Source organism: Cavia porcellus, unplaced genomic scaffold, assembly GCF_034190915.1.
Source record: "Cavia porcellus strain 051 isolate PalLab524CR breed Dunkin Hartley unplaced genomic scaffold, mCavPor4.1 scaffold_9, whole genome shotgun sequence".
NCBI classification, from domain to species: domain Eukaryota; kingdom Metazoa; phylum Chordata; class Mammalia; order Rodentia; family Caviidae; genus Cavia; species Cavia porcellus.
The window spans coordinates 72,794,723-72,866,811 of record NW_026947492.1 but is presented as its reverse complement, the minus strand read 5'-3'; the positions used below and the strand labels follow the sequence as shown (position 1 = coordinate 72,866,811).

The 72,089-nt window shown below is 35.6% G+C and overlaps 4 protein-coding genes across 4 annotated transcripts; 3 read left to right on the top strand and 1 right to left on the bottom strand.

Annotated features, from left to right (window-relative positions):
• The first annotated feature begins 10,957 nt into the window (after positions 1-10,957).
• Positions 10,958-11,899, top strand: LOC100721569 (olfactory receptor 5P1). Its single transcript, XM_003462458.2, has one exon. It carries the CDS (start codon positions 10,967-10,969, stop codon positions 11,897-11,899), a length of 933 nt encoding a protein of 310 aa, XP_003462506.1. The 5' UTR covers positions 10,958-10,966.
• A 15,862-nt stretch (positions 11,900-27,761) lies between these two features.
• Positions 27,762-36,043, bottom strand: LOC100734398 (olfactory receptor 5P4). Its single transcript, XM_023561798.2, has 2 exons — positions 36,035-36,043; positions 27,762-28,700 (listed from the first exon to the last, which is right to left on the bottom strand). Exons 1-2 carry the CDS (start codon positions 36,041-36,043, stop codon positions 27,762-27,764), a joined length of 948 nt encoding a protein of 315 aa, XP_023417566.2.
• An 8,861-nt stretch (positions 36,044-44,904) lies between these two features.
• LOC100721845 (olfactory receptor 5p57-like) lies at positions 44,905-45,843 on the top strand. The gene has a single exon (XM_003462459.1). It carries the CDS (start codon positions 44,905-44,907, stop codon positions 45,841-45,843), a length of 939 nt encoding a protein of 312 aa, XP_003462507.1.
• Positions 45,844-62,840: 16,997 nt separating this feature from the next.
• Positions 62,841-63,779, top strand: LOC100722119 (olfactory receptor 5P76). Its single transcript, XM_013144171.2, has one exon. The coding sequence runs from the start codon at positions 62,847-62,849 to the stop codon at positions 63,777-63,779; it is 933 nt and encodes a 310-aa protein (XP_012999625.1). The 5' UTR covers positions 62,841-62,846.
• Positions 63,780-72,089: the final 8,310 nt, after the last annotated feature.

Here is a 72,089-nt window from a genome sequence, read left to right as displayed (position 1 = left end):
CTGTGTCCTCAGAAAGAAAAGTACTTTGCAATTGTCATTCTGGGCACATTTAAACAAGTCTGTCAAAGAGATCTCTATGCATGATGAGACAGTTTGTGGCAGCCAAAATAATTGCTAAGTCTGAGAAACTGAGAATATGAAGAGAGGAAATCAGAAGAAACAACCTGGATTTTAGGTTGGATAAGATTTACAGTCCTATGTCCTCTATCATCATAATAATGACCAAGGTATTGAGAGAAAGGAATGAGTGGCACTGACCTATGTGGGGTGCCACTGGAGACCTCTAGTCCCTAGCTGTCCAAGGGAGGGGAAGAAAAAGGCAGAGATCAGTCAGCCTGTTACATGCATGAGTGGCATAGTCCAGAGCAAAGAAGGAATCATATACTGTACCTTCTGTCATATTTTGGACTTGTGGTAAAAACCTTTTGATATATTCAGATATAAGTATATTCTTCATCAAAAAGTTGAATAATTGAAAATCTAACAATACTTCCTTTTAATTTAGTTTAACTTAAAAAGTTACTTAACCTTGATGTATAACCAAATAATTTCTTTTAATTTCACAAAAAAGCTGTACTTTGTTATAACTATTTTTATTTTATGAGTGCAAATACCGAAAGTCTGAGAGATTAAGGATCATGTGCAGGTTAACAGAGATGAGTAGTGTGAGCCCAGGATCTTACATGTCTGGCTCTATAGTAAATACAAATTGACTCATTAGGCATAGAGGATGAATGCTATTCAGTCTTGGGCTCCCTTTCCAGCTATAGTATATTCAGAGTCAGATACACATGCTATAGGTAAAATAAATAAACTACAGATGCTGAATTTCAGAAATGGGAAGGCAATGGAGACTTGACAACTGTATTCAAAAATTTCAACATTTTCATATAGAAAGTAGATGGTTTGTCCCATTAAAATGATGGTGAGCCAAGTGATTAGATTAAAACATTGTTAACAGTATAGATAACATCAAAAGCAATAAACTGTCACTAGAATAATTTAAATACATTTAATGAAAATCAATTGAAGAAGAGACAGATATATTCTTTAATGAGCAATTGGCTCATTATATTTTATAATTCATTCAAGAACTCAGAGTAAACGAAACTAAATGCTTATTTATTTTAAAGAAAGATATTTAAACTTCTAAATAATCAAGATACTTTCATGATATTTAATACTTGTACCTATTTCTGGTAAATGTTTCAAAGCTGAAGAACTGAAATAGCATTGTTGGACTCCAATTGTGCTTCTGTGAGAATTACAATTAAAGAAAGACATTCTACTAATTTTCTACTAAGCAAAGACTTCTACTAATCTTTTTTCAATTTTAAAATGAAAAAACAATAGATGCAGAATTTCAAAACAAAATAATAGGATAATAATACTGGTTAATATATTGCATTTTATTATCTTCAAAGTAATTGTTACAAGATATAGGCATAAAAATGATCAAACAATGAAAGCACAACTTTTTTTGATGAACTAACAGGGATTAGTAGTATAGTTATTTTGAGTAGAAATTATAGCATTGTCTTAACATGACTCTTGAAAAGCTCAAAGGTACAAAGCATACATAATAGGTAGATAAACTTGGAAACGTAATTAAAGATGGATTATGAAACTGTACGAGTATTAACATATGATCCATACAGTATCTCAATTATAAATATTATTCAGGAATATGGAAATATTTTATTTATAATATTAAGTACAAGTGTAAATTTTAAAAGGGATATAGCATATAATTATGAATATATAATTACAGTTATACATTAAATTATACACAAGTAAAATAAATCAAAATGGATTATGAGACATTGTAATATTTTTTATTGAAAGGAAAAAACAGTATAAGGGCGCAACTAATATAAAATTTCAAAAAAAGAGTAAGAAATCACTAGTTAATAGATTACATATTGTCACCTTAGAGATAGGTGTTCAAGTTACAGGATTAAAGCACACAAAGTGGACATTCAAACAGTGAGACTGCAAACAGTTGTGTTCAATAATCCAACAAAAATTTAGTAATATGGTCATCTATCTTAACACATCTAAACACACTTGCAGTTGTATCCTTTAGAGTACTTTTTTTCCTCTCGTCTTTACAATAACATTTACACACTTTGGGTTTTATAACTCCCATAGTTCTTATTACTATTTTTTGGAAGAGAATAAAACCAGATATGACAAAACAAAGCAGTCAGTCAAAACAAAGGATGGACATAGCACATGATGTAAAAACAGAATACAATGTAATCAACAATGGTTACCATAATGCCTCTTGCTTCCTTAAAAAGAATTGCCTATATCATTAGGTATAATAAAATTGGACAAAACAGTACAGAACAAAACTAATAAAACCTAAACGTTGGAGACATTACAGGACTTCAAAGGAAGATAATGGTCCAACCACAATGGGCGTCATAGTGAATCTTATTGCCTTCAAAGTAGTTGCCTATACCCTCAAACTTGATACTATCAAACAGAACAGAACAGGATAAAATCAGTCAAAACAAGATGATGGGAGCAATACAATGCTTCAAATCAAGTTAATAGGAAATCAAAAAAGTTACTATAATATATCTTGCTAATTTTTTTGATTTTTCCCTTAATTAAAAAAAATTATAAAAATAATTTTTTTTAAAAAGGGGGAGATTGAGATAAAAGAGGACATAACATGACAATACAGGTCAAAGCATAACAGTTTCAGCAACCTAGTGCTTCACCACAAGATAACCCAACTTAATAGTAGTTACCATAGTGTCTCTTTCCTTGAAATATTGAGTATAACTTCATATACTACGGCTTCAAACATATCAAGGCAGTGTGAAACCATTCAAGAGGATGAAAGTATTACAGGGCATTTAGAACCAGATAACGGAAAACATTGGTTTCTATATTATCTCTTTGCCTATAAAAATTTTTGTTTGTAATATCACATATAATAAAATCCAGTAAGATACAACACGATAAAACTAATGGAGACAGAAGAACAACAGTTTGAGGGGACTTCAAAAGAAAATGATATTAAATCAGCATTAGCTATTATGATGCCTTGTTTTCTTCAAAATAGCTATTCATATCATCACAGGCAATAATACCAAACAGCCCAGAATGAAGGCATTCCAATTAATGAGTGAAAACTTCATGAGGCTTCAAAGCCACACAATGAGGAATCATGATTACCACATACTTTTATATTTTTGAATCATTTCTTACACTAGGGAAACTATTTGGTATTCATACATGTGAGTTTGATTTATTTAACTTATGAGTATCGTCTCAAGCTGCATCCATTAATTTATAAACATCTCAATGTGATCTTTCTTTATAGTTGAGTTGTAATCCATTGTATAAAAATATCACAACTTTTTTATCCATTCTTCAGTTGATGGACACTTAGGTTGTTTCCAAGATCTAGCAATTACAAATTGTTCTGCTATAAACATGGGTGCACATATATCACTGTGGTATGATGCTTTCAGGTCTTCTGGTAATATGCCTAGAAGTCGGATAGTTGGAACAAATGGGACTTCCAAACCCAGCATTTTGAGAAATCTCCAGACTGACTTCCACAATGGTTGCACCAGTTTACACTCCCGTCAACAGTGCAGGAGAGTTTGTTTTTCCCCACAGCTTCTCCAGCATTTGTTGTTGACGTTTTTCTTGATCCTGGCCATTCTTCCAGGAGTGAGATGGAATCTCAGTGTGGTTTTAATTTGCATTTCTCTAATGACGAATGATGATGAACATTTTTTCATGTATTTATTTGCCATTTGTATTTCTTCTTCTGAAAAGTGTGTATTCATCTCAGATGTCCATTTTTGGATTGGATCTTTGAAATTGGGGGTCTGATTTTTAAAATTTTTTTATATGATTTAGACAGAAGTCCTTTGCCTGAGGGACAGTTCACTAAGATTTTTTCCCCAGTTTGTGGATATTCTTTTCATTATGCTGGAGATTTCTTTTGACATGCAGAAACTTTTTAGTAAGAGGTGGCTCCAGTTATTGATTCTGGGAAGTATTTCTCATGTGGTTTGAGTCCTGTTCATGAATTCTCTACCTATCCCTATGTCTTCAAGGTTTCTACCCAATTTGTCTTCCATAGATTTAGTGTTTCTGTTTTAATATTCAGATCTTCGATCCATTTAGATTTTAATTTAGTAAATGGTGATAGGCATGGATCTACTTTTAGTTTTTGGCATATGGAGAGCCAGTTTTTCCAACAACATTTATTAAGGAGACTGTCATTCTTCCAGTGAACTTGTTGGCTCCTTTATCAAAGGTAAGGTGGTTCAGTGTGTTTGTAGTTGTGGTGGTTATCTTCAAATCGATTCCATTGATCTTCGGCTCTGTTTTGATTCCAGTACTATGTTTATTTTACTACAGTTGCTTTGTAGCATAACCTCAAGACAGGGATTGTGATGCCTCCTGCCTTTCCTTTGCTGCTTAGAACGGTCTTTGTGAATCCAGGTCTCTTCTCACACCAGATGAATTTTAGGAGTTATTTCTCTAGCTCTATGAGGTATGTTGATGTATTTTTTATTGGGATTGCATTGAATCTGTATAACAGTTTTGGGAGAATGGCCATTTGTACAATATTCTTCCTATCTCTGAGCAAGGGATGTGTTTCCATTTTCTGAGACCATCTTCAATTTCTTTTTTCAGTGTATTATAATTTTCCCTGTATAGGTCTTTCACTTCTTTCGTGAGAGTAATTCCTAAATATTTCATTTTTTTGGTTGCTAGTGTAAAGGGTGTGGCTTCTCTTATTTCTCTGTCTCTGAACTTGTTAGTGTATAAGAATGCTATTGATTTTTGAGTATTGACTTTGTACCCCACTACATTACTGAATTTATTATATCTATGAGTCTTTCAATGGAGGTTTGGGGGTCTTCTATGTAGAGTATCATGTCATCTGCAAACAATAATAATTTAACTTCTTCTTTCCTATCTTTACCCCTTTTATTTCTCTCTCTTGTCTAATTGCTCTGGTTAGTATTTCCGGTACTATATTAAATGGGAGTGTTAAGAAGGGACATCCTTATCTTGTGCCTGATTTTAAAGTAAAGACCCTCAGTTTTTGGCCATTTAGTATGATACCGGCTGTTGGTTTGTCATAGATGGCGTTTATTATATTGAGGTAAAGACCATCTATTCCAATTTTCTATAAAGTTCTTATGAATGAATGTTTGACCTTATCAAAAGTTTTTTCTGCATCTATACAAATGATAGTGTGATTTTTTACTTTTGGCTTTACTGACATGGTGGTTTACATTTATTGATTTACTTATGTTTAACCATCCCTGCATTCCTGGGATGAATCCCTCTTGGTCATGGTGTATAATCTTCTTGATGATTTGCTGCATCCTATTTGCCAATGTTTTATTGAGAATTTTTGCATCTGTGTTCATTAGGGAGATTGGTCTATAGTTCTCTTTTTAAGTTGGGCCTTTTTCAGCTTTTGGTACTAGAGTAATGTTTGCTTCTAGGATTGACTTAGGAAGGATTGCTTCCCTTTCAGTTTCATTGAAGAGTTTGAGGAGTGTCGGCATTAGGTCTTCTTTATATTTCTTGTAGAATTCCACAGTGAATCTGTCTGGGCCTGGGCCATTCTTGGTAGTAAGGACTTAATTACATTTTAAATTTCATTAATAGAGACTGGGTTATTCAGCAGTTTTCCCATTCTCTTGACCTAGCTTTAGTACTTCATATGTTACTAGGAATTTGTCTATCTTCTGTGTTATCAAACCTTTGAGAGTAAAGGTTTTCGAAATAGGTGTTGATGATCTTCTGTATTTCTATAGAGTCTGTAGTGATTTCACCTTTTTCATTTTTTATTGCATGAATTTGAGCTTTTTCTTCCCTTTATTAAATAAGTTTGGTTAGGGGCTTATCAATTTTATTTATTCTTCAAAGAACCAACTCTTTGATTCATTGATTCTATGGCTTGATTTCCTAGTCTCTATTGCATTGATTTCTGCTCTGATTTTTATAATTTCCTCTCTTCTTTTGGCTTTGGGCTTGACTTGCTCTTCTTTTTCTAGATGTTTGAGGTGTAGCATCAGGTTATTTATTTGTATTCATTCTGTTTTCCTGATGTGGGAACTCAGTGCAATAAATTTTCCTCTGAGGGCAGCTTTCATTGCATCCCACAGATTCTGGTAAGTTGTATTTGTATTTTCATTTTCTTGTAGGTATTTTTTAATTTCTTATTTAATTTCCTCTGTGACCCACTGATTGCTCAACAGTGTGCTATTCCATTTCCATGTGTTTGTGGGATTTTTGCAGTATCTTTTATCATTAATTTCTAATTTCAAAGTGCTATGATCTGATAACATGCAAGGGATAATTGCTACTGTTTTGCATTTGTTCAAATACATTCTGTGAGCTAATATATGGTCTATTTTAGAGAACGACCCATGTACTGCTGAGAAGAATGTGTATTCTGATGTTTTGGATGGAACACTCTGTATATGTCTATCAAGTCCATTTGTTCGCAGGTATGATTCAGTTCTGTTATTTCTTTCCTGAATTTCTGTCTGATCTGTCCTTTGGCATCAGTAGCGTGTTAAGGTCTCCTGTTACAATTGTGTTACTGATACTTTGATTTTTCATTTCTGTTAATACTTGTTTTATATAATTGGGTGCTCTGGAATTTGGTGCATATATATTTAAGATAGTTATCTCTTTCTCTTGAAGTTTTCCCCTAACAAATAGTAGTTACCTTCTTTGTCTCTTCTGATCATTATTGGTTTAATGTTCACAGTGTCTGCAAACATAATGGCTACTCCTGCTTTCTTGGGGGTTCCTGTTGCATGAAATATTGTTTTCCATCCTTTGACTTTCAGTCTGTGAGTGTCCTTTTGGGTTAGATGTGTTTCTTGTAGACAGCATATTGTTGGATTTTGTTTCTTGATCCATTCTGCCAGTCTTTTTCTTTTACTTGGTGCATTGAGACCATTTACATTAATGGTTATAACTGTTATATATTGGTTTATTTTTGATGTGTTATCTTTCTGGAGTTGCATCTTTATCTTTCTGTTCTTTTTAATTGCTTTGCTTTGTGGTTTTTTCCTAAGTGTATCTATACTGTCTTTCAATATTTTTGCAGGTGGCTTGGTGATCATGAAGTTCTTTAGCTGTTCTTTGTCATGGAAGTATCTTATTTCACCATCAATTTTGAAGGACAGTTTTGCAGGGTACCTAAGTCTAGTTTGGAAATCATTTTCCTTTAGGGCCTGGTATACTTCACTCCATGCTCTTCCTGACTTTATTGTTTGTGCTGAGAAGTCTGCTGTGATTCTGATAGGTTCTCCTTTATAAGTGATCTGTCTTTTCTCTATGACAGCTTTTAATATTCTATTCTTATGTTGGATTTCTGGGATGGTGATTATTATATGTCTGGCTGTATTTTTATTTTGGACTATTTGGAGTTCTATATGCTTCACTGATATCTGATGTCAGTTTCCAATCTCATGTTTGGGACATTTTCAGCTATTACTCCTCTAAATATCCTCTTGATGTCCTTTATGTCATCCTGTTTTTCATTAATCCCTATCAATCTTATGTTGTTTTTTTGCATCATTTTGCCATTGTTGAATTGTTATTTCCTGATTTTTTGTTATTTTTAAAAGATCGTTCCTTTCCTGTTTACTAGCTGCAATCTTGTCTTCAAGGTTTGAAATTCTATCTTCACTTTCATTGAGGCAATTTTTACAGTTGTCAGTGGAATTTTTGATTTCTCGTATCTCTGTGCATTTCTTTATGTATTTTGCTTCTTATATTGTTCATCTAGGGATTCTTTTTGTTTAGTTCCTCCAATTTTTTAACTGTGTTTTCTTTAGATATATTCAGTATCTCTTTCATTTCTTATATCATTTCTTCTTTTACCTGGGAGATTATTTCTAGTTTGAATTCCTTTAAAGCTTCCTGGAGTTGCTTGTTTATTTCAGTTGCTATTATGTCCAATATTTGAGGTGTATGGCATATATTTTCTTCTATATACATCACTCCTAAGGTTTCTTTGTATGGGCTGAAGTTTGAGATTGTAGTTTGGTCTTTCTTTTTGTCATTTTCCTATATTTCTGTGTTTCGAGTGTTATTCTAAGGCTTCCTCAGGGTCTGTTGGAAATCCTCTTCTAAGCCCTAACCTCCTGGGACTCTGGCACCCAGTTCCCTGGATTGATAGTAGGTCACTGGGGGTGGAGCAGGCAAGCTTAAGCCCAGCTTTTGGAACCAATGCTGCTGGCTTGCTTGCTTAGAACTCCAGAGTCTGCCAAGCATGGTTGGGAGCAGGGAGGCAATTGCAGGCCTACTCAGGACCTGCTTCAGTGGTTCAATGCATGAAGCTGAGAAGTTCCTTGCCTGGGGCAGAGAGAGGGTCCCAAAGTAGCTGGGCTCTGGGGAGAGGGCGAGTGGCACTTATGCCTGGCCCCTGGGTATTCTGGAGCCAGTGGCACCCGCCACCTTGCTTAGAACTCCACAGTCCTCCAAACACAGCCAGATCAGGGAGGCGGATGCAGGAGCCCCAGACCTGCCAAGCTCTGAGACATTATTAAAAGACACATACTACAGACTTTTGTTGCTGAGTAATATCCAAGATAATAATAGAAAATACGTGGAAAAAGTTGTAAGTCTGTAGATAGGAATTCTTTAACTGATGTTAATAACAAGAAGACATACACATAAGTGAAAATTTCAAACACTAAAATAATCCCCAGTTAAATTAATTCTATTTTATAATATTTCAGAGAAATGCTTTAACATCATTTGCATTCTTTTTACTTTTTTGAAATCGATAAACATACCTTTCTTTTCAAATTATCTCTGAATCTGTATGATGACTTCTGTGACTTTTTTGTATTTTTCTTAAATAATGATTGTGATTATTCATCATTATTATACATTCTTAGAAGTGCTTCAAAACACAGAAATGTTGCCTTTCCCAACAAAGTGATAAGGCAAGAGAACTCATTAAATTTTTAAATCAATATACACTCAAGAACTCAACAATTCAGTGAGTGATAGGGAACAATTTAGGTTAATATTTTGATTTTTACAAATAATATGAATTAGCTTGAAGCATACAGCCTATTTCTTTTGAATTATTGCCTTATAAAAATAACTAGTAATGGAATTATTATTTGTACTTATTTTATGCTGTTGCACTTCTGATGCTTCATCTAACTTGTGGTACTACTGGTTCTGACAGTGAAAAGCTGTGAGCAGCTGACTGTCTAAAATGGAATGGTGGTCAATTAAATTAAGGTCTATTCGATGCCTTATCATGCAGATATCAAAAGTTATGATTGTACAGAATTGTAATATAGTTTTTATATTGAAATGTGAAGTTAGAACAGCAGTAGTAAAATATATCTACAGTGTGATAAGCATATTAAAACGTGCAGAGGGGAAAAGTTTTTGGGAAAAGATCCATTAAATTTCTATTGGTTGATATGTATGATAATAACTGTTTTTTAGAGGAATGTTTCTTTTGATTTTCAAGTATTTTTTCCTGAAAGTGTTAAATAATTTTTACTTAGAAACAAGTATCACTTGTAGTACTATTGTAGCACTTTCCATAAATGAAAAATGTCTTCATTTTTCTTCTCTATGAACCTTGGTTTTCTGGACAGAGAGCATAAATTATGTTTGTCTCTGATTTCCCAGAGCCTACATGCTACACTACTCAAGCTTAAATGCAAGTTTTTTTCCAGCACATTTTATTCCCATTTTTTCTTTTAAGAGAAAGAAAAAACAGTTATTGATGAGAATATATATTCACTGAGAAGAATGAATTGTAAATGAATAACCATAACCCAAAATAAACCATGACAATTTAAATATCTGCAAAAGATGATGTCTGCAATACAAAGACAGGTTATATGATTCACTCTTACAAGTTAGAGAGGGCTTTGCAGAGAGATTAAACTTAAAGCATGACAAGTCATTCAAGGTAATGATGATGGAGGGTAGAAGCCTTCCAACCAAGGCAAAAATGGAGCAAAGAAGATAAATGGGGTTCCTGGAGGAGACTAAACAGTTTAGGACAGTTAAATGAGTGTGACTCGTAGATTTAAACATCCTACAACAAGCAATCATAGGGTGGGGTAACTGAGAAAAGGTACTGGATGCTATGCTATTGAGAGCATGGTCCATCATAAAATCCCAGACAGCAGTGAAAGCATTGAAGGGATTACTGTGACATCTACTTTTCACTAGCAAGATACCACTATGGCATATTACTATGAATTGTAAGAGGAAAATAATTAAAGAAGGTTGAGAAGCAAATAAAATAAAGTGGGAAATTGACCAGAGCCTTAACTATAGTGGGGACCCTGGGAATGAAAAAGTGGAGATGAAGAGACAGAAGTGGGAAATAAACTGTAGGCAAAAGTCAATAAGATTTTATTAATGTGGTCCAATGAGAGGAAGAGAGCTAGGAAGACTACCAAGCCACAGAAATGAGAGATTAAATGGATGCAGTGCCATTTCCCTGGTATAAAATCCTGGCGTGGTTGAAGAAACAGACTGTTTGTTATGGGATGACTGGGTTTGAGGCATTTATGGCATTTCCAATAGATCACTGAAAATGATGAGATTTTCAACAGATCATGGAAACTATAAATCTGGACTTTGGGAAAGAGATCGGTTTAGGAGTTAAGGCCTGTGAAGCATAAATAATTATTTATATTTGTATATAAATATCACATGAAGAGAAGAATGTGACTGAGGTTGCAGAGAGCGAGACTCCGATATTCTTCTTTTATGCAAAGAGAAAGGAACGAAAACCCAGTCCTGTGGAACAGTGGTATTTAGAGGCTAAGTAGAGGAAAAAGTGACTATGAGTGAATTTAAGGAATAGCCAAAAAAAAAAAAAAACCAGGAATACATTGAATGAAAACATTAAATAGGCAAATTTTCTTTTTTGCTTCAACAAGAACAATTCACAGACGAGATGAAGGTTGGAAACTATACCACGGTGACTGAGTTCATCATTTTGGGATTAACACAGGATCCTAAAATTTGTGTTATTTTCTTCATAATATTTCTAGGAACATATATTGTCACCTTAGTAGGCAATATATGCATAATCACCTTAATAAGAAGCTGTTCTCAACTCCATACCCCCATGTATCTGTTCCTTAGCCATCTGGCTTTTGTGGACATCGGGTATTCTACATCAGTCACACCTGTAATGCTCATAGGATTCCTTGGACATGGAACAGCCCTCCCTGTGGCTGGCTGTGAAGCCCAACTCTGTTCTGTGGTGACATTTGGGACAGCTGAGTGCTTCCTGCTGGCTGCCATGGCCTATGATCGCTATGTGGCCATCTGCTCGCCCCTGCTCTACTCCACTCACATGTCCCCTGGGGTCTGCTCCTTCTTAGTAGGGACTTCCTATCTGGGTGGCTGTGTGAATGCTTGGACATTTACAAGTTGTTTATTGAATCTATCTTTCTGTGGACCAAATAAGATAGATCACTTTTTCTGTGACTTCTCTCCTCTGTTGAAACTTTCCTGTTTGGATATCTCTATTGTTGAAATTATTCCTTCCATCTCTTCGGGCTCCATCATTGTGGTCACGGTGTTTATTATTGTTCTCTCTTACATCTACATCCTCATCACCATCCTGAAGATGCGCTCCACTGAAGGGCGCCACAAAGCCTTCTCTACCTGCACCTCCCACTTGACTGCAGTCACTCTCTACTATGGAACAATTACCTTCATTTATGTGCTGCCGAAGTCCAGCTATTCAACTAGCCAGAACAGAGTGGTGTCTCTGTTCTACACGGTAGTGATCCCCATGTTGAACCCTCTCATCTACAGTCTGAGGAATAGAGATGTAAAAGAGGCCTTATGGAAAACAATCATCAAAATGTATTCTTAGGATTTATTATGTGAATTTTAAGACAACTTAGAAAGTTTTCATTTACCTACACAATCTTTAGAGCTGAACACATGCTGTTAAACTAATTTCTTAAGTTAAAATCATTTTATTTGTTCTATTCTCACCTTTGTACATTTGTATGTCAATTAGAAGACACTTTGAAATAAAGAAAATGACATTACTAGTGCTCATTATTATTAAACTCCTGTAGTTTTCAAGAACTTTTTCTTTATTTATTTAGCAAATAGTAATTTGCACTGCCTATATGTTCAGGCTCATTCTAAATGCTTTACATATAGGAGGCCATTTATTCCTCACAACTACCTGATAAAGTGGTGTTACTATTTTTATTTTACAATAAAGAAACTAAAAACAATAAGTAGGTTAACCATATTCATCAGATTTGTGAGATAAACATTTGAATCTAGCAATTCTGAGTCCAAAATCTCTATGCTTCTACATTCAGTTTGCACAATAAATTTGTGATGCTGCATATATAAATCTCCTCCGATTCACAAATCAGAAGCTGAGTATTAGGTCAAACAGTTTGTTGCAATAATTGTGGACTCAAGTCCTGTTTCTCTGCTCCATGCACTTAAACAATGCTAGTCTACCACAGTCAGTCTAACGACGACAGCATTGTTAATGATGTAGAGGATTTGTTTAGGGTTATTAAGCCTAAATTAATACCGTGCATTAATCTTTTGGACAAATTTTGCAAAAACTGTTTATGTTTTGCAGTTTCAGGCCAGGAAAGCTTGATTGATTTCTGTCTTTTAAGGAAGTCAGGTCATGGTTAGGTGCGAATTCTAGCTGTTCTTAAATCAACATTATGGCATGATGTAGCCTTCATTATTTGTAGAGATTTAGAAAGGCATTTTTAAATCTAAGGATTGTGATTAATATCTTTATACCATCCATAGTTCCATATGTCAGCTATTAAGAAATTAAAAATAATATGGGGCTGGGGATTTAGCTCAGCAGCATAGGCGCTTGCCTTGCAAGCACACAGTCGTGAGTTCGATCCTCGGTACAGATAAAAAAAAATTAGAAATTATAAAGAAATGAGAAATTTTGTCACAGATTGCAGTATATATTTTTCTTGTGGAAATTACACACTTTTGATTTACATTACTATAATCAATAGACTGGAGTGGGAAGAGATCTGCAGTAAAGGGACTTCAAAGCAAATACAACTATTTATAGAATCTGAAAGCAAGATTCAGAATACAATTGCTCCTCTCTTAATATAATGAGATGACAGACATAAGGGTATAGAAATATTAAAATTTCTAACAAAATGGAAACTATAATACACCATTAAGTAAAACTATAGAGTATTTTTTGGTTCTAAATACAGAACAAGACTAAAAGATAAACAGATTAAAGTAAAAACATAAAATGATGAGATAAGGGTATATCGTATAATTTCTGCTTTTAATTTATCTTAGTATTTTATAATAATGAATATTAAAAATACAGAAAATTAAATAACGTGGTGTCCACCAAAAAAAGACATACAATGGATCCTTGAAATTCTCAGAGGTTATATTCCCAGACAGCATTTTCCTGTTTTTACTTGTGAATTGTGAAAAACCATGAATTTCAGATATAGTCAGAAAAATGTTTTTATAGTTTAAACCCTAAATGTGCTATGTCTCCTGCAGTTACTTAATTTAATAAAATACTGTATTAATAAATCCTTAGAAAATGCAGGGAATTTTTGATGGCATCCTAGGGATCTTCAAGCTTTAGAAAAAAGAAAATTCTAGAGCTACACCTGCTACAGCAACCTGTTATGTGATAATGCTGGTGCATCTCTGGAGGTGGATTACTGAGCAGCAGCCAAGCGCGAGTAAGGAGAACTGAATAATGCTCTCAGATTGGCTACTTGTGAACTTCCTGCCAAAACCACAGTTAATACTTGCAGCTTCTGTGAAACTGTGGGAGTTTCTGGGAACAATTAGTTAGGTCCTAAGGAAAAATAAGCAAATACCTAAGCCACGAACTCTGAACGGCGACTTCACAGGAGTATACTATACACACTTCAGAAAAAGAAAACTAGCTGCCTTAGTATGGGATCCTAGAGGATATTGCATACCACAGAAAACACACTACACTGCCGCCCCTTCCAGAACAAATTGAAAACGTATGTGTAGCAATCTCAATGACCAAGGTTACCCAAGTGGCAGTCTGCCCTACTATTGATTTCTGGAAGTTAATGGCCACCACTTCAAGCACCTCTTGTCACCACAGAGGCCAAAAGTAACTAGTATTACTCTTATGATGTCTCAATAAATTTAGTATTAAAACTTCTATTTAAGTTTTTCATTTTCTGAAGTGAAAAAGTCCCCCACCTCCCGCTTTGGGGGTGGGGGGCACGACTATTTTCTTTTGTCTTTTTGAGACAGGGTTTCATTATGCAGTTCAGGTTGGCTTGAACTCACTTTGTAACTCAATGCAATAGAGGCTAAGAAAACAATCCAAAGAATCAACGAACCAAAAAGTTGGTTCTTTGAAAGAATAAATAAAATCAATAAGCCCCTAGCCAAGCTTATTTAAAAAAAGGGAAGAAAATCTCAAATTCATGCAATAAGAAATGAAAAAGGTGAAATCGCTACAGACTCTACAGAAACACAGAAGACCATCAATACCTATTTTGAAAACCTCTACTCTCAAAGGTATGATAACACAGAAGAAATAGACAGATTCTTAGAAGCATATGAAGTACCAAAGCTAGATCAAGAGAATGTAAAACTGCTGAATAACCCAATCTCTATTAATGAAATTGAAAAATATAATTAAGTCCTTACCTACAAAGAAGAGCCCAGACCCAGATGGATTCACTGCAGAATTCTACAAGAAATACAAAGAAAACCTAATGCCGACACTCCTCAAACTATTCAATGAAATGGAAAGAGAAGCAATCCTTCCTAAGTCATTCCTGGAAGCAAATATTACTCTAGTACCAAAACCTGAGAAAGACCCAACTAAAAGGAGAACTATAGACCAATCTCCCTAGTGAACAGAGATGCAAAAATCCTCACTAAAATATTGGCAAATAGGATGCAGCAAATCATCAAGAAGATTATACACCATGACCAAGTGGGATTCATCCCAGGAATGCAGGAATGGTTCAACATATGTAAATCAATAAATGCAATCCACCATATCAATAAAGCCAAAAGTAAGAACCACATGATCATTTCTATAGAGGCAGAAAAAGCCTTTGATAAGGTCCAACATTCATTCATGATAAGAACTTTACAGAAAATTGGGATAGATGGTCTTTACCTCAATACAATAAAGGCCATTTATGACAAACCAACAGCCAGCATCATACTAAATGGCCAAAAATTGAAAGCCTTTACTTTAAAATCAGGCACAAGACAAGGATGTCCTTTATCACCACTCCTATTTAATATAGTACTGGAAATACTAGCCAGAGCAATTAGACAAGAGAGAGAAATAAAAGGAGTAAAGATAGAGAAAGAAGAAGTTAAATTATCATTGTTTGCAGATGACATGATATTCTACATAGAAGACCCCCTAAAATCCATTGAAAGACTCTTAGATATAATAAGTAAATTCAGTAATGTAGCTGGATACAAAATCAATACTCAGAAATCAAAAGCATTGCTATACACTAACAACAAATCATAGAGAGGGAAATAAGAGAAATCACACTCTTCACAGTAGTTAGCAAAAAATTGAAATATTTAGAAATTACTCTTATGAAAGATGTGAAAGAACTATACAAGGAAAATTATAATACACTGAAAAAAGAATTGAAGATGATCTCAGAAAATGGAAAGACATCCCTTGCTCATGGATAGGAAGAACAAACATTGTGAAAATGGCCATTCTCCCAAAACTGTTATACAGATTCAATGCAATCACAATAGAAATACCATCAACATACCTTATAAATCTAGAGAAATCACTCCTAAAATTCATCTGGAACCAGAAGAGACCTAGAATAACAAAGGCAATTCTAAGCAGCAAAGGCAAAGCAGGAGACATCACAATGCCTGACTTGAAGTTATACTACAAAGCAACAGTAGTAAAATCAACATGGTACTGGAATCAAAACAGAGACGAAGATCGATGGAATAGATTAGAAGATACAACCACAACTACAAACACACTGAACCACCTTATTTTTGATAAAGGAGCCAAGCAGGTTCACTGGAACAACGACAGTCTCTATAATAAATGGTGCTGGTAAACTGCCTCTCCATTTGCCGAAAACTAAAGCTAGACTCATGTCTATCACCATGTACTAAATTAAAATCTAAATGGATCAAAGATCTGAATATTAAAACAGAAACACTAAATCTATGGAAGACAAATTGGGTAGAAACCTTGAAGACATAGGGATAGGTAGAGAATTCATGAACAGGACTCAAACCACATGAGAAATACTTCCCAGAATCAATAACTGGAGCCACCTCTTACTAAAAAGTTTCTGCATGTCAAAAGAAATTTCCAGCATAGTGAAAAGAAAACCCACAAACTGGGAAAAGATCTTAGTGAACTCCCTCCCAGACAAGGGAGATTTGTCTAAAACATATAAAGAATTAAAAAAACTCAGACCCCCAAAATTCAAAGATTTCTAAATCTATTAGGTTTTATCTACTTCCCTCTGGGGACGTTTATAGATAATTCTGGAAGAAATTTCCTGTTTTTGTGATCTCAAATTCTATGAGGAACATTCAATTAAAGACAAAGGTATTTTACAGGTAGATATGAGATAAATATTTATCCATTCCTTTAAAAATATTTCTTGAGCATTTATTAGATTCTAGGAACTACATAAACATTTACCTTTGTGAATAAAACAGAATGCACACACAATTGAGATTTCATTGATGGAAAAGCTAAAGAATAAGTAGACATCACAAATACCTAACATGATAAATGGTGTAAAAGAAACAAGTCAAGGGAGTGACCAATGTGTTATTCATTGCTTTTCAGCTGGTATCTAATTTTATCTAGAGATTGGATGATGGCTTCACTCAAATTCCTAGCACCTTAACAAGGCTGATTTGAAAGTGTCTTACTCTGTGTGAAGTCTTAGAATCTTTATATAGTCTCTACTTCAAGGTAGTTGGATTTTTCACAGGGAAACTTCGTGCTCTAGTAGCAAGTATCTACAAGATTAAGAAAGAGACTGAAGTGCTTCTTATGATCTACCCTCAGGACACTGAGCTTCTTTTTCATCTTCCTTTAATGGTCAATAAATGATTAATTCCAGCTTACATGAAGGCAGAAGCAAATAGCATTGCTCTTCTCAATAAAAGAAGTAACAAAGATGTTGTACTCAATTCTAATTTACAAAATTAGAGTTGTAACCTACTTTTGGTTACAATTATTTATATATTTCTTATATGCCAAAGTACATTTACACCCTCCCACAAATCTCCAAATATCACACATCAGATTGATACCATTGTGATGAAATATAAATCAAACTCAGGCATGTGTGATGTTCCTTGAGCACAACTCCTTTAATATTGTTCCTCTTGATCTGAAGATTTATGTACAAAATAAAGAGATAAGTTGTCTGCCCTTTATATATATATATATATATATATATATATATATATATATCCCACAGATACTATTGATGCAGAGGTAGAAAAACTGCAGTAAACATTCCCATTCATAAAATGGGAACACAGGAGTCAGCAATAACAGTCCAAACCAATTCCAAAATCCAACTAGATACATTTTACTATTTTATGGATAAAAACACTGCCCTGCTCCGTGTTAAAATGTCCATTTTGTCTCTTGTTTCCACTTTCTGGTCTTCCAGTTTTACTCTGAGAATTATCTTTCCTTTTTCAGAACAGTAGCCCATATCATAATCAAATAGTTGCCTTGCTTATTTACTGATTCTCTTGGTGAAGAGTTCAAAGACCTGTTTTAAGTTTGCACAGTCTCTGTCTCTTTCAGTTCAAGCTGATGTGCTTTCTTCACAAACATTGTGGCAGTCATGAAGCAATGTCAATAAAATTTCATTGAGATTCTACTTTATACCCACTAGGGTGGTGAAAATGAGAGTTAGATAATAATTATTTGGATTAGTGGAGATTAGAACCTGTTTATGCTGCTAAAACTAAGATAAAATGGTAGAAGCATTTTGGAGAAGGGTCCTGTAGTTCTTAACAATGATCCAGAAATTCCGTTCCTAGATAATGTACAAGAGAAATGAAAATATTTGTTCACACTTATATTTGTACATGAATATTTATAGAAACATTATTCACAATAACCAAAATATAGGAACAATGACAATGTTTATCAATTTACAAATCAATTAACAAAATGTACTACAGCCATATTTTGGTCTACTATTTTGCTATACAAAAGAATGATGACCTGATACAACATATAACTTGAAAACTTCATGCTAAGTGAAAGAAACTGGACATCAGAAACCACATACTGTATAAGTACATTCATAAAGGTTGTTCATATACACACAGAAAGTGCATTGCTTATGTACATTTGGGAGAAAGGAAATACATATAATGATATTAAGCAAAGAAGTATTTCTTTTTGAGGTTATTAAAATCTAAAATTGACTATGTAAAGCTTGTGAGCCTCTGTCAATGTTCTAAAAACCTTTGAACACTTTATATTAATTATGTGTGTGAATTGCTTTATTTTTTATTGTTGAAACAGTTCATTCACTATGTAGTTCAGATGACCTTGAACTCACTATGTGACCTAAACAGCTCTCAAACTCACAGCAATTCTCCTGCCTCAGCCTCTTGAGCATTGAGATTACAGGTGTACACCACCACACCTGGCTTGTGAATTATATTTCATTAATGCAATAAAAAACAACTTTGTGGGATTCCTGTGTACCAAATTAAAGTCTACCAAATTAGATGAAAACGACACCCAAATATCTTTTCCTGATTCTTTTTGTGATGATTTGTTAGTCTTCTGTGAGAGAATTCCCATAAGATTTTATGAACTTTAGTTTAAAAATGATCTTTGAAACATACCATTCCAATTCTTAGAAAAGCTGATTTTAGTTGAAAAAAGATTAACAAAGGTTTAGGAATTTTAAAAAATTAATATTTTGATAATTTTTGATACACATAACAATCATACTCACCATAGAGAATCTGTCTTCTTCACATACTCCTCTCCTCTCCCCTTCCTTCAGTCTTGCAGTCATGGTGTGCATGACTTTGACTTGAAAATTTTTTCTACTCAAGAATCTTTTTAATAACATAATGTGGTAGAATAGAGGGTTATCATGCTGCAAAACTATTATGGTTATACTGGAGAATTCTGGAAAATTTTTCCTAAAGAATTTAGACTTGATCTTGAATATATTAAGTTTCATCTGGTGTGTGTAATATATTCATGATAAAATCAAGTTGTTATGTCTCTATATCTTTCTATCATATATAATTTGTTTACAGTATGATTTTTTGTAAAAAACAGAAATATGATTTTGCAAAAAAGGTAAATATTAGGAGGAATAAATATTGAGGTGTTAAGCAACATATGGAAAGTGGACTATCATTCAGGGTATCTGGAGAAAGCAAATGACTGGGTCTTGATAATTGAGAGAAATTCAATAAAGGGACAAGTTACAAGTTGTAAGAAGAGTTTGGGAAAAGCTTTACAAAAATCATTGTTTTCCAGGACAAGTGACTTGGAGAGACAAAGTGTATAGATGATTACTGGAACTTGGAGAGCTAGGATGAGAGGACCACCTGTCAGGTGACATTGCATTTCATGGAGAGTCACAACCAATCCAGGTGATTCAAGAGGAAAAACATCAGGGAGTACACAAGCCTCAGTTCCCTTCACCAGTGTTCTCCAGGGATCCACAGGCTCTCAGGGTGCAGTCTCTGTAAGTTTGTCTCTTGAGATTTCTGCATTAGGGTGACAATAGGTGGAGAGTAGACCTGAGAAGATCAACATGGGGGACCCACGACTGCTAAATTCCTCCTTTTATTTTCTGATATAACCATATATTTTAAAAGTTTACAGAGAACAAATTATTTTTGTAGTACTAAAAAATAGTTCCAAGTTTTAAAACAACTAGGGATTAGAGTAGAAGTATGCCCATCAAGAATGTTCATGTTAGAGTGTACAGTATTTTTCCAGGGGATGCTGGCAATCAAATGAATCTTCAGAAGAGTCCCAGTATCCAGAGGAATATAACAGACCAGAGGAAGCATAATGCCAGCCATCATCAAGGCATGGCCACATGAGAAGCACATATGCATATACGCACATGAACATGAATGCACACACACGTACACACCTGCACATGAGCATATGGACACACACACACACACACACACACACAGAGAGAGAGAGAGAGAGAGAGAGAGAAACAGAATGACAGAGAGACAGAAACAGAGAAAGAGAGAAAAAGATAGACAAAGAGAGAATAAATCCAGACTGTAAAAACAATTCCAAATTCCTTGTTAAGAAGAAGCTTAGAGCTGAGGATCATATACTTGTGTTTTTTTTTTTCTGGGCAAATAAATACATTTAGTATAAATCTTTGCTCTTGAGAGCTATGACAATACGTGGAATCCAATTAACCAATAGAATTCTTGTCTATCTTTCTTGGTATGCATTTTGCATGAGATAAATCCATGAGGCTCAATTTCCCTGTCTTTATCTGCTTTTATATACTACTGTTTAACCTGCTAGGAGCATAATCTGTGGACTTTTAAATAAGCTCAGATCTGATAAAGATTCAAGTAGATATGTATTTATTCTCCAAAAGACCTATTAAAATTCCTCAGACATTTTTTTCTTGTATATTTTCCTTGAGTTGTTGCCGGTAAACAATTGAATCCTCCCAGTGAGTTGAATTGTTTGGAAATATGCAGGATTTCTTTTCTCCATTACAAACATTGAGAAGATGATTGACACAGAGTGGGAAGAAGCTAGGAATTCTAAGCATTTTGTGGCAGTCATGCACACAACAGTAGAGTACTGTCCTGCCCCAGTGACAATGAATCTTGAAGGAATAAGACTTTACTGTCTTATCCAGGTCATTACTGGTTTAAGCCTCAAGGTTTTATGGGCCTTGTTAACAAGTCAGGAATAAAGGAAGCAGAGTTGCCACCCCCACCAGAAGATGAAGAATTACTGGTCCTTGTTAAGGAGTTCCTAGTTTTAACAATTACTGGCCCTTGTTAAAACGATTTGACCACAAGCCCAGTGGTCAAAGGTTGCAAAGCCACCCTGACTCAATATAGCTGCTGTTTCTTCTAAACTGCATATGACTTCCTCAGCTTGTAAGAAGCGCACAGCTCTGGTGTTCCCTGACCTCTACTGTGAAGTTTGCCTACTTTCTTTTTTTCCCTAATCAATCTATTATTAAAAAACCATGAGATTAATACTTTTTCCCTATGCCATCTAAATGGAAACCGTCGTATTTTAGGGGTCATATCTTTGATCGTAGTGTTCTCAAAACAAAATTTTATGGCAAATTCAAATTTGTATCCTAGTTTACTACCCGTACAAGGAATAAAGGAGACACTAAATAGCTCTTCACTGAATTAGAGTTAATACATAACAAAGAGGGATTTTTTGAATACTTGTTCTCTGCTAATCATTGTACATGGAGTATAATTAGTTCAGTCCCCCATATCACTATTTTCACCCACTCACTAAAGTTACTGCTACTGGATTTTCAACTCCTAGAGGCCACTTTTTCCCTTCTTTAATTTAAATTTAAATTTCATTTCCTCAGTTAAAGCCTTCCATGATTCCCAAAGAATAAATACTTTACGGAAAACTAAGACATGGAGATTTCAGCGGTGTAACAGGGTGAGTACATCGACGTGAGGCAAAGATATCAAGGCAAATAAGACTCAGGATTTAAGATCCTGAAGTAGAAGAAACTGCAGAGAAGGGAACCTGAAATTATGTATGTAGCTTTCTAGGAAGAACTTTTACCATTCCTGCATTGCTCATGGGCTGACAGAACATCAATCACCAGGCAGAAGGCATCTTGTAGAAGGATGAAAGCAGAGCAGTGAGTTAGCCTTTGGCAATGCTAATTTGATAGCACCAGATAGCTCATTAAGATAGCGGAAACCTATAACACTCTATGCTTTTATTTGAAGGGTTATACGGGATGGGAGATATCAGCTGTTTTCCTCGTGGATAATCTCTTTGGAAACTTCCTATTTCATCAAAGAGATCAATTCAGTGCTCTAATTCTTATCAGAAGAGAAAATCAACTATATTTTGAGGCAGATATTGTCATCTAGAGTCTCTGCCAGTTTTATCCACATTACTTATCATTCAATAATGGTAAATACATGCCAAAGTTGTAGCCAAATGAACAAAAGCCAGGCACTACAATGTATAGTATACAATATACAATGTTCTCTCTATATACATATATATTTATGTATGATATATATATACATAATTGTTAAAACATATTTAAAAAAGAAAAAAAGAGAAGCTAAAATCAGTAATAAAACATGAAATAAATGAGTTTAATAGCCAGTTAGACATAGCAAAAATGAGCATTAGTAACTGAAAGACAGGTGTGTAGAAAATGTACTTCTCACAGGATAAAAATACAAAATGAGCGCAATAGATTTAGAGGAAATTGTGAAAAAAATCTAATTCATGATTCCTAGAAAACAAGACAATGAGACAGAAAGAAGTGTGACAAGGTGTCCAAGGCAGGAAGCAGAGCACAGCAAAGCTGGTTAGAGGAGTGAGCATGAGGAGACCCCAGACACCCGCACAAAATAGTTCTAAAGCCCCGGACGTAGACCTCTCACAGAACTGACATGTGTGAAATAAACAAAACGACAGTAACCATTAAGCCAGCTCTGTAGCAGCTTTCCTCCCAACAGCCTGTCTGGTGCTCCAGGATATACTTTTATTTTTATTTTATATTTATATATGTATATTTTTACATTTCTCCTCAGGCCAAGCTCACTCTGCAGAGTCAGTTTCTCCCTTACCCTCCACTTCTATTTTTTAAAATTTAATTAATTAACTTATTTGGTGGGGGGATACTGGGATTTGAGCTCAGGACCTCATACTTGCCAGGCTGTGCCCCTTAAGCTGAGTTTCTGGCCCACCCTTCACTTTTAATTTTCTTATCTGAAATAAATGTGACTCTTGCTAACTATTTTGCTTGCTTTCTTTAATTCTTTGTTTGAAAGAAAGAAAAAAGAAGCCATAATCTCCCTAGCATCACCACCTCCAGCATCACAAAACCTGTTATTTGCCATCTGACAAACTATCAGGAGCTACAAAGAACCCTGAAAATTTCAAACATGATAAGTATAAGAATAGTTACACTTAGTTACGCTTAGGTGAATCTTTCTTTTATTTATTTACTTATTTTTCTTGGTACTGGAAATTAAACTCAGGACTTCACATACTTGCCAGGCAGTCATTGCACCACTAAGCTAAATCCCCAGCTCTAAAAACAAAACAAAATCTCAGCCCTAAATTGGGGTTAAAAGACAAAAGTATATAGCTGGGAATGGTAGTGCACGCCTATAATCCCAGCACTCAGGAAACTGAGTCAGGAAGATCCTTGCAAACTCGAGACCAGCCTGGGCTACAAAGTAAACCCAATGCCAGCCTGAACTGCATAGCAGTTTATGTCTCAATAAGACAAAAAAAAAAAAAAAAAAAAGAAAAGAAAAGAAAAAGAAAAAAAGAAAAAAAGAAAAGATAAAGGTATATGAAACTGTGGACAGAGGATGTAGCTCTCAGGTATAACACTTGACCAGCATATGTAAGGGCCCTGGGTTTGATGCATCACACTGCAAAATAGAAATAAACAAAAAGTAAAAAATAAATAAAACTATGAAAAATTTTCAAGGGAAGATAAGACCCATTCCTTAAAAGTAAGAAAACAGAAAAGAATGGTAGTAGACTTTCAAAAGGAATGACAGAATCTAAAGTCACTGAAGTTTTATAAATGTTCCAAGATTTTTATCTGGTAAACTATAATTCTACCCCAAATTTGGGCATAGTGGTGCATGCCTATAATTCCAGCACTTGGGAGGCTGAAACAGGAAGACTATCACAAGTTCGAGGCATAATGAGCCTACGTAGTGAGTTCAAGGCAGCCTGAACTGTACAGTGAGATTCTATCTCAAAAAACCAAAGAAAGAAAAAAAAAATTACAATCCTTCCCTTAACAAAATATCTCTTAAAAAGGAAAACATAGCAAATAATTTTTGATAAAAAGACTATTAAAATTAATCACCAATAAAATAAAGTAAAATAAAATTCATCACCAGTAGACCTGCATTTTGTAGAAACAATATTCTTTCAAGAAGGAAAATAACTGCAAATAAAAATATAGTGCTAAAAGCAAGATAAAGAGCAATAAAAGAATAAATGTACTATAAACCAGAGGAGGTATAACAGGGGAGAAGGCAACAGTTTTGAGAAGTAAGTGTGGAACAATATTGGCTCACATGGGTAGGAAAGTGATCTCACCATTATGGCTGCCAGTAGATTCAGGTTAAAATGTGAAAGAAAATGCTCTCTTATAGAATCTTCTTAAAATCAACTTTATTGAAGTTTAATTTACAAGCACAAAATTTAAACAGATGAGTTGATGCATATTTCTGCATAATCACCACTCTAAAAATTATGTGCAATACTTCCATTACCGCAAGAAATTACCATGTGTCCCTTTGATTTTGGTGTCCCTCAATATTCTGTTGCAGAAAAATGCTTTATAACATCTGGAGAAATAGTTGATTCCAACATTTTCAGAGAAAAAAGGGTTCCTGAAATTTATGTAAACTAGCAACCTTTAACTACGTAAAAGGTAATGATACTTTAAAATTCCTCTCCATTTGAATTCCTACTTACTAAGTAATAATTTGCAATCTGTAAGTCACAAATGGAAACCTTGTTCTCATAAGAATGTTATCATTATAATTGTTTGTTGTTGTTTTTGTCTTTTTGAGACAGGGTCTCACTATGCAATTCAGGCTGGCCTTGGGCTTACTTTACAGCTCAGGCTGGTCTTGAACTTGCAACAATCCTTCTGGATCAGCCTCCTAAATGCTGGGATTACAAGAGTGTGCTACCCTGCCCGGCTGATTTGTATTTTTTGACTCCTTCTGTGGAAAGTACTTTTCACCTTTCTTTATATTCTTTTTTCTTTTTTGGAGGAGTATTCACTAAGTGAAACACCTAACATCTTTCCAAGCCTTCATTTCTTCCTCTTCCAGTAAATTAGCTGGCAGCGATAGTAGTTTGCTAGAGTTACTGTAACAAGTGGCCCAAGTTTGATGTGTTAAGATCAAAGTATGGGTGGGATTAATTCCTGCTGATGGCCATGACAGAGTTTGTTCCATGTGTCTCCCCCAGCTTGTGGAAGTTTAAGTCGGTCTTTTGAATTCTTTGTTATATGGAAGCATCACTCAGAATTCTGCTCTTCATTTTCATGTGCTATTCTCCCCTGTGTCATGTTTGTGTCCCAAAGTCCCCTCTCACCCAGGATATTAGTTATATTGGTTATTAGAAGCCCACTCTACTAATGTTGAGGAAATCTTGAGTTACCCATTTTTAAGAAAACTAACATGCAATGTACTGGAATAAAAATTCAATATATGAATTTCATGAACATACAATTCACCACCGGTAGTATCCCAGACCTTCGTCCTTCTTTTTCTTGGCATCTAACTTGATTTCAGTGCTGCTGACTGCTTTTGCTATGTGGATGGATAAAGATATATTTATTGGAAAGTCCTGAATGTCTGCCCAGGGACAGAAAAGTGTCAAGTTGTAAGATTCAGAAATGAAAACAGGCTTTGGTTATAGCTTAGGGCACAGCACTTGCTTAGCTTACTAGGAGGCCTTAGGTTTCATCTCCAGGACCACAAATAAACAAAACACATGAAACAAAGACAGAACATGAAAACATGTGTTTACAACATAAATAACATTCTCAATAGCAGCTCTCTGTTTCTACAAATAATGTTTTACCCTCTCATATCTTTTACTTTTTGGTCACTGTTCATCTAAGTCAGGATTTGGGAGAGGAAAATAAGTATACTGCCTCTAAAAAGAAATATAATGAAGCCAGATGCAACCACATTCTTTAAATCTGGATTTAATTATTTGAATCCTTTAGAGCTGAAACACTTGGGGGAATTTTCTGCATGGGATTGTCACAATGAGTGGGGGAGCACCTAAGCCTCTAATCAAAAGGGACTTAGATAAGAATGAGTTCAATATGTGGCATATCTTCCTTTGGATAGAAAGAAAGGGAAGGGAAGAGGGACACCATTCAGATGGCTTTTCCATGGGGACGATTCCAAGTCTGTTGGAATACCAGAACTGACAAAGAGATGACCTTTCCCAAAAAATGAAATGGAAGAAAATGAACAGCTTTCTGAGAAATATGGTAAATTAGGTCAAAGCACAGTGAATTTGAGAGTTTTGGGGAAAAGTCTAGTGAAGTGGGTCATTGGTCCTCTGAGGAAGATTCTAATTGGATATTGGGATCCTGTCACAGAGGTGGCAGCTGACCTTGTGGAAAAGTCCAAAGGGACTCTAGGGAGGGTGGGCGAAAGGCAGAAGATGGAAAATGAACAGGCTTGAAGATACAAGTATGGAATGCAGGATGAGGAGGACGGCCAGAAATAGCCAGTAAAAACTTCAACCACCAGAGTGTAGGTTCTTACTGGGGTAGTAAGATGACTCTTTCCCTAGTTAAAGTCTTAACTTGAAGGTTTTGTCTTCACCAAGGTTCATCTCTGTGCTGACTTTAGCCACAGAATTAATGCACAGGTATAAATATAGGCCCATAATAATGCAAGAAAACAGTATAAAGGGGGAGGAGGATCAGAGAAATTCCAGTCAGCTTCCAGAAAGAAGAGAAACCTTTGATCTGGCCAATGAAGAAGCCAGGAATGGGACATTAGTGAGTACTGTCTCACGATTTGGCCATCATTACTGTGCTAATAGTAAAACTACATTCAGTAAAGGTTTAATCAGAAACAATTGTTGAAACATGCATAAGAGGCAAGAAATCAATTTAGAGGCAATCGCTACAACCAAACTAGATTGTGAGTACTTTTGCAAAAGATAGTAGAAGAAAGACAAAATACGTGCCAAATACATTCTTTTCTTGAACAGCTTTCTCTATGTAAGCTATTGTTCAAAGACAGTCACACACTTACCCCCCAAAAATATCTGCCCAAGAGTAGAGAACTCTACTTCCGATCCTATACATGAAGACTTCAGTTAATAATAGGTAAATAATTAAACTCAGTTGAGAATTACTCAGATTTTTCTTTGTTATCTGGTTTCTATCTCAGAAATGGCCAAAATAATGAAATCATGGTTTTTTTGGCCTAATTTCATTAAAAAGAAAACAAGTTAAATTCTTTTGAGATACTAATATCTATGTTTTCAAAGGTTTAAAATAGCCACTGATCATGTCAGTGCAGGAAATGATCTGCACTGCATAACTTGTCATCAATACCATTTATTACACACCTATGGGAAATCTCTTTCTCTCATGTTATTTTACAAGAAAAAATTTGAAGAAATTGAGTCTTTGAAGTAAGCCTGTATGGTAACTAGGGCTCTGCACTTGGAAAACAGAGATTTTTAGTTAAACACCATTTTCTTGAGTATTCTTACCTTGAAAAGGTCACATCATTTGGATCCAGCAAATGTTCATGTAAATGACAATGTTAACTTTGTAACTCGAAGGAAACATTGGGTTTCTTCAGTAATAAGAGTTCTTCACTATATAAATGATTAAATTAATGATGCATATTATTAAATATCAAGCACAAATGTTTCTCAAATAAGTGATTTTGTTTTATGAATTAGTGTCTTATTTAATTTAAGAGTACCAATGTGTTCTTGCCATCAGTTTTCTCATGGCCTCTTTCACCTCTTTGTTCCTCAGACTGTAGATGAGGGGGTTCAACATGGGGATCACTACTGTATAGATCAGAGAGGCCACTTTGACCTGGTCAACTGAGTAGCTGGACTTGGGCATCACATACACAAATAAAACTGTGCCATAAAACAAAGTGACTGCAGTGAGGTGTGAGGTGCAGGTAGAGAAGGCCTTGTGCCTTCCCTCAGTGGAGCGCATCTTCACGATCGAGTGGAGAATGTAAATGTAGGACACAATGATGGTAAACAGTGTGCTCGTGAGGACCGATGCAGAAGAGATGGCAGGAGATATTTCAGCAATATAAATATGGCCACAAGAAAGTTTCAGCAGTGGGAAGAGGTCACAGAAAAAATGATTGATTTTATTTGGGCCACAGAAGGACAAGTTCATCAAACAGCCTGTAAATGAGGATGCATTCATGCATCCCCCCAGGTAGGATCCCCCCAGAAGAAGGAAGCAGACCACTGGAGACATCTGGGTGGAGTAGAGCAGGGGAGAGCAGATGGCCACATAACGATCATAGGCCATGGTAGCCAGCAGGAAGCACTCTGTAGTCCCAAAGGCAACATCAGAGGCAAGCTGGGCTATGCAGCCGGTGAGAGGGATAGTAGTTTTCTCTTTTAAGAAACTGATGAGCATGATTGGTGTGACCGATGTGGAGTACCCAATGTCCACAAAGGCCAAATGGCTGAGAAAAAGGTACATTGGTGTGTGAAGCTGAGGGCTGATTCGGATTAATAGAATTATGCTGATATTTCCCACTATAGTCACTAAATAAACTGCTAGAAAAATCACAAAGAGAATGGCACGTACAGTCAGGTTATCAGTCAATCCCAAAATAATGAACTCTGTCACTGAGGTATCATTTTCAGTTTCCATCTATCCACTTAATTTTGCCTATTGGAACCAGAACCAGATAACAAATTAGCTTAAAGGGCCTCACAATTAATACATAGTCTTAAATATAATCTTATAATAAAAAATCTAAGATGATAACTTTGCCTTACTTACAGAATACTTTTGTGCAGACAATTTTTAAAAATCCCATACAATATTAAAATTTGACTGAATTACTTAGGACCCAGTTGCTTGATTTCCATGTATACACCGTAGCATGGGTTAAATTCCTAGGTGCATAAAAATACCTAAATGATATTTACAACAATATTAATTGTAATGGCATAGACTATAATTGACTTAAACATTTAGAGAAAGGTTAATACTTGGTTTTTTCCATCAACATCCCAAACACACCTCTGCCCTAGGCCCCTAGTAAGTGCTATTTCAACTTGTGTAGTGAATTGGCCAATAGAAGAGTAAACTTAGACGTCTTGTTTTTTCTGTGTTGCTCATTTTCCTGTAATAAAAAGTCTCATCTTTAGTTACAATAATTGGCTAGATGGTATCTATGGTCAAAATGAAAATTGAATTTTTATTGTCAAAAGATTGAATTTTTATTGTCAAAAGATTCATCTATACTTCAGAATAATGGTAATTTTGTTTAGAATACTACATATGAATGAGGACAGATGAAAATGTTAGTCATACTCATCTTGTTCCATTACTCTAAACAACATGTTCTTTAGAATATGAATTTGCTCCTTCTTAAAAACTTTCTTCTTGAAGAAAAAGTACACAAATTACAGTCAGCAACATGCGGCTAGCCAGTCTATCAGATTGTACACAGTCAAGTTTACAGCTAAATCATGACAACAGTTTGCTATTGTAGGATAAGTACTAGGATTATGCATCACAGTTCTCAGATGATAGCTCTTTTTTATAGATATGTGAAGGATAAATGTTTTCAAAGTGAGAGCGCACAGGTTTTAGAACTATGCAAACCTGGCACTGTTTCCAAGCTCAGCCTCTCCAAGTTTTCATAGGAAAATTTCACAGGAAAATTTCAAGAATTGATTTTCCTCTTTTTTTTTTTTTTTTTTTGTGGTATCAGGGATTGAACTCATAGCCTTGCATTTTCCAGGAAGGCACCTATGCTGCTGAGCTAAACTCCCAGCCCGATTTTCCATTTCTTTACCTGTAAGAAGGAGATAGTACCTACCTCATGTGATTTTTGTGTTAGTTTACATTAAGTTGTGAAAAACACCAACTACTGTTGACAAAGTAGATAAATATCAAAGAGGCTTGAATAATTAATTTTTTAAACTTCTGGAACATATAGGATAACCTGTGTCATTAAAATATAAGAAGTATAAATTAGTGATATGCTGTTACAGTGCTAAGGACAGGTTCTGAGGAATTGTTACTGTACAGCAAAGTCGGATTTAAATGTGGTTTAGGTCATGTGGGATAGGAACCCAAATTGCTGAATTCACTTGAAATTACAAGTTAATTACTCCACTTGTTTTGCACAATTACACTGACAATCCATTGGGACAGAGAACTTACCTGCAAGCATCTATCAGGAGAGAAATAAAATGTTGCACAATTATGTGAAAGTGTACAAAATAAACTATTATTAAATTCCCACGAGCTTCATATTTTTTTAGTTAAATGTTTTGAAAAAGAAACTGCAACATCTTGCTATGACTTAAATTGACTTTTAGGTCAAAATGACTAATATGTCTACCTCAGTTAGTGGCACTTACGAAATATCTTTACATTCAATGGTTCAATAATCTGTGTCTAGAGATAACTTAGGTTTGTTAGAAGAGTTTTATTTGTAAACATTTACCCAACAAAATTACAGTATCATTTTCAATACAAGTGATGTAATAATTCAAAATCATCAGTATTTTCTATATCTTTTAGGTTTGTTCCAGGACATTTAAGAAATGCGCTACACACACACACACACACACACACACACACACACTCACTCACACACACACACATTTCCCATTGCCCACTCTGGTCCACTAGTGTATGTTTTTCTAACAAAATAGAATCTTCCACTAACAGTTCGTATGATCCTGGCATACCAGATGCTGTACTGACTGTTTGAATATCCTGGTCACTGTGACTCTTGTGGTGTTCTTGAACAGTGGCCACAGGTCAGAACATTTTCTATGTTGAAGTCCGATTCCTATGCTGAAGATCCTGGGCTTGAAGATGTCATGGATCGTTTCCCTTGGAAAAAGTTAAGTCTGATGGTTCGAGTTAGGAACTCGCAGCTCAAATGCCTCAGCTCCGGTTCCATCTGTCCTAGAAAGATTCAATTTAATTAGGTTACAGAAAAGCTCACAAGGGCTGGGAATGTAGCTCATGTCAAGCACAAGGTCCTGAGTTCAATTTCCAGAACAAAACAACAACAACAAATAAACAGAAGAAAGCACACCTATGTCTCATAAGTGGTACAAACAAGTGGCTACTGATTCCATAAAACATCTTATATTGTATCTGGGAGAATTAAATTTCTCTCATCCCTGTCTTCCTCCTAATATTTTGTTTACAATTGATTTATACTCATAATTGAAAATCTTTTTTTTCTTTGCTGTGAATGTCTAGTGTCTTTGGCTACTTTTATATCCACATTTAGTGACCCAGTGCGAGAAATATAACACATTGAATGGTAGTTTGTTGAGTCGGTACTAACTCATTCAAAAATATTTTAAATATCAATCATTGTGATAGGGCAAAATGACAGTACTGACTTTGACATCTCTATCTTTACTCAATCATAAATCATTCTTTAGTTGAATGGATACCAAGAACCTTCTGAAGACCGTTCTGATGGAAGATTAATTTCTGGTCAGCTTGGCTCTCAGACTTTACTTTGTTATTGAAGTTTCCTGACAACTTATACTAATGTTATATTCTACAAATGGACAGTTTCAGAGAACCTGGAAGTATGTTGTGTACTTATCATATTTTAATTTATATACACTGGTAAAAATAATTTCTTAGTATCTTTCTTGTCCACTGTTCTACAACTTCCATAAAGGAGGGCTCTCATCTGCCTCATTTAGTCTTTTGTTCTTGGAACACAGCAGACTTCCAGGCACATAGAAGTATGCAATGAGTGAATGAATGGGTAAATGCTACTTTTTAAAATTTTCTTTTTTTTTCTGCTAAGACCACTTGATATTGTCCCCCTTAACCGATTTTTAAGAGTACAATAAATCTTTATTGAATATAGATGCACTATTGTAGAGCACATCTCTGTAGTCTATTCACCTTTATTGGCATAAACTTTATGCCAATGGACTAGTAACTCTCTACTTCCTCCTTCCTCTGTCCTGTGCATGCAATTCAGCTCTTTGAGTCTGTATCTTCGATTATTTTGATATTTCATGTAAGTGAAATCATGCAGCATCTGCCTTTCTGTGACTGAATTATTTCACTTAACACACGTTCCTCAAGGACCTTTCATGTTGTTGCACATGGCAAAATTTCCTCTTCTTAAAGATGGAATACTAGTCCATTACAAGTAAACACCTTGTTTTCTTTATGTCTTTATCTATTAGTAGATATTTAGGTGGTTTTCACATCTTGGTTACTGTGAATATGCTCCCATAGGCACAGAATTGCTAAAATACTAATTTCAATTATTTGGTATAAATATTCAGAAAAAAATTGTTGAATCTTGCCAGGCGTGGTGGCATAAAACAGTAATTACAGCACTTGGGAGGCTGAGGCTGGAGGATTATTGTGAGTTCAAGGCCAGCCTGGGCTAAAACATTGAGTTCAAGGGCAGCCAGAACTATATAGCAAAACCCTATCTCAAAAAGACATAAAAAAGTTTGCTGATAGTTTTATTATTTTTTATTTTAATGTAACAGAAACTATTAATAAAGAAAATATTAAAAACAATCCATACTTCTATTAAAAAAACAAAATTTCACAACAAAATAGAGAGTAACAATAGTTATTATATGGTTTACTATAATCTTACAAGAAATGCCACAGTGTTACTCAGAGTACAAGTCATAGATAAAATGATTCTGTCTTACAAAAAAGAAATAAACAGATAATAGCCAAAAACTTCCTTTACACTGAGCTAAGAGAAACTACTATTATACATGAAATAAATTAGCATAATATACGTTGAAATATTTTTGGAACAATGGCATAGAGAATTCATGGAATTATTTGAACTTGTCTCTACTTACCATTTCTCTATGCTTTACTTTTGCTTTTTGTTTATGCATGCATATATTTCAAGTTTCTCATGTAAGAGAAATCATGCAATATTTATACTTGTGTGTATAACTTTTTTCACTTGACACTGTTCTAAAATTTCATTTATTTGCTTATGAATGCCTTGAGCTTGTCTTATTTTTACTTTGAAAAGGAAATTCCATACTGCTTTTAATAACAGCTGTACCATTTTGCATTCCTCCTAAAGATGCTAAATTTTCCACCTCCATCAAAATACCTCTTGTCCTTTTAAAAATATGTATTAATCATCTTGACAAGTATAAGACAATACATAATTTTGGTTTTGATTTACATTCAGTGATGATTAGTAAAACTGATCAGCCTTTAATATATCCATGGGCCATTTGCATGTAGTGTTTGGAGAAATGTCTACTCAATTTCTTAGCCTATTTTAAATTAGGTTATGAGGTGTTTCTTTTCTACTCAATTAAAAGCATTTTTATGTATTTTGGAATTCAACCATTTATCAGAGATATGGTACACAAATATTTTCCACTTCATATGATACCTTTTCATTTTGTTATGCTCCCTTTGCTGTGCAGAGATGTTTAACTTAATGTAGTCTTGTCTATTTTTATTTTCTGTGCTTTGGAGTTCATGCCCAAGAAATCATCTCCATTCCCTTATGTTTTACTTTAGGAAGTTCATAATTTCAGTATTACATTAAACATTTAAATTAGTTTGAGTACTATAAGTGTTCAATTTCATTATTTTGCATTAACTGTTTGTTTTTCTGACCATCATTTGTTCAAAGTATTTCTAGTCTTAATTTTACAGTCAAGCTATCCTCCAGAAAAAATTATTTGAGCATAGAAGTTAGGGCTTATATCTGTGATTCTGTAGGGGCAGGTAGCTTCTAGGTAGGGAAAAATAGGATTTATTTAAAAAAATTAATGGGGAATTTTACTAAAAGCAGCTTCTTCATCGACAGTTAGGTAGGCTCCATAGACAGAGCAATTAGAAGACAAAAGAGAGAGAAACTACACCCAGAGAGGCACCAGGTAACACAATTACCATAAGAATTTGTCAGAAAATGTTAATAGAGCAAAAGGATGCCAGAGCATAAAAAATCAGGGATACCAGCCCACTCACCCACACACCTGAGGGTGTTATTTAATATGTAAAACACACACACACACACACACACACACACACACACACACACACACACCATGCATGCACATCCCTATGAAAGAGTTGCTGGCCCAGACTGGACACTGTAACCAGGAAAGGCTGCAGCCAAGTTAGAAAACTCCTGCCCCCCCCCCCCCATAGACTTGACTGTAACCCTATATCCCCATCCCTAAGAACCTGTCCGCCAATGAAATACCTGTACATCTCTAATGGCCTTAGGGCACTGCCCTAAGCTTAGGCTATTTAGATTCCCCCACGCCACTTGTCCGAGAGAGATCGCCAGAGAGAGAGATCACCAGAGAGAGAGATCGCCAGAGAGAGAGATCGCCAGAGAGAGAGATTGCCAGAGAGAGAGATCGCCAGATTCCAGCGGCCAGTGTGCCAGTCTCCTCTCCCCGGGATAACCACGGCCCCGGGTGCGGTGGAGAGGCTGCGCCCGGGCCGGCGGGGGGGGGGGGGGGGGGCTCTCCCCGCATTCCTGAAATAAAGCCACCGCTGCCCACTACTTTCACGGCCGTCTACTCCACTCCTTCCACGGACCTCTACCTCGGACCTTGGACCTCCTCCTCTCCCCTCCTCCCATCCTCTCCCTTCTTCTCAGACCTAACACCTACATGTATATACATGTACATATGTTCTCACTTTAGCATCCCTGTTATGGGACCAGAGTCTTTCTAAGACTCTCCTCCCCACTTATCCCCCCACAAAGGGGCAAGAAGAATATAAATGACCAAAAAGAATATAGACAGAGGTGCTCAGGTTAGGATCAAAGACAGCCAGAGAGCCAATCAGATAGTGACAACTTCTTGGTCCCCACCTGGTAATGGGAGAAATTGCTAATTCTAAATAAAAAGTAGATGGAGGCAAAAATCCATGAGTATTTACTTCTGGTGCTCCCTACTTTTCCAGAGTAGCTATCTATCTTCTCATTTTCCATCTGTTTCCAAGTAAATCATCTTCCTTTGTTTAAACTCTGCCTCTTTAACTCATTACTGTTGCTGAGTTATGATCCTGTGTGCAGCGTGTTCCAGACAAGGACCCGGGTGTATATCCAACATACCACCACAATTTCTATGTATTCATTTGTTCTCTTTTTTACTTTTAAGGAAGTAGAATCTATAAGGAACAAATAAGATGTGACTCTCCCTGCACTCAATCTGTTTGTCAGCAGTATTCTCCTCAGTAGAAACTAAAAGAGATAAGAGGGGAATGGAATCATGCAGGTCCCTGGACATCTGGAGATTTGCACTGGATCCCTCAAAGACTTTGACTGAGGTGCAAGAGAGCCGGAGAACTTTCACTGATATTTATTAACATCTTCCTGCCTAATGTCACTTGCCTTCTTTCACTCCTTATAAAAAGAGCTCTCTTCTTTTTGTTTCCTACATGTGGCCTTTTGCCCTCAGTCTGCCTACACCCAGATATTAAAACCACGTGCCTTGTTGCTATCACAAAACCCTGTTGAGTAGTCTCTGCCTGGTTTGTTCGTTCATTTCTTCACTCCTTACAGAATCTGTTTTCTATTGTAGCTTTGGAGTACATTTTTAAATGAAGAAATGTAGTGCCTCAACTTCGTTCTGCTTTTTCAAGAGGGTTATGGTTATTTGGAGTCTGTGATTCCTTGTAAATCTTAGGACTGATTTTCTGTTTATGTAATTAGTATCACTGAAATTTTCATAGAAACTGGGTTGAATCTATAAATCACTTTGACTACTATAAATGTTTTGCCAATATAGAGTCTTCCCATGAACACGTGATAACTTTCTATTTACGTCTTCTATCACTTTATTTTTCAGTGTTTAACAAGTGTTAATGTTCAAGTCTTTCTTTTCCTTAGGTCTGTTTTTATGCATTTCACTCTTTATGATGGTTTTAAAAATGGAATTATTTTCTTAGTTTCTTTTTCACTATGCTATAGAAAAACAGCTTACCTTCGCTGGTTTTGTATTTTGCAACTTTACTGAATTCATTTATTACTTTTGACAATTATTGGGGTGAATTTTTATTCACCCCAATTATTGGGGTGCTATTTATATAAAAGATCATGCCATAGACATACAAAGATAATTTTACTTTTATTTTCTACTTGGATTTCTTTTTCTAGCCTGATTAGTTTTCCATTCCCTTGAGATGATACTGGAACTTTGATCCTTCATTCTTCATCATATTGATATGTATGTATTAAAACATTCATGCATCTTATTTATTTATAATATATGATCTTTTAGAAATATGTTGTCACTAGTACTTTGTTGAGGATTTTTGTATCTACTCTAAAGCTACTCTATGGTCTGTAGCTTTTAAATTTCTTGTTAATTTAAAGAGAAAGCAAAACAAAACAGTAAAAGGGTACAAGTAATACAGATTTTAAAAAAATAAACAGTAAGAAATCACTAGTTAATAGATTACATATTGTCATCTTAGAAATAGTTGCTCAAGTTACAAAATTAAAGCATACACAGTGGACATTCAAACAGTGAGATTGCAAACAGTTCTGTTCAATGATCCAACAAAAACTTAGTAATATAGTTTTCTATCTTACACACTTAAATATACATGCAGTTATATCCTTTATAGCACTTTATTTTCCTCTCTTTTTTACACCCTTCACACTAGCAACCAAAAAAATGAAATATTTAGGAATTACTCTTATGAACGAAGCGAAAGACTTATACAGGGAAAATTATAATACACTGAAAAAAAGAAACTGAAGATGATCTCAGAAAATGGAAAGACATCCCTTGCTCATGGATAGGAAGAATAAATATTGTGAAAATGGCCATTCTCCCAAAACTGTTATACAGATTCAATGCAATCTCGATAAAAATACCATCAACATCCTCATAGATCTCAAGAAATCACTCCTAAAATTCATCTGGAGTTAGAAGAGACCTAGAATAGCAAAGACAGTTCTAAGCAGCAAAGGCAAGGCAGGAGGCATCATAATCCCTGACTTGAAGTTATATTACAAAGCAACTGTAGCTTCTTTTTTTGTAATGTTTTCACCTGGCTTTATTATTAGAGTAATACTGACTTCATAAAATAAGTTTGAAACTATTCCCTATTCAACTTTTGAGAAGACTTTGAGAAGGAAGGAGTTAATTATTCTTATATATTTGAGGAATGCATTAGTGAAATCATCTGGTCAGAATTTTTGTTGTTGGAAGTTTTAATTATTCATTTTGTATACTTGTTATTGGTCTGCTCACATTTTCTATTTATTTGTATTCAATTGTGGCAGATTGTGTACTCTATTTTGGTACCGGGGATCGAACTCATGACCTCGTGCTTTCCAGGCAGGCACTTAAGCCACTGAGCTAAATCCCTGGCTAGATTATGTATTCTAAAAATTTATCATTTCTTCAATGATAATCAATTTTCTGTTGTGTGATTGTTCATAGTAGTGTGTTGTGATCCATTTTATATTTTTATATCAGACATGTAATTTTATTTTTTTTAAATGTGATTTCCTCTTTAATTATAGAAGACAGTGTCTTATCGGTAAAGTTCTTATTATGTAGTTTATTTTGCATTTACTTTAAGCAAACAAGAATTGATTTATTAGTAAGAAAATGCTTTTTTAAATGGAAATTGAAATAAAGTTTTGTAACAAAATAATAAAATAGCAATAATTATCATATTATGTATTGTTATCTCCATAGTACTTATTCAGAGTAGAAAATATGGGTATAAAACATATTCCAAATAATATTATTTTCAATAAACTAACAGAAACTGATAGCATAACTATCATTTTTTCCTTTTTCTTTCCTCTCTTTCTCCTTTTCTCCACCCTAGTTCCTTTTGTTTAACACCCTAATTCCTTTTGTTTAACAATTTCTTCCCATTTCACAATATTTATTGTATATTTTGATCCTTATTTACTCTTTCAGTTTCTCATACCAGGCAGGCAATATAGTGTTTACACATGAGTCTGATTTATGTTTCTTATAAGTATGCTCTCAAGATGCATCCATTTACCCACCAGTGTCTCATGTTAATTCTTTTTTAAGATTGAATAATACTGCGTTATTTAAAAGATGACATATTTTTTATCCATTCCTTGGTTGTTTGGGTTGTTTACAAGATTTATATTACAAATTGTTCTGCTATAAACATGGGTGGGCATATATGACTCTTTGAATCTTCCAAGAATATATGCAGAAGGGAAACAGCTGGGTCAAGTGGGGCCTGTCACCTCAGTTTTTGAGGAAGCTCCATACTGATTTCCACAGTGGTTATATCAGTCTACACTCACACCAGCAGTAGAGAAACATTCTTTTTTCTCATATCCACTTCAGCACTTGTTATTACTTGATTTTAATTAATTGTAAAGATAATAAGAATAATAAAGTGAATCAAAATAATGATAAGGCTATAGGAAGTCTGCAATAGTTACTATGTTGCATATTCTTGATGATAACCATTCTTTCTGGAATAAAATGGGATCTCAGAGTTGTTTTAATTCACATCTTCAGTGTGAACAATGATGTTGAACTTTTTAATATATTTATTTGTTCTTTGTATTTCTTCATCTGAGAAGTGTGTGTTCATCTCAGATGATCCATTGCATTTTTGTGAAATCAGTTAATTAGTGCCCCTTCCTCATTTTTCACTTCATTTAATAGAATATTTCATTATTCCTGGCTAATTTGCTTGACTTTTTTGCTATTTTCTATTTTATTTATTTTTGTTCTAATGTTTGACACATTTATTTATTTTGCTAACCATGGGCTATGTTTGTTTTTATTTTTCTAATTCTTTCAGGTATAAAGTTATATTGTTTAATGCTGATCTTTTTTTTTTTTTTTAGTACTGGGAATCAAACTCACAACCTCGTGTTCTCCAGGAAGGCACTTGTGCCACTGACCTAAACTCTTGGCTGGTCTTTCTTTCTTAAGGCGGGCATTTATTAATTTCAGGCTTTCTAAATTTGTTAAGAGCGATTTTAGATCTAATAGGTGGTTTATTTCTAGAATGTTTTATGTGTATTTGAGAAGAATATGTATATTACATATTCTTGTTGACTGAAATTCTTTGAATTCTGCTGGCAATGTTTTGTCTACAATATTGTTCAAGATTGGTATTTCTTTATTGATTTTCTGTCTGGATATTCCATAAGTTATTGAAAGTAGTATTGAAATCTGTGGATATTATTATGTTGGTGTCTGTTGGTAACTTCAGTCTGTCAATGTTTGATTTACATTTTAGGTTCTACTGATTGCAATATTGTGCTACACTTTGGTAAATTGCTACTATGGGTAACAGACATGTAGTACTGTTTATATTTTTCACAACTGCATGGGAATCTCCAATTATTTCAAAATCAAAATTTAGTTAAAAATGAAACTGCAAAAACAATCCAACAGCTCAAAGATGTTGCAAGGAAGAACAACATAAGGTCAACCAGAACCAATTAGAAAGCAAGAGACAGTGCAAGTGAAATAAAAAAAAAACTGTCCACAGAAATAATGGTAGAAAATTTAAGCATGAAAATGAATTAGACATAAAAATAAGTGAGGAATATAGATTGCAAATAGATGTGACCAAAGCAAATCTATACCAAGGCATACAATAATCACCAGTCCAGAATTCAGGAAAAGAACAGAATATAAAAAAGTTGTGAGAGGAAAAAAAAAACAGGTCATTTATAAAGAGAAACCTATCAGAATCACAGAGGACAAATTCTTAGGTCAAGGAAAGATTGTGTTGAAGTATTTCAACTCCTGATAGAAACGAACTCCTTACCCAGATTGAGGTACTCTGCAAAACTCTCTTTCAGGATTAATGGCAAAATAATACACTTCTATGAAAAAGAACAACTGAGGAAATTCTTGTCAATGCAACTAGCTATAAAAATGTTCTGAAGTATATTTTACAAAGAGATAATAAATACCACAATCCCAAGAACACCAGTAGAAAGAAGCCACATGGCAAGGCAAACAATTGAACACAAGGAAATAACAGTGAACAAAAAAAATGTAAATACTATGTCAAAGTAAAAAACCATACATAGCTGTTCTAACCATCAATGTAAACAGTCTAAGTTCACCAATCAAAAGAAACAGACTGGCAGAGTGGATCAAGAAATAAGATCAAACAGTATGCTGCATAAAAGACATAATAACTCAAAGGAAAATTCATACACTGACAGCCAAAGAATGTTTACTTCATGCCACAGGAACCCAGAGAAAAGCAGGGGTAGTTACTCTATTTTCAGACAAAATGAACTTCAAGGCAAATCAAATCAAAATAGATAAAGTCCACTACCCACTTGTTAAGGAAAAACACCAAGAATAATAGATAATAATCATAAATATACAATCATCAATATAAGCATGCCTGCCTATATAAAGCATATTACTAGACATGAAAAACCAAATAAGCACTAATACAGTTTTAACAGGGGACCTCAATACCCCTGTTACAAATAGATCAACTGAACAAAAAAAATTAACAACAAAAATAATAACTGAATCAAACCTTTGAACAAATGGATTTAGTAGATGTCTACAGGGTGTTCCACTACCACAACATCAGAGTACACATTCTTCTAAGGTGGGCATGCGATGTTCTACCAAATAGACCACACAGTATCTCATAAAATATGCTAAAGTAAAAAAAAAGGAACTGAAATTACCCCATGCTTCAAGCCATAGTGTAAAGGACTTGAAAATCAATGGCAAAAGAAATCACAAAATCTTCATAAACACTTGTGAGTTAAATAACACCCTCCTGAACAACCAATGGGTCACAGATGAAACTAAAAAAGAAATTAGACAGTTTTTACAATTAAATGATAATGATGATACAACATACCAGAAATTATTGAACACTCTGAAGACAGTCCTATGAAGGAGATTTATAATGGTGAACTCTCACATCAGGAAACAGAATGAGTTCAAATAAACAACCAAATGGTGAACCTCAAATTTCTGGAAAAAAATATCAAGTCAAAAGATGATACAAGAGAAGAAATTATAAAATATCAGAGCATAAATTAATATATTTAAACCAAAAAAACAATACAAAGAATCAGTAAATCAAAGAACTGGTTCTTTAAAGGATTAAGTAAAACTATAAACAGCCAATCTTATTTTTAAAAGGAGAGAAGAGACTTAAATCTATTTAATTAGGAATGAAAAGTATGAAATCACAACAGATTCTTCAGAAATCAAGAAGATCATCAATACCCATCTTGAGAACCTATACTCTAACACTATGGAAAACACTGATAAAGTGGACAGGTTCCTAGATACATATGAATTATGAAAGCTGGATCAAGAAGTTATAAAGATTCTAAATAACTATTAGTAGTCAATTCAATTGAAGATGTAATTTAAAACGTATCAACAAAGACAATCTCAAGCCCTAATGGATTCACCACTGAGTTCTACAAGAAATTCAGAGGTCTAATGCCATTATTCCTCCAACTCTTCAGTGAAATTGGAAGGGAAACAACACACCCAGGGCATTCCTAGAGGCAAGTATTACACTGTTAACAAAACCAGAGAACGATTCACCTAAAGAAAAGAACTGTAGGCCAATGTCTGTAATGAACAGAGGTACAAAATCATCAAATTGTCAAGGTTATACAATATGACCAAGAAGGATTTACCCCAGGAATATAGGACTGGTTCCATATACACAAATCAATAAATGTAATACACCATATTAATACAGCAAAACACAAAAATCACACAGTAATCTCAAAAGGCACTTAAAAGGTATTTGACAAAGTTCAGCACTCATTCATGTTAAAAATCCTGTGGAAAATTCGATAGATGGTCTTTACCTCAATCTGACAAAAGCCATTTATGACAAATCAACAATCAACAATCAACATCATACTAAGTGAAAGCTTTTACTCTAAAATCAAGAACAATACAAGGATGTCCACTATCATCATTCATATCCAATATAGTTCTGGAAACTTTAGCTAGAGCAATTAGACAAGAAAAAGAAATAAAAGTAATAGGAGAAGAAGGGAGGTTAAGTAATCATTATTTGCAGATGACATGATGCTTTATATAGAAGGCTGAAAAAACTTCACCAAAGTCTTCTAAATTTAACTAGATTCAGTTGCACAGCAGAATACAAAGTCAATACTCAAATAGTATTCCTGTATACAAATGACAAGCTCACTGAAAAAGCAAATAAGGAAACCATACATTTCATAATAGCATCAAAAAGTCAAAACTCTAACAAATGAAGTAAAAGAAATCACCAAGGGAGTAAAGAATCAACACACGAGATGGGAAAAAATTTCACCAGCTGTTCCTCAGACAAAGGGCTACTATCCAGAATAAAACAATAACTAAAAACACACTTATCCCCAAATTTAAAAGACACAATCCAAATACGGACATCTGAAATGAACAAACATTTAGCAGATGAAGAAGTACAGATGTCAAATAAATATATGAAAAAATGTTTAACATCATTGGTCATTTGAGAGATGCAAATTAAAACCATACTAAGATTCTATCTGACTCCAGAAAGAATGAGTACCATCAAGAAATTAGCCAGTAACAAGCATTGGTGGGTCAGTGAGGAAAAAGAAACACTTATCCACTGTTGGAGGGAGCATAGATTCATGCAACCACTCTGGAAATCAATGCGGTGACCTTTCAAAACATTAGGATTAGAGGTGTCATTTGATCCAGCTATTCTCCTTATGGGTATCTTCCTGGAAGAATTAAAAACAATATACCACAGCAATATATGCACATTTACATCAGCATTGTTTGAAATATCTGAATCTTGAAAACAGTCCGAACACCCATCAATTGATAAATGGATGAAGAAGATTGTTTTTAAATATACAGTGTTGTACTACTTAGCCATAAAGAAGGATAGACTTGAGACATTTCTAGATAAAGGCTGCATCTTGAGACCATTCACTTAGGTGAAACAAATCTAATACATGTGTCAGTATTTCAATGCTTCCGTGTCATGAGAAACTGAAAGTTTAAATAACAAGTAGGAACCAAATTGTCCAATAGGGAGGGGAAGGGGAAAGGAAGGAAGGAAAAAAGTGATAAAAGAAGGAACAAATGGAACAAAAACTTTTGCAAATAAAAAAAGGAGAGGTGTTGAAGGGAAGGGAGGGCAATTAGAAGAAAAAGGAAAAAGAAAAATTAAGTCATATCATGTACAGGTATTCCCTATGAGGAATGTGATCATTATGCACATACAAAATCTACCACTTCACCAATTTTTAACTTTAAAAAAAATCTACATCATCTATAAATATGGGAAAACCCATAGACACTTGGTTTTTTTCAAAAATTTTCTATATTGAATTGAAATATGTCTAGCACACTGTAATCCTATATACTCTATGAATTCCAGTACAATTAAAATGGTCTAAGGAATACATCAGATTTTTCATCTGAAAAGACTAATGCACACAAAAATAGACGCCTAAGTGGTGTTGGACAACACATTCATATGACTTTGTATCTTCACCACTTTGTAGTTCTCACTACCCTGATGGATTCTGAATAGAATGTTCACAAACAAGTCATGTGCTCAAGGGGCTATATCCCCAAAGACTCCTTTTGTCATAAGTACAGTCTCGCTCTACATTGATAGTTCTTTGGAATTTGTCCTTATTATTGAGATATACTCACATACAGGTAATAGATTTGCTTTTCTATATAGGAATATTTGTTTTCATTTTTATATTAGCAGTTTAAGGGTGTTTTTTTTTTTTACCATATTTATCATTTGTTCTGCCTTCACTTATTTCTATTATCAGTGCTTGGTATTATTGTACAGATCATCTGACTCAAAAGAATTCTGTGAGGTGGCTTCTTCATACAAATAAAATAATGATGACTATTGAATAGTTTAGATAAACTGCCTATGATTGCTTCGATTATCAATGACAAAGCTGGAATCTGATTCTGGTCCTGTGGCAGTCCAAAGTTCGTGGCTTTCTAGCCAACATTTTGTTGCTATTGCCAGGTTGACACTCATATCAACTCTGCTTTTATGTAATATACAAGCATTTCTTTTAAAAGATTATGGTTTCACCCAGCCTTGATTCTTCACTCAAGTTCCTACTTTTGCTTCCTGCAAAGAGAAGGCAGCGCTTTGTAATTCAGCCACATACAGGTAGAGTGTTTATAATCTGGCAAGTTATTGCTCAGTCACTTTACATATGACAATATTTAAGCGTGTTTATTAATAATTAAAAGGTAACAATGTGACTAAGCATATGGTAGTCAATTCCAGAGTGCAGGTACTTGTGCATGCCTGCAAATTCTGTCTACTTGTCACTGAATTCTGTTGATTTGTTTTTTATATTGAGGTGGGTTCCTAATATGTGGTTCAAACTGGGTTTGAACTCACTATGTAGCCCAGCCACACCTCCTCCCTCAGCTTCTCAAATGCTGAGAATAGAGTATGCCAACCCACCACGTGACACTAAATTCTTAAAAGAAAAAAACAGTTTCTGGGGATTTAGCTCAGCAGGCATGAGTGCCTGCCTGGCAAGCACGAGGTCATGAGTTTGAGTTTGATCCTTGGTACCAAAAAAAAAATTTTTTTTTCTTCTAAACGAACAACATAATGCACACAGTTTTAGTGTATTAAAGTTTTTGAAAAAAGCTTTTTTTGACTATGCCTTGTTATATGTCAAGGAACATATATTTTATCATGTTCATTAAGTATTATATGAAAGGATTTCCCTCAAATTAGAAAATGATTGTCTCTGTTTTTATAACTCATATGACATTGTTATCATAAAAATAAATGTACAAAGTATACTTTTTTATTCTAATATCTACTTGTTTTTATTCAGTAGGCACCATTCTCAGTATAGATGGAGACTGGAAACTACACAACTGTGACAGATTTCATTATTTTGGGGTTAACAGATGATACCACAGTTTGTGCCATTTTATTTACTGTGTTTTTAGGAGTCTATGTTGTCACTTTAATGGCCAATGTCAGCATTATCATGTTAATCAGAAGCAGCCCACAGCTTCATACCCCAATGTACCTTTTCCTCTGCCATTTGGCCTTTGTAGACTTTGGGTACTCCTCATCAGTCACCCCTGTCATGCTCATGGGCTTCCTCAAGAAAGGAATTTTTGTTCCTGTTGCTGGTTGTATAGCACAGCTCTGTTCTGGGGTGACATTTGGGACAGCCGAGTGCTTCCTGCTGGCTGCCATGGCCTACGATCGCTATGTGGCCATCTGTTCGCCCCTACTCTACTCCACCCAGATGTCCCCCAGGGTCTGCATTCTCTTAGTGGGGGTTTCCTATGTGGGTGGCTTTGTGAATGCTTGGACATTCACTGGCTGCTTATTAAGTCTACATTTCTGTGGACCAAATAAAGTCAATCACTTTTTCTGTGACTATTCACCACTTTTGAAGCTTGCTTGTTCTCATGATTTTACGTATGAAATAATTCCAGCCATCTCTTCTGGCTCCATTATCATGGTGACCGTGTTTGTCATTGCTCTGTCTTACATCTATATCCTCTTCTCCATATTGAAGATGCACTCTACAGAGGGGAGGCAAAAGGCCTTCTCCACTTGCACTTCCCATCTCACTGTGGTTACTTTGTTTTACGGGACCATTACATTCATTTATGTGATGCCCAAGTCCAGCTACTCCACTGACCAGAACAAGGTGGTGTCTGTGTTCTACATGGTGGTGATTCCCATGTTGAATCCTCTCATTTACAGTCTAAGAAACAAAGAGGTTAAAGAGACCATGAGAAAACTGATCACTAGAACTCACTGGTGGTCGTAAGAATTCTGACTTTAATATTAAACACAGTAAAATGAGAACTTTTGGCAGGTAAAAGGGTAACACTAAGTAAATTTAAGTTTAACCTGTAATATTCTATACCTATAAATTTTATTGCCTCATTCTCAAGAAATGTTACAGCATAAAAAATAAACATCAATTTACTGAGGAACAGCTAACAAATATTTTTTTTTGCTTTATTTTTTCTTCATCCATCATTTCTTGCATCCATAAGTACAAATCTTTTCACATAAAATTTTATGTTTTTTAATACAGCTTTTGAATTGCAGCTATGTGATATTCCAGACTCCTTCAAATGGAAATAAGAAATAATGTTACTATTCAAAATCTCAACCTCAAAGAGCTTGTCTCTAAGCTTTGCTGCAGTCTTGGAGTTGAAATCAGTAGTGTAGATGACTGAAAACTTTCTTTACCCTTTGCTCTGAGCCTGACCTACAGGACACCTTTGCAGGTGAGCCTAAAAGACCACTCAGACTGTATCTTAAACTTCTCCTTAACTATCTCCTCTTTCTTTTAGGAATGTGTTCAATCAAATACCCCAAGGAGTCCCTTAAGTACAATACAATGGGGGCTGATTGAGATATCTGTTTCCTGTAGATATAATAAGTAAGGATGCTTTTTTCACAAGTACTTTCAGTCTTGAGAACTGCATGCTGTATACTTGTGTACTGCTTGTTGAATCTTTTTTTCCCCTCCTATTTCTATTGCCTCTGAAACTGGCTCTTTATACACAATCTCTTGGAAAATATTTTAACAGTTCTGAAAATGCTTTCAGACTAACTTTCATTTTCATAATTTAAGGTTAACTGTGCTGTTATAGACCCCCTTTGTGCTTACTCCTCAATTGTCCCTCATAAACAAATGCATTTTTAAACAAAAAGTATTTTAGAAACCCATTTTTCTTCATTTTTTCTTAATCTGAAATTAACAAAAGATTAATCTTAATGTATATAATATCATCTGATTTTTAAATTTAACAATCAACAATGATTCTATTGTCTTCAGTATTAAATTCAATTTCCATAGGCACTGGAAGAAGTAATACCCACATTTCTGGACCTCTATATTTCAGCTTTAGCAGCAAAATTTTGGAATGGAAAGGTTGGTTGGAGTTTCCTCAATTCTACTTGTATATTCAGGCCCTTCCAAAAAAAAATTTACATATCAAACCCTTTGAATGACATTATTTTTCTGTTCAAAGTATCTGGGTGTTTTGCTCTTTCCTGAGCTAATCCTAACATCAGGACCTCATTTATTGTCAAACACTTCATACCCAAAGAGCACAAGAATATTACATTGTCTTCTGGGAATTATTTATTTATCATGAAAACTTCTTGATATAACCTCTTAAAGGGTTGTGGCAGTAGTCAGAGAAATTTTCTGACTTATTTATGTGAATGCATATGTTGAATTTGTATTTTCATTAGGATTTACGTATAAAACAGCAGGGAAGAAAAGTTTTAAATCTTTGTTTTTCTTAGAGATTACATAAACATTAGGCAGAAGAAGATTCTTTTCACAGTTAGCCTTTCCAGAAGTCAGCTTCAGATTGGTTGTACTTAGGTTGAAATATACAATTTAGAGTCATATTCACCTATCATTCTAAACACGGTGATCCAAAATGACTCATAAGGTAGTTGCAAGTGATATAGTTCAAGGTGTTGACAAGGAGTGAGGTGGATTTACAAGTGTTTGTTCCCTACAAAGTCTTTAATTTTTTCCTATGCTCTATCATCCATTTTTCAGGAAATAGTACTCTCTCCATATTTCTCAGGATATTACAATTGGGTAAACACAATCAGCATAGTTGGGTTTTGTTCATCACAAAATATCAGCTGCTTCCATAATTATAGAGATGGCAGAGAGCTGGATTTAACTGGGATTAAGATTCTGACAGTGGAGTAGGATAAAGAGAAAGGTCAGAGGTTGGTAGTCTATGAAAGGGGATGACGATTATGATTGTATAGAAAGTTAGTCTGCTGTGGAGGGCAGTGAGACTGAGCAATGAAATGAATAATGAAAAGATGGTTGGGTCAATAGGTTAGAGTTCCTTATGGGAGTAAATGATTATTTGAAGCATGATCACTAGAGCGTGAATCTGAACTGCCTGAACCCCTAGATCAAATTTGTCGTGAGGTGCATATTCTGTCCAACCCCAGTACAGTATCTGATTGAACCTTAGTATCTTATGGTCTTCAGGATGCCAATGGTCAGTCTTTTATATGTCTGTGATTGAGATAAAATGTTTTTTCAGTTATCTATCTCCTCAACCATTCACCCAATATACATAAATTAAGCTTAAAAATGATGTCAAAACATACATGTTTAGAAATGAAGGACTTTGCCCTTACCTCAGCAATATAGCTATAGCAATAGGAGAGATAGGGAAAGAATGAAAATTTAGATGAACGAATGTTAAAATGCTAATATTTAGATGATGTTATGGGGGTACAGGAGGAAAAAAATTATCCAGAGAAGCAGCATATGGGTCCACTCCAAGCATTTCACAGAGGGCTTAGGCTGGATAGTTTCCACTCACATCTCCAAATTCACTGTTCTCCAGGATTTCTCTCATCAAAGTTGGCCTGGATACCTCCATTACTTACTGCCAACCTGCCAATAGAATACGTCAGTTAGACCCTAGCAGAGCTCTGTTCTCCAGAGATATATCTGTCATCCACTGGTGGTTAATTCAGCTTATAAAAAGCTTGGCTATCATACCAAATGAATGATAACACTCTCAAGTTTGGGTCATTGCTGTTCAGAATTATAAATGTATCTTTAAAAAAGTATGAGCCAGAATACATGGTTCCAGTTTCCAAGGAAAGAGTGGACTATTTCTCACTAAATAACACTGGATTAGTTTTCTATTTGTGATGTAAGAAAGTCCTATAACTTCATGCATAAATACCAAGTTGTTATCTTAGAGTTTTAGATGTCAGATGCCCATATGGGTATCATTGGATTAATCAATGACTTGGCAGTTTTGGCTCCTGCTGGAGGGTCTAGAGGAACACACATTTTCTCAGCATTTTTAGATCCTAGAGGCCACTTGCTTTCTTTGGATTGTGGTCTCTTCTCTCTAAATTCAAAGTCAGCATGGTTACATCTAGTGCACCTTTTTATAGTCACATCTTCCCCTGACTGCATATTTTATCTGTCATCTTTGTTTATAAAGACACTTGTAGTTACGTTGAGCCCACTTGGACAATGTCTGTATCAGTTTTATAGCAATATTAATCTCATCTGAAACTTTAATTCTTGTTTTCCAAGTAACCTAGGGGTTAATTTTTTGGGAGACATTATTATGTCTGTTACTTATCTAAAGAATATTTTACTTTCCAGAAGTTGCAGCCATCAGAAATATTGCCTCTACATACTCCTATCAACTTAACAATAGAGTTCAACTTTTTTCATATTTTTAGGTAAAATTTATGTAAAATAAAATTTACAAGTTGTATTGTGTAATTATTGGCTACTGCAGAATACATAAACCTCTAAGTCAAGTACATAATTATCCTATAACCTTCTCCTATTAAACTTCATCCTGCCATATAGAAGCATCCAAACTTTTGGTTATTTTTCACTGACTCAGTTCTAAATTTTCACACAAATGAAATGAATAAAACCATATGCCTTTTCTGTAAACTTAAAGTGTATCATGTTTTTGAAGTTTACCCACATTGTGTACATCAACAACTTACTACAGTATTTGCTGAATTATCTTCCATTTTGTGAATAAACAGGATGTCTGATCATTCTTCAGCACATGGAAACCTGAGTTGTTTCTATTATATGGCTAAGAATAGAAAAGATATTAACAAAAAAGAATAGAAATTCTGTATAGAAAATAAATGAGCCTTGATCTGTTTATTTTACATAATCAACAAAACTTGTAAATTTTTAGCTAGCATGATCAAGAAAATCATAGAAAAACTGTCAAAGTCTTAGGGTTAAAAATGAGAAAGAGTGGGTGTAGTGTAGTTCATGGCACTGGTCTAAAGCTGTAGGCCTGATAACAGCACCAAATCAAAGAGGCAGGGAAGGGGGAGAGAGGGAAAGAGGAAAGTAGGGGAGGGGAAAAAGAGAGAAAAAGAATGAGAATGGGGTTATTAAAATGAATCATAAAGGAATACTTTAAACAAGGACCTGGAAATAAATTAGACAACTTAAATGTCATGGAAAAATACTTTAAAAAATAATGAGACTCAACTCAAGCCAAAATAATCTTTTTTTTTTAAGCCAAAATAATCTTAATAGACATAAAACATATAAAAAGACTGAATTAGTAATTTAAAAACTGGCATAAATAAAATTCCCAGCCAAAATATCTTGTGAATCTAGACTCAAAATCTTCAATAAAATATTAGTGAAACATCAATATTAAAAGCAATTAAGCAAAATTACTAGATGGGGGTTGTTCCTCTAATTTAAGGTTTTCCACTTAAAAACATTATAGTAGATTATACTAAGAGAATTTTAAAAATTCATATGATTTTTACAATAAGAGCAGAAAAATCATTTTAAGAACTATTATAGACTTTCATAGTCAAAAAGTACACAAAATGGGAATAGAAGAGCTCTGCCCAAACTTGATATAAGGAATCTGTAAAAAAAAAAAAAAAAAAAATCCATGTTGCAAAGCATGTTCAATTGTGGAAGATCTGATGCTTCTCCAAAAATCAAAATCAAGACAAAGATGTCTATTCAGCATGAAAATGGAGCTACTATCAAGGACATTTAGGCAAGAAATAAAGTAATAATAGCCATCCACTCTGAGGGAACTGGGAGTTTTTGGAAGGATTTTGTTACCTTGTCTTCTCTGATTCTGTGTGGCTGCTTGTGTGTGTGTGTGTGTGTGTCTGTGTCTGTCTGTGTGTGTACATGTGTGCTGAGGTTTATGGGTCTATAAGAGTGGAAGGATTTTTCGCTAGTATTGAGGTCTCTTTTCAGTAATACACTCTGGCTGTGGCTAAAAATGGGCATTTGCTGCTACCTGAAACCCAACCATTTCTGCAAATTTCAGAGAAAATGGAAAAGTATAATTGGCTTAGCACTCAACTCTCTGAAAATGAACCATAGTACTTTTGATGACACAAAGAAAAACAGATATTTCCATATAGTAAAACTCAGTAACAATACCTACACAACATTAGCAATAGCACAAAATCAGCAACCACAAAAAATGTCAAAGACGGGGCTGGGGATTTAGCTCAGCAGCATAAGCACCTGCCTTGCAAGCAGGCAGTCGTGAGTTGGATCCCCGGTACCGATAAAAACAAAAAAGACAAAAAAAATTTTTTCAAAGACAAACTGGATTTTGACATACTGTAAGAAATAATAAAAGCTTCCACCGTACTACTCTTAACTACAGGCTAAAGATCTTTAACTATAGTGCACAAGAGACAAACAAACTATTGACATAAATCTACTAAATGCAACAGCTATGCCACTATTTATAATAAAAAGAATTCAATAATAATATCACACAAGTAACTATCTAAAGATTAATCAATCTTAATAATTATACTAGCAGAGATAGAAAAGATGGGGAACAGGGAAATAAAAGAAATAAAATTTGAAATATAAAGAAAGTGAAGATGAAAATGAAAAATGCTGTCAAAATTGCCATGCTTCTAAACTGACACCCAGATTTAATGCTTACCCTTTCCAAGTCAGTTCTTATGGGATGACATAGAAGATGAGCAGGACACTTCTCCTTGAATACAGAACAATGCTGAAACTTTAGTTAAATTGAGTCTTATTTCCATATATTGATATGTATAGAGCAGGCTATGTTATTTCCTTCTCCCTTCAATTGGCTTAGGCATTGCAAATAAGGTTAGCTAAGATACTGATGTGTAATCCTTGAAGCCAATTTGACAATTTCCTGTTGGTTCAAAAAGTGTTCTTTGTAAAACACTGAGTGTGGTGGGATTGAAGAGCCACTCAGCTCCAGGAATGTCAGCTGGGGATGAGGCTCAAAGTAAGAGGCTATGACTCCCCAGGACACAAAAGTTTACATATCAGAGACTGAAGCAATGCCCTTTGAAACCATTTAAAAGCTACCCTAGTTGAGTTATGCAAAGTGATCCTTCTGTATATCATTCTCTTAGCACATAGCAAAGATGCTTTTCTGCCCACCTGGCTACTATCTCAAGTTACTCATGTATTTCTCACCATCCTCACTGTCACTCATCCTTGAACCATTACCTTCTTCACAAGATAATAAATTCTGGGAGAAGTCTTGAATCAGAGCCATTGTCCATATTGCCTCACTTGGATGAGACGTAGGACCCCTTGGTTGCCTATTGAAAGGGTTTTGGCCCAGATGGGACACTGTAGCCAGAAAAGACCTCAGCCGGAATCAGGGAGCTCCTGTCTCCCTTGCCCCTAGAGATTTATCTGTAACTCTATCTCCCCCCACCCTTCAGAATCTGCCCCTGGCACCAAACGTGTGCCAATGAAATACCTGTGCATCTCTAATAGCCCTAGGGCACTACCCTAAGCTTAGGCTACTTATATCCCCCCACGCCACGTGTCGGAGGGAAAGATCGCCGGACTTCAGTGGCCAGGGGGTGTCAGTCATCTTTCTCTGTGTTCTCAGAATAAAGGCCTCTTTTGTTTTATACTTTACATCTTTTGGAAATAATCCTATCATTTGGTGCTGTGACTCGATTGGCAGGCGATTAACTCCTGGGACACACTCGTTTTGAGTTCCCAGTTGAGTCACTCAGCCGATTCACGAATCGGATAACATCCTAGATTAATTCCATGCTTTTTCTTCTCCCAAGATGGATTTCACTTGTCACTGGCCGCCTCCACGCACCACCAACCAGACTGATTTCAGGTGAGCACACTCTAGGAAACTCATGGCACTGGGCCAGGCCTCAGTCGACCGTTCTCCCCCATTTGCATGGGTCTCTGGCATTTTCACGTCCCTAGGACAGCCCTGAGCAGGGTTTTTTCTGGGCTTAGCCTGTGTCCACACTCTAAAATCTCTCACGTTCTTTGGGTTCTGATAGCCCAAAGCAGAGCTTTTGGACTGCCCACACTAAAAAATCCCTCACTTCCCTTAGAAGCCTCGTGCTTTCACTGGCAAAACTGCTACTGACCTCACATAAACTCCACTCGTAAAATTCTCAGAATATATGAGTTTTTGAAACTTCACTGGCTGTGTGGCACCACAGAATCAGTGACGGCTTATTCTCTGGACCATGGCTTTTTTTCTTGCCTGAATCAGTCATGGGAAATGTCTTTTCTAACTCCCAAAAAACGCCTTTACAATGCTTAATTTCCAATTTACGTACTCTAAAAATTAAAAGTACTATTAAAACTAAACTATTAAACTATTAAACTAACTAGTAAACTATTTTTTACTGCCAGGAAGTTTGGCCCACATACCCACTCCTCAGTAAGCATTGGCCCAGGGAAGGAACATTTGATGCCTCCATTCTGCAAACCCTGTACGATTTTTGCCGAGCCAGTGACAGGGTAACAGAGCTGCCATACATAGAGAGGAGTTCCTGGTTCTGAGAACACGCCCGTCTCTCATTAAGTCCTGTAATCCCATGCAAATACTCTCAACTAGCTCCACCGTGACCCAACCTGTTTCATCCTGCCCCCAGGATATGCTTGATGACGTCCCTCCGATTTTTTTTTCTTGGCCCCTGCCACCTGCATATCCCCAAATTGATTCCTCATCCTTATCTTGCTCCCCACTGCCCTCTCCTTCCCCCACCCCTGGTCCCTCTGCACCAAAGTTACCTCTCACTGTGCGATCGTCTCTCTCTCTGCCTTTCGTGATACAGGCCTCTCCCAGCAGCTCTGCTCTGCCCTCTGACACTTTCTCGCCGCCCGCCCACCACACTAGATGGCATCCGTTGTGCCCTTCTGGCAAGCAGTGTGATTTTTCCAGCTTGCGCTGGGAACAGTCACCATGCAGTGGCCCTCTACCATGTGACAGGGCGCCACCATGTTCAGACGGGTGCCACTGTGACAGGGTGCCGCCATGTTTGGATGGGTCACGTGGTCAAAGGGTGCTGCCATGTTCAGACAGGCCACATGGTCAATGGGTGCCACCATGTTTGGATGGGTCTCACCATCAATGGGCGCCCCCTTGTGGCTCCTCTTGTGAACAGCAGCAGCCACCCTGTTGCAGTTCACATGACGGTTGTGGCAACAATCCTCTTGCTGCAAGGCACACGGTGAGATGCCATCTGCCTGTATTTCCTTGTCCCAGGGTGAGCGGCAGCTGCTCTGTAGCCGCTCTGCAGATAATTGCTCACACACGTCTACTGGGCGGATAGCTGCCCAATGGCACTCTCCTCCACATTCTTCTCCTCAGGCTCTGCTACCACTTTGAGAACAAGCTGGCCTGAGGGGCTGGTAAATATCCATGTACCTTTCTTCCTTTCTGATCTATCTCAGATTACTCATAAATTAGGTAGCTTCTCTGTTGACCCACAGAATTATATCAGGCAATTTGAATTTATTACTAATTGTTATGATTTACATCTTAAGGATGCTTACGTGATTTTTAAATACCACCCCTAGCTCGCAAGAAAAAAATCAGCTGTGGCAGGCAGCTCGAGAAGAAGCTGACCACAGGCATAGGGCACACACCACTGAAAACGACCCTGGGCTTGTAGCTGTGCCAGACCAAGATCCTAACTGGAACTATCAGAATGGACAAGGTTCAACAAAATTACATGAGATGATTAAATGTCTGACTGTGGGCCTTAATAAGATTATTCACAAACATACTAACTGCAACAAGCTTTTAGAACAGGTCCAGAAGGCTAGTGAGAACCCAGCTGTGTTTTTAAATCGGCTTCGGGAAACCTTAATTAAGTATACTAATGTGAACCCAGACTCTCATGAAGGGATGATTGTTGTTAACTCTTATTTTATTTCACAGTCTGCTCCTGATATTCACGCAAAATTACAAAATGTTGAACATGGCCCTCAAACTCTGCAAGGGGATCTACTTAAATTAGCCTTCCATATCTTCAACAATAAAGATTCAAAAAGAGGAGAAGCAAGCTCAAAAATTAAAGCTTGCTAAATATCAGTGTGACCTCTTAGCAGTGGCACTCAGAGCTCCCAAGACAAAAAATCCTCAAGGTGTGGCTGCCTGAGTCCCGCCCGGACCGAGCTTCAAATGCAGCAAACAAAGACACTGGGCAAAAGACTGCCCTAACCCTGGCATTCCTCTAGGGCCCTGCCCATACTGCAATCTTAAAGGACATTGGAAGAGCGATTGTCTTAGCCACCAGCAAGCAGCTAAGCCATCCTCTAATCCTTCGCCCTCACAGGAGACTTTGTCAATGCCAGATTCGTTGCTGACTGACCTGCTTGGACTTGCTGTGGAAGATTGACGGGACTCGGGGCTCACAGCCCCCACTCTGGTAAACTTGTTGGAGCCCCGAGTCTCACTGGAGGTCTCAGGCAAAATAATATCTGTGCTTGTGGATACGGGGGTGACTTATAGTGTACTTCCTGAATTTTCAGGACCTTGTAATAAATCTTTGATTTCTGTTGTGGGCGTTGACAGCCAGTCAAATCAACCTTTGCAGTCTGGGCCTGTCCCATGTAGATTCCAGACTCTTTTCTTTACCCATAGCTTCCTAGTAATCCCAACATGTCCCACACCCCTTTTAGGTAGAGACCTTCTTCAAAAGCTTAATTTTTCCTTCACTTTCTCCCACAGCCCTAATCCTCCAAACAGCCTCACAATGTGTTGCAAAGCCATTTCCCCCTCTTCCTCCTTCTCTGGTTGACCCCATGGTTTGGGACACATCCAATCCCACTCTGGCTACACATGCCACATCTGTTTTAATCTGTTTCAAGGATCTCTCAATTTTTCCCTGCGTTCCCCAATACCCCATAGCTTTCCAACATTTAAGGGGACTTAAAGCATAATTAAGCAGCTTTTAGACAATAGTTTTCTTAAACCTACCCATTCACCCCACAATTCTCCCATTCTCCTGGTACTCAAGCCTGATGGGTCCTATCGTCTGGTACAGGACCTTAGGATATTTAACAGTGCTGTTACCCCAACTCACCCAGTGGTGCCAAATCCTTATACCATGCTCTCTCATATCCCTCTCTCCACTACTCCCTTTACAGTTATAGATCTTAACGATGCCTTCTTCACTATCCCCCTGCACCCTGATTGCCAGAACCTCTTTGCATTTACATGAACTGACCCATACACCCTCAGGTCTCAACAATTTACTTGGACAGTGCTCCCCCAAGTGTTCAGAGATAGTCCCCACTTCTTTAGTCAGGCTCTCGCTACTGACCTCACAGAACTTGATCTCAAACCTTGTGTTCTTCTTCAATACATAGATGACCTTCTATTATGTTCTCCATCCCATATATTAGCCATACACCACTCAGCCAATTTTCTCAATTTCCTTGCTAGTCATGGATACAGGGTCTCTCTTGCTAAAGCCCAGATAGCCTCCCCAAAAGTCAAATACCTAGGTCTTACTCTCACCCCCACCACTAGTTCCATCACCTCAGATCGTAAGGCAATTCTTCGTGATCTCCAGGTGCCCACAACTAAACAGCAGGTTACATCTTTCCTAGGTTTAGCTAATTTCTTTCATCTCTGGATTCCTAACTTTGGAGCCCTAACTCAACCCCTCTACAAGGCCACTAAGGGTCCCTTATCAGAACCCCTAGATCCTACTATGCTCATACATGTCTCCTTTCAAAAATTAAAAGAGGCTCTCCTAAAAGCTCCAGCTCTTACCCTTCCTGATCCCACCCAACCTTCCATCCTATACACTACTTCTCAGGGCCACAACACTATAGGTGTACTAGGACACAAAAAGGGACCTTCTTTTCAAGCAGTAGCCTACTTGTCAAAACAGTTAGATCACACAGTAAAAGGATGGGCTCCTTGTCTCCAAGCTCTGGCAGCTGCAGCCCTCCTGACACAGGAAGCTAAAAAGTTTACATTAGGGCAATCTATTACAGTACACTCACCTCATCACCTACGTGACCTTATCTCACATAAGGTGCTCCCTGCCCTAATGACCCCTTCTCGCCTTCAACAGGTACACTTAGCTCTCTCTCAAGATCCTTGCATCTCTATTGCAACTAGTGGTCCTCTTAATAGAGCCACCTTACTTCCCACCTCAGAGGGCCATCCTCACCATGACTGTATTGAGTTTTTACAGATGGCTCCCACCCCTTTCCCTCACATCAGTAAGCACACCTCTCTCTTTGGCCTTTGACACATGGTTCATAGATGGCAGTTCAACAAACACAGACAACCAAAAGAAGGCACGATACGCAATAGTTAACCAGCCACAGTTAACAGGCTGTTAACTGTTTTATTATCATGTTATATCATGTTTTATTATCCAATTTGGTTCCTAATTTCTTACATTCTATTAATGATCATTTTATAGCAGGACTCTTGACAGTCTTTCCTAGAGACTCCCACATCATGCGTAAGATCATCTTTATAATGTTCTATGTGATAACTGTTGTGGTTCTTTCCACCATCAGCTATCTGGTTAAACGTGACATCCCTGAAAGCCTAAGCCCTTACCTTCCCTATACTGGTACAGCCACCATCTCCCCTACTCCCCCTATTTTATCTGGCTCAACTCCTAGACCAGAGACAAGCTTTACACACCTACCCTCCTAACTTTTATGCTTTCAGATGGGGGAGTAATCACCTCTCATAATTTCACTCCTTCTAACGTCACACTTATTTTTCAGAATTCTACCTCACCGTGATAATGATCCTACCTCAACGTCATCCTGATAGAATAACATGTCTAAATCAAAGGCACCTTTCCCTCTACATCACCTGGGTCTTTAAATGTGACAGTGCCATGTCTCTTCATAATCTCATGTCTCGTTGTTTTTCCAGTCTGACATACGTGCATTCACCAGTAAAGTTGTCCTGGCTAAAACACCTGGCATCAGCGTCTACCTGGGCATCAACTGTCATCCTGTTGACTCCCCTAGGCTCCAGTACAGCGCCCCCTGCCAGCAGTAAGTAGTTAAAGAGAGAAATCTTCGCCACTTTTCGTAATAATCATAAGACGGGATATGAAAGGGTTTTGGCCCAGATGGGACACTGTAGCTAGAAAAGACCTCAGCCGGAATCAGGGAGCTCCTGTCTCCCCTGCCCCTAGAGATTTATCTGTAACTCTATCCCCCCCCCCCTTCAGAATCTGCCCCTGGCGCCAAACGTGTGCCAGTGAAATACCTGTGCATCTCTAATGGCCCTAGGGCCCTACCCTAAGCTTAGGCTATTTATATCCCCCCACACCACATGTCTGAGGGAGAGATTGCTAGACTTCAGTAGCCGGGAGCAGGGGTGTCAGTCATCTCTCTCCATGTTCTCAGAACACTTCTCCATGTTCTCTTTTGTTTTATACTTTACATCTTTTGGAAATAATCCTATCACCTATAACTTTGAATATGTCTTAGTGTCTTCATTCTCACCAGGGGTTACACTGGAAGTGGCAGCTTGAAATTAACTCTCTAGAACACAAATAATATTTCTATGGGATTGCAAATATAATTTTCTGAATGATGAGGTAAACTGGAAAAAAGATTACAATATTTGGATTGCAAGGTACACTATTTGGATTACAATGTATAATGGTGAGATTTCATTTGGGTGATTTGCTTAAATCTGGTGTTGGAAGTACTATTCTCTTTGTGCATTTTCTAAGTCCTGCTCAATTTTGTTGCTATATCTACTTTGTTAGGAATAGGAAAATAAAAAATTTACAACTCTGGTCCAACTGTCTCAGAAACCCTAAGTATATTCTTGCCATATGTTAATAACTATAAGTACGTGGCTATTAATGAATATAGAACAATGTTCATGGAAACTAGAGACACAACATTTTTACTCTATATGAAAGAAGAATCTCTTCTAATATTTTAAGATAAGAAAAAAATTAAGCTATGTGAAGAACTCATATCTAATGCAGAGTTCTCTTCTGTCCATTCTGTAATGTCAGTGAGGGTTATTTTAATCAACTTGCTGTCTTGGGCATCTGAGATAAGCTCACTTACTGTTTGAGGCTTTACATTGTCTTACAAGAATAAGGTAGTGACTTTCTTACCTAAAGGCTGAGGCTGAGTTTGAGGCACACCTAGTGAGAGTTCTGTGGAAACCTGAGGCCCTAACTCCTTGACACCCCTTGGAGGTCCTTTCTCTCCAGGAGGAGAGTTGTCCTCTGTGGACCTAAAAGGCTTTGTGATGTCGACAAAACTTTTTATCCTGACATACGCTGTGACTTAGTTTGTCTTAAACATTTAAAAAACAAGTAAAGTAACTGAAATTTAACTTGTTCAAATATATTTTGGATGTGGGTATTTCCTCAGGTATATTTTATTTCCTATTCCATGCCACTAGTGATTCTGAAAATTTGCCAGTTCCCACAGATTTTATTTGCTGCAAGAGATTGGTAAAGGGCCTCTCATACTAAGCCAATACCTAGGAAATCAACCAAATGAAACAAAGAGAAAGATTATAATAATTGCTTTTTTAGGAGGCAATTTTTATGTAGTGGTTCTTTGTAGAAATTCTGTAACCAGCATCCTTAAGTACTACATGGCCACTCAGAAATTTGTTCCCAATTTTTAGTGGTAAAAATTTTAAAACTTATAATACTGCAACAATTATATTGTCCGCATCCATGTATCCACTACCTTATTTTTCTCTGAATTTCTACTACTGTTCAATGTATTTTTCTTCTTTACATTTGGCCATTTGATAGATGTGTATCAATATGCATTTAATTTTAAATTTCCTGAAAACTAATGTGACTAAACACTTTTATTGCCTAGATGTTGTTTACATGATATTGAAAAGAACTAGTTGTAGCTGTATCTAGATATATAGATATATAGATATAGATGAATAAAACATCAGAAAAGTATATATTACCATTATTTTTTAAAACTATTGTTTTCAAGATAATATTTATATTTATTCTGTTTTGTTACAGTAAATTTGAAAGGTTAATTTGTAATAAACTCACCTGTTTACTGTTATAAAGCTTTAGTTTTGTTATTGTTTTTTGAGACAAAGTCTCACTATATAGTATAATCTGACCTTGAACTCATTCACATAGCTCAGGCTTGCCTTGAACTCTCAGTGATCCTCCTGCCTCAGCCTCCTGAGTGCTGGGATTTTAGGTATATTCCACCATATCTGGCTGTTATAGAACTTTCAAACTCCATATCATAACATTATTGTATCCTGGTTTTGTTAAATTATCAATTTTTTCAATCATTGCAATAGAATGTTAAATTAGATGTTTATATATTTGTTTAACTTATTTAATATTATTTGGAGGTATAATAAATTCAAAAAATAAACTATACAGATATTATTAAACATGGAAAAACTACTGGTTTTCTCCTTATATCAGTTATGTTCAAATTAAATAAACAAGATATCAGAGATATAATCCCAAATTTTTCTTTAGTAAACTATATTATTTTCAGATTATGAATTATCTAGATTATGAAATAGTTTGAAGAGTTAAAGATGGTTATGTAAACTTCGGGATTTGTAATGATGAGATGCTTGACCATCACTTTCTTATGTGAACTTTTCTTTTTGGGCCAAGGACTCAAACTCATGACCCCACACCTACCAGGCAAGTGCTTGAAACCCTGAGCTAAAACCCCAGCCCCTATGTTAGCCATTTCAACTAACTGAGCACATCTGACTTCTAGATCTGATATTCTATCCTCGCCTTCTTTCAATCTGTGGCATATACTTTCAGTGGACACACTCGTCTCTTAGATTTCTGCTTGGATTTGTTTCATGGATTCCATTTCTTTTCTATGTTGGGTATACATGGTTTCCATCATTTTACTAAGTTCTATTTTTTTCTCTGTGTCTGCTGTAATATCTTTCATTTTTATTGTCACTTTTTGTATCTGAGAGATTATTTTTTCTAAAGTCTTTTTCATTTGTTTTTTCCTTTTTCTATCATTTCAGACAATTCTGGTGCCGTACGTCCACTAACAGTTGAATAAATCAATATAGAATGTGATATTTATGCACAATGGAGTACTATTCTGCTACAAAAGGATAAACTTAAGGCATTTATAAGTCAATAGATACATGTTAAGATTATAATGTTAAGTGAAATAAAAAAAGACATGCAAGTTTAAATATCACATAGCTTCTCTTATATAAGAAATCCAAAATACACTTAAGGAATATTCTTCAAAATTGAAATACACATATAACCTTCCAATAGTTTAAGGTACTTATTGGTAGATTGTTTTATATATATCACTTTATACCTATCACATACTACCATTAATATGAATAGATGATGAACTAGTAAAATCAATGTTACTATTTTGTGTTATGCTATAGTATTCTTTAACCTGAAACTTCAAAGTTAAACTTAGAAGTCATGTTTTCCCATGAAATAATTTATTACATTATATGCTCAATAATTTATAAAATAAAAGGGCAAAAATCTAACATAAAACCTTTAGAACTAGCAGGATTCTTGAAGATTAGTTGCATTTGTGGAAAATTCACTGTTCAGTGTTTACTAAAGACAATAGCAATGGTCCCTAGTGTATTTGAATTCACCTTTGAATCTCTAGAATCTTCAGAGATGTATCCCCAAAAGCAAACAATAAAAAAGGTAACATAGCTGCTGTATAATAAGAACTGTGAATTTCTTATGATTAGATGAATGAATTCTTATTTTAAGAGCTAATATGTTTGGTTTACATGAATTAATCTGGCTTATTAATTTCCCTTTACAATTTTGAGAAGACTTGATTTTTTTGAAATTGCATCCATATTCACAAGGTGCTGTGTCGAAAAAAGTCAGATATAATCAAGCAATCAGCAGGTAATAACTTTAGCTCAATTACATAAGTTTCCACAATGGAATTACTATGTATAGAGAGATGGAAATCTGTGTACTAGTATCCACATTTATGCACCCACAAAATGAGAATTCCACATGGTAGCAGTATCTAAACTTACTGTGTGGCCACAATGCCAATAAATTCACTAGCTTTGAAGTGCTTACTGTCTTAAATATGTAGAAACACCAGTTAGAATTATTGGTCTGAACGCTATAGCATCTGAGGCATTAGAAACTTCGGATAAATAAAATGTGTAAAACTAAAAGTTTTGGGAGTTCAGAGTAAACCTGATTCCTACCTGGGTGAATCTTAGTAAATTTATTAAGTTTTCGGCTTGAAACTTTATGCAACTCTATAGTGTGCTGAAAGTAATGTTATCTCATTTCATAAGAGAACAGTCTTACTTTAAGAAATGATTTGATGTGTTTGAATAAACATTCTTTAATTTCATTAAGCATATTTATAAAATGCTGAGTCACTATCTCAAGCTACTTCTTAAAATAATGTTTTAACTGAGAATATTAAATTACTGAATAAATTTACAATGAATAACTTTATTCCTAGCCTTCATTTTAAATTTATTTATGGTTCATCCTTGTTCTACCAAGAAACTTATATTACTTCTTTTTTTAAAAAGTTGTTTAATTGAGACATTGCAAACCTTATAATTAGGTACTGGCTTTTATATAATAACTGTCAGAAAACTGAATGACTAGCCTAAGATCTCCCCTTTCACAATTATATTCAGCTTCATTGTAACCTTCATTCAATAAAGAAATGAGCTGAGTTAAACATGAAGTTAGTATAAAAAGATTGTGAATTCAATATGAAAAGAATAGTGTACATGGTGTTGCTCCTAATATCAAAAATTTTAAATGTAGATATGCATTAATATATAAACTTTAGGGTACAAGAACATAAAATATAATTCTTACTCCAAATTTGGCTTGAGTGATATATGTGTTTATAATAAACTTTGCATACGTACTCATGAAAATGAAATCATCATATTTACAAACCTTTTCATGTACTCTTGGCCTCTTAGGTTTGTTTGGCACTAACTATATTATATCATTAATTTGCTGATGGAGCTTAATCACACTGCAGTAACAGAGTTCATTTTGCTGGGTTTGACAGACGATCCAGTCCTCCGAGTTATCCTCTTCATGACCATCCTGTGCATCTACCTGGTGACCATATCTGGTAATCTCAGCACAATCACTCTTATCAGACTCTCCTCGCAGCTCCACCATCCCATGTACCTTTTTCTAAGTCGTTTAGCATTTGCAGACATAGGCTATTCTTCTTCTGTCACACCCAATATGCTTGTAAATTTCTTGGTGGAGATTAACACAGTCTCCTACCTTGGATGTGGTATCCAGCTTGGCTCAGCTGTATTTTTTGGGACAGCTGAGTGCTTCCTACTGGCTGCCATGGCCTATGATCGCTTTGTGGCAAACTGCAATCCACTACTCTACTCAACCAAAATATCCACACGAGTCTGCATCCAGTTACTTGCAGTGACTTATATAGGTGGTTTTATTAATGCTTCCTCCTTTACCTTTTCCTTCTTTTCTTTACTCTTCTGTGGATCAAATCAAGTCAATCACTTTTTCTGTGATTTTGCTCCTTTGGTTGAGCTCTCCTGTTCTGATGTCAGCATCTCTGCAGTGGTTCCCTCATTTTCAGCTGGCTCCATCATTGTGGTCACAGTGCTTGTTATAGCAGTATCCTACGTCTACATCCTCATCACCATCCTGAAGATGCGCTCCACTGAGGGCCGCCACAAAGCCTTCTCCACCTGCACCTCCCACCTCACTGCAGTCACCCTGTTCTATGGGACCATTACCTTCATTTATGTGATGCCCAAGTCCAGCTACTCCACCGACCAGAACAAGGTGGTGTCTGTGTTCTACATGGTGGTGATTCCCATGTTGAACCCCCTCATCTACAGTCTCAGGAACAAGGAAATCAAAGAGGCATTGAGGAGAGAGCTTGGTAGGAAAATATTTTCTTAGTGACATCTTTTTTGGTAGGAGTTGATATAATACTAATATTCCATAGATATAACCTTAAAAAGAAAATTGAGCGTGTCTGGTTACAATATAGCTACTGATTTTGAGCCAATATAGCTACTGATTTTGAGCCAATTCCCATTCAGAGAATTTTAGTAACTAGAGAAGCTGGATATTTAGGCAAAATATTAATCAAAGTGTGATAATGAGTTAACTTTAGTAATGGCAATTCATAATTAAGAAAAAATTTCTCTATATAAATTATCTTTTGTAATTTTTTAAAATTACATGCAGAGTTTCTCAATTGTACTTTACCTTCTATAAACCGAGATTATTATACTTCTATATTCTGAAGATTGTGTCCGTTGTCAACAACACTGTCTTGACACTTGCATGGCAATTCTAGTGATTGAGTACAATCTGAGACTAACAAAGTAGTACAGCGGTGAAGTTAATGGAAATGTTTTTCTTGCATTAAAGTTATCTATTGGATATGAGTTTGTGGACTTATAAAATTATAATCTATTTTTTACATCTGATTCCAATCTTAGATATAAGGAGGCTACCAAAAATAGGATGAGATTCCCCTCACTAAGTGGTGAATTTCACTATCAGGTCAGGGATGACTTATTTTGTAGAAGTGATCAAGTTTCATGAATTACTCAAGGAATTAATGGAGCAAATTTCTGAACTGACTGACATCCATACAGACTGCCATCGCACTAAAGATGTTTGGAAAACTTGGATTGTCTTTCATCTGGGAATTTTGAGATGCCTCTGTTTGCTGGCAACTAGAACATTTATTTGTCTTCCCTACTAGATTTCTGCCTCAAAGTATTTCCTTCTAGTAAGAGGCAACATCTTCACTTTTATTGATTCAGAAGACAGAGAGTATTTTTCTCCTTGCTCTGCATTTCTATAATCAGAAAGTCTCATGTTTTGTGAATCCAACCTTTATCAGCTATTGTTCTATATCATCAGCCCTTCTACTTCAAGCTGTTCCTACATTTAGTTCACTAGAGTATTCCTGTGTTCCTTAAATTTCTGTGTCAGTCTACCTGGTGCTGGGGCCAAGAACAAATCCAGTTATTACTTTGATAGTATTTAAAAGACTGATTAAATTTGAACAATGGACATTGAATGAAATGGGTTATCCCCAAAATGCGGAAGAGCTTTACCGAATTTGGTCAACTTTATAAGACAAAAGACTGAGCTTCGTTGAACAAGAATGAACCTGCCTGCAGACAAGCTTTGGACTCCAGGCAACAACATCCACCTCAGCAGTATTTTCAATTTGTTTACCTGTCTTTTGGTTTTGGACTTATCTTCCACAATTGCATATGACAAATTCTTAAAACTCTAGATAGATAATTGATGATTAATGGATAATTGATTATTAATAGATAGTAGAGAAATAGATGAGAGTGAATATGTACATGTGTGTACGTGCTGCATTTATACACATATTCTATTGGTTCAATTTCCTTGAAGAAAACAGACAAAAGTAAGTGCAAACCAAATTTTGTCTTCTGTTTCCTTTCTAACTCATTCTCCATGCAACCATAACCATAAATTGAAAAGGATACTTTTTAAGGGTAAAGATTGTTCAACGTCTTGATCTTGAACATGGTCCTTGTTTATTTTCTGTCTCTGGGGATTTTTCTTCTTGGTCCCTGAACATACAACACTAATAATAAATAATTTAATCTACAATCTCAGGAACAAGGAGATTAAAGAAGCTTTGAAGAGAGAACTTGGCAGGAAAATATTTTCCCAGTTACAGTTGTAATTTTGTATAACTTGATATAATAACATCCCCATTGATATGATAATAAAATGAATACTGTCCGTGTTTGAATTATATGTGCTGATTATGATTAGTCAGTATAGATTCCTTTAGTAAGCATAGGAGGTGGAATTTTAGGAAAAATAATAAATCACATATTCATAATAAATTTAATAAAGATATTTTAAAATTAACAATTGTTTCACATAAATAACCTTGTAAAACTTAAGTTATATTAAGAATTTTTCAAAACTAGTTATCTGCTATATTTTGAAGTTTCTATACTTCCAAATGTTTAAAATAATAATCATTTTGAGTAGCAATATTTCTTGATATCTGCATGATAATTATTGTCATCAACTGAATATCGTATGACAGTAAAATGAAAAACTATAACAAGTAATCAAATTAATGGAGAAATTTTCCTGTTGGGTATGAGTTATGGATCATAAAGTTGTGGTTTGTGCTTGTGGTCTCTGACTCTAGTCTTGAATGTAAAGAGGCACCATACAGAGTAGGATGAGGTTCTCCTAGCTAACCTGCAATTCCTCTGTCAGATATAAGGTGTTGACTTCCTTTGCAGGAAAGAGCAGAGTTCCCATACTACTCAGAGATTGAATGGGCAAATTTCAGACTGACATCATGCTAAAGAAGCTCGGGAAAGTTAGACTGTCTCACCTCTGATTATCTTAAGTTATTTCTATTTGCTGCCTAGATCACTGCTTGAACTGTTTCTCTCCAGAAAGAGGCAGTCATTCATTATACTGTTTGAAAAACATAAGAATATTTCTTTCTCTTCTCCTTCTGCTCTCCTACATTCAATCACTGACTCATTGTTTCTGAACCCAATATTTGTGTGCTATTTCTCCCATCTTCCCTGTTAGCACTTTTACTTCAAGCTGTTCCTTCTTACATTTAGTTCACAGTGCTACCCCTGTGTTGATTAATTTCATGTGTCAACCTGACTAAGCATTAATAGTGCACTATGTGACCCAGCCTCAGTCTAAATGTTGCTTTGATCTCATTTTAAAAATACTAATCGATATTTAAATTAATAGACATTGAATGAAGCAGATTATCTTCTAAAATGTAGAGAGGTCTAAATCAATTAACTGAAAGTCTTAGAAGACTCAGGCACTTTGAAGAGGAATAAATCCTACCTGAAGACCAGTTCTAAACTCTAAACTGCATCAACTCTTGCCAGTGTTGTCAATCCGTTCACATGCTCTGTGGATGTTGGAATTTTCTCCCACAATTTTTGTGTGAGACATGTCCTCAACAAAATCTCTATATTTCTTTTGGATAGATGATAGGTAAATAGATGCTGGATAGAGTGATAGATAGACAAACAGATAAACAGGAAATGTTCATTTGTATTAAGAGAGGTAGCTGGAGATGATCGTGTTTATTTTTTACATATATACATGTATTCTATTCATCCTATTTCCTTAAATGAAACAGACAAACAACCCTATAATCAAATTTATTCTTCTGTTTCTCTTCCACTTCCTTCTCTATGTGACCACCATGGCCATAATTCTAAACAGACATTTCTTGCATTAAATTCTCCAAGCATCTTAGAATGCATATAATGACCTTTGTCATGTCTTAGAAGATTTTGAAGGTGGTCTTTGTTTTCTCTCTACTTCCCATGATTTCATCTTGATCCCTCAGGATACACACTGTAGGAATAAATCCTTTGTTCTTATTTTAAATCCTAACCATACCCACATTCTTTGCTGCCTCAGATCTCTGCCTGCCATGCACTTCTCTGGGCAATCTCATTTATGCTGCAGGCTCCTATGTGTTGTGTGATTACTTCTATAAAGCCTTTTTAAGCTCCAGTTGAAACTAAATGAAGCTATGTGAAGTTCATGGAAGCCGCATATAGGTAGCTAAATAACTTAAAGTTGCCCTACTCTTCAATTTTTACAATTCTGGAACAAAGTAATCTTTAATACTTATTTGACATGAGTCAATGAAATAAATTTAATAAATAATGAATGGTTGACTGAAATTTTTGCTCTTGCTTATTGCTTCTGTTGGCTTTAAATTCTTACTTTCAGGGAGTATAATAGACACACAAGGATAAATAGGATCAAGCTCACAAATACCTTTCTAACAGTTTTATTTCCTTTAAGATATACACTGTGGAGAGGTGGAACCATGCTATTAAGAAAAGTTCATCCTTTATCATGAAAAATCATATATAGATTTAGTTCAGTTCCAATCAAAATACCATCGACATTCTTCTTAATGCAGAAAAACTGAGAGTATCTCCCCTAATATTAGGAATAATATAAAATTGTTTACTCTCATGACTTCTGTTCAATATATTACTTAAAATTTTATGTAGAGCAATAGAGCAGATAAAAGAAATTAAATACTAATAGGAAAGGAAGAAGTTAGGCTATGATTATTTTCAGATGATTTCATTCTTCACTGAGAAAATCTTAAACATTTTAGTAGAAGTATTTTAGATATGATTAAGTGGCAAGATAGAATGTCAACATATAAAAATCAATGAATATTTTATAGACCAGTAATGAAACTATTAAGAAAGAAGTTTGGAAAATATTTGTTTGCAAGATATGAGTTTAATGCATCATATAATGTAATATATAACTTAATATAATATAATAAGGAATTTTTTCTTTTTAAAAATATGGTGGCAATGAAAAATATAGAAATGAAATTAAGGAAAAATATGTTATAAAATTAGAAACTAAACAACTGAAGAATGAATTTAGCACAAGTATCCCAAAGCATAAACACTGAAAATGATGATGCATCTTTAAAAAATTAAAGAATACCTAAATAAGTGGAAAAATACCCTCTGAATATGAATCAGAAAACTTAGTATTTTACAATGGCAACACATACCAAATGATCAATATTCAGCACAATGTCTATCAGTGTTCCTGTTATTTTCCTTATAGAAGTTCATTGATTGCTTTAAAATTCATGAAGAATTGCAAGAAATCCATAATATTCACAATATTTTGCAATTGCAAGAGAAGCTAAATTTTGAAGGACTTTTAATTTTCAATTTTAAAACTTACCACAAAGCAATAGTTCGACCATGGACAGACATAAAAACCAATGAGTGAAAACTTACAGTCATTAATTTAAACCATATGTCTATGGTTCTAATATTTATTTATACATTTTGATTTAAAGAAAAAACAGAAGGGTAGAAATAATACAGAATTAAAAAAATTAACCCTAAGAAATCACCAGTTGATAAATTACATATTGCCATCTTAGATGTAGTTGTTCAAGTTACAAAATCAAAGTATAAAAAGTGGACAATCAAACAATGACAGTGCAAATTGTTCTGTTCAATGATCCAACTAAATGTAGTATGGCTATCTTACACACTTAAACTTACATACAGTTATGTCCTTTAGAGCACTTTCTTTCCCTTAATGTTTTACAATATCTATTATACATCTTGGATCTTATTAGTCCTACAGTTTTAATTACTTTTTCACACTAGAGAGACAATGTGATATTTACAAATATAAGTCTTACTTATTTCAACTATGAGGCTAGTCGCAAGTTGCCTCCATTTACCTATAAAAGCCTCAAGATCATCCTTTTAATAGCTGACTAATATTCCATTATATAAAAATATCACATCTTTTCATCCACTCTGCAGTTGATGGGCATTTTGGTTATTTCCAAGATTTAGCTATTACAAATTGTGCTGCTATAAACTCATCGATCACTGTGACATGACCTTTTTAATTTTTTTGAGAAAATACCCAGGAGAGCACTAGCTGGATTGAATGGAACTTCTCAATCCTAGCTTGCTGAAGAATCTCCATACTGATTTTCACGCCGGCTGCACCAGCTTACACTCCCATACGGTCATAATACTTAATAAACGATGCTGAAACAAATGCATGGGATCAAGTAGATATCTACATGCAGATAAATGAAGTTGGACAATTATTTCTCCTCAAAATGGGGTAAAGTTCTAAATGTAAAATTTAAACCATAGAGCTTGAAAAAAGGTGAACTTTGTTCATTATTTTTCTTTTTCATATTTATTTTCTCTCCTTCCTTGGCTCCATTCCTTATTCCCTCTTTCCTTCTTCCCTCCCTCATTTCCTCTATTCATCTTTTCTTATTTCCTTCCTCTTCATTGTAGCCTGTCTTTCTTTCCTATCTTGCTAGTCTGAGACATCAGTTCATGATGAGCATAAGGAAATGTGAGCACTCTCTTCCATGAAGAGAGTTTGCAAACAGGAAAAAGCTTTAGAAAGACAGCTTCAGTGCCCATGAAGATGTGAATTATGATCACTATGTCATTCTTGAGAAAAAACAAAATCTGCTTTTGAGCATGGAAATATCTAACAGTAGTTATTGCTTGACTCTAATACTTGAATATATATTATCTTCCCAGAAAACCAATAGAATTTTTCCATAGCAGATACTCTTCGGGGAAGTCTCCAGGAAAGTCTTCCATCTCCATTGCTGATCTCACAATGTATCCCAGTGATTCCTTCCCTTGATCTTGGAGACCACCTGTCATCTTAACATTGTTTCAGAAATAAAATTTACAGATTTCTTCAAGATAAATCTTGGACTTAAGTATTTTGGACATGGTAAAGAATAGAATAATATTTTTAACATTCAAGAAGTTTAGGGGTGTAAATTGTAAAGAATAGTTGTCTATACTTGCATTCTGTTCATTTTTTTCAATTAATTTTAAGACATTTCCAAACGTTACTGAAAATTTGCACAATGGAATAATAAATGAAACTTCTATTTCAATGTCAAATATATTTTAATTACATGAATGATATTTTCCTTCAAAATCAATATGAAAAGCTTTCATATGTAAAATAAGTAAGGAAAACCAGCATGTAACCAGGAGACTCATTTCCCTATGGTTCTGCTTACTTAGAGTATTGAGAACTAGATCATGCTGCAGATTCCAAGAAAAAATAACTTGGCTTTCGAAACTAAGCATTAAAATCATTAAATGAAATAGATGAAAATGTTGTATAGGGAAAACAAGACTTTATTCAATACTTAGCAAGAGGTGTGCATTCCTAAGCAAGCAGGTGAACATCACCAGTTCCAGAGGCCCAGGCCTGCAATAAGTGCTCAGCACACTCTCCTCCAAGCCTAGCCTGTTCGGGACCCTCTGAGCCTTCTGGGGGCAGCGAAGTGGCTAGGTGGGTCCCAGGTGCCTACATCCGCCTCCCCGTTTCGGTTAGCTCGGAGAACTGTGGAGTTTCAAGCAAGCAGGCTGGCGCACACTGTCCCCTGAGCCCAGCCTATTTGTGACCCTCACACCGCACCTTCTGGGTGCGGGGAACAGCTAGGTGGGTCTGGGGCACCTGCATTCATCTCCCAGTGTGTCTGGAGGACTGTGGATTTCTAAGCGAGCAGGCAAGCATCATCAGCTCCAGAAGCCCCTGGGCCTGCGGTAAGTGCCCAGCACACTCTCCCCCAAGTCCAGCTTGCTTGGGACCCTCGAACCTTCCAGGTGCAGTGAAATAGGCAGATCAGAAGCTCCTACATCCACCTCCATCTTCTGGGTGTGCTCAGAGAACTGCAGGCAGGAGCACACGATCCCTGGAGCCCAGCCTATTTGGGGCTGCGGAATTCTAAGCTGGCAGAGGAGCACCACGGGTTCCACAGGCTCAGCGGCCTGGGGGAACTGGATGCCAGAGTCCCAGGAGCTGTGAACATAGAAGTGGATTTCCAACTGACACTGAGGAAGCTATTGAATAACACTTGAAACACAGAAATATAGGAAAATGACAAAACGAAAGACCAAATCACAACCTCAAACCTCCAGCCCATCTCAAGAAACCCTAGGAGCGATGTATATAGAAAGAAATATGTCATATACCTCCAATATCAGACATAATAGCTACTGAAATAAATAAGCAAATAAATAAGCAACTCAGGGGAGCTTTAAGGAATTCAAACTCGAAATAATCTCCCAGGTAAGAGAAGAAATGATAAAAGAAATGAAAGAGATGCTGAATATAGCTAAAGAAAACACAGTTAAAAATTTGGAGGAACCAAACAAAGAGATAGAATACCTAGATGAGCAGTATAAGAAACACAGAATACATAAAGCAGATGCACAGAGATATACAGGAAATCAAAAACTCCACTGAAAGCTGTAAAAACCACCTCAATGAAACTGAAGACAGAATTTCAGACCTTGAAGACAGGATTGCAGCTAGTGAACAGGAAAGGAAAGATCTTTTAAAAAATAACAAGGAATCAGGAAATAACAATTCAACACCTGCAAGATGATACAAAGAAAAACAACCTAAGATTGATAGGGATTTATGAAAAAGAAGGGGACAACATAAGGGACATCAAAAGAATATTTAAAGAAGTAATAGCTGAAAATTTCCCAAGCATGAGATGAGAAACCGACATCAGGTTCAGTGAAGCCTATAGAACTCCAAATAGTCATAACCAAAATAAAACTACACCCAGACATATAATAATCATCATCCCAGAAATCCAACACAAGAATAGATTGTTAA

What these genes read in the sequence shown, in the direction of transcription:
- LOC100722119 (XM_013144171.2), top strand. Translation starts at nt 62,847, where the DNA reads ATGGAGCTTAATCACACTGCAGTAACAGAGTTCATTTTGCTGGGTTTG.
- LOC100721845 (XM_003462459.1), top strand. Translation starts at nt 44,905, where the DNA reads ATGGAGACTGGAAACTACACAACTGTGACAGATTTCATTATTTTGGGG.
- LOC100721569 (XM_003462458.2), top strand. Translation starts at nt 10,967, where the DNA reads ATGAAGGTTGGAAACTATACCACGGTGACTGAGTTCATCATTTTGGGA.